The sequence below is a fragment of the Equus quagga genome, chromosome 11 (assembly GCF_021613505.1).
Source record: "Equus quagga isolate Etosha38 chromosome 11, UCLA_HA_Equagga_1.0, whole genome shotgun sequence".
Lineage (NCBI taxonomy): Eukaryota > Metazoa > Chordata > Mammalia > Perissodactyla > Equidae > Equus > Equus quagga.
This window is the reverse complement of record NC_060277.1, coordinates 42,898,008-42,970,096: the sequence shown is the minus strand read 5'-3', so window position 1 is coordinate 42,970,096 and position 72,089 is coordinate 42,898,008. Positions and strand designations below refer to the sequence as shown.

Here is a 72,089-nt window from a genome sequence, read left to right as displayed (position 1 = left end):
GTGTGAGGAAAGGAGAGAGTCTGTATGTGTATGTGTCTATGATGATATCTCTCTCTCCCAAAGAATGAAATGTGTGCAAGTTCAATAAAAATTGGGCAAACTTAGACCAGATCTGCAGTGCCTTTCTCTCCACCCATGTTCTTCATCTTCTGCTGACTCAGGACTGAGACCTTCGTTTTCAAGGCACCCCTCCTCCATGCTCTGGCTGACCTTGCCTCCACTTGATGGACCCACCAATCTTTCTTTCTCTGGCGCCATCATTTTCTCCTCTTCCTTGTACATATCCTCCCTATCTTGAAAATGCCTTTATTTGTGACCCTGCCACTCTCTCACCACTACATGCTCTCTCACTATATTCACAGCCAAACTTAAAAAGAAAGTCGTATACAACTCACCACGTCTCTCTTCTTCCTCCTCTCAAAGCAACTGAAGTTGTCCTTTTAAAGATTATCATAACCTCCTGGTCACCCCACCTGATGGTTTCTGCTCATTCTTCCTGGACTTTCTGCAGCTTCAGGATCTTGACAATGCTCTTGCCCTTGTTTTGAGAGTCTCTTCCTCCGCGCCTTCCAACACTCCCCTTCCCCACCTCAGATCCATCTGTCTCCCTCTTCCATTCTCTGAGACTCTGGCTTTATGTGAATCTCTCCAAGAGACTCATTCCTTCTCAAGAACTCAAATAGGATTGCTACACAGATGGCTTTGAAAATACATGTCTCGTTCTATCCTTTCTCTTGGCTCCAGTCCTACGGGTATAACTATTAAATATTTCCAACTAGATGTCCCGTGATCACTCTGAAGTCAAAATGGCACAACAAAGACATCATCATTTTCTCCAGAGTTAGTTCCCCCGATGTCCTTATGTTTGGTAGCAACACTATATTCCTGTAAATTACTACAGTGTAAAACCCAGTTCTCTGGTGTTTTTCCTTATTCTTCAGATGATGTAGATTTTTATCTTTTCTATGAATTTTCTATCTTTTCTATGAATGTTTTTCTTTCTATTCTCACTCATGTCCCCTAGTTCTTCATTGATCTGTCATTAATCTATTTTTGTTTTTGTACTAAATTCTCTGTACTTTGGGTACACTTTCTGCCCACTTTCTTTGCATGCTGTTAACAGACTAATCTTCCTAAAAGACTTCCACTCATCTCCTCAAAACCCTTTTCTAGCTCCTCATTGCCAACATAACAGAGCCCACACCCCTTAGCCTTGCATTTAGAGTGTCCCCACCAATGTGAGACCACGTCTTCCACCTTTCCAGCCTTATCTTCCATGTCTTTCCCACATAAACCCACACTCCTGAGGTTTCTCTCCTCTTCACTCTCCAAAACTACCTCCTCACCAACTTCTTTCCTAACTTCATGCCTACCCCTTATCATTCTTTCCTTTTGAAATACTACCCACCCCCTTTTATCCTATTTGCCCTAGGAAACCTTCCATAATTCTCCCAGCTAGAGGGACCTCAGCCCCTATATATAGCCCGGGTTACTTGGTGTCTCTACCTCCTGTTCTTACACAAGTGCTTCAATTCCTTCCTATGTGGTCCCAAGCATTTGTTATTTGTACAAGTGGTTTTTTCCTCCCAACTACACTGTAAGATCATGTTTACATTCTCCATAACATTTGAGATAGAATCTTTCACTTATTTATTGAACAAGAATAGTCTCCACTTTGTGTGGGGTGGGGGGTGCATGTGTGTGTGTGTAAGAGTAGGGGGAGAGGTTGTGGGAAGAAAACATTAGAACTCCAACTTATATTTATTTTTTCCACATTTAAGTTTTTATTTTGTGAACATTTTATAGTGAAATAATATTTGAGTACAGAATTCATGTATTCAACATTTAAAGGTGGTAATTCACTATAAAAATATACCTGAGGATCGTCTTAGAATGGACTCACTAGAAACAGAGTTGGAGGTAAAGAGCTGCATTCAGAAGGTTGATTGGGAATGCTCTGGGAGATACATCTCCCAGGAAGGGAGGAGGCAGGACGGGGCAGAGAGAGAAAGTGACCTGCAATGTGTTTGCAGCTGAGGTCTCAGCAGATCCTACTGTGAGCTCTGGAGCTGGGAAGGCCCTTTAGGGTTTTCCTGAATTAAAGTAAAGGGGCTTGGCCTTCCCACCTCCACATTGGGCCGTCATTAGTCATGGGACACCCCCTTGGAGGAGAGGCTACCTTGAGTGAGGCAGTTCCCTTCAGCTGAGGGCAATTCCCAGTGAAAGATGCAGCTGAGACAATGTCAACCCCTATTTCCAGCAGCAAGGGGTTTTATGCATCATCCCATAGGGACATATTTTCAGCAGCGAGGGACTATGAGCATTAGCCCTGAAGAGGGGATCTAAGTGGAGCACCACAGTATCCACTACAATGGCACATTCTCGTATTTTTTCCACATTTAAGTTTTTATTTTGTGAACATTTTATAGTGAAATAATATTTGAGTACAGAATTCATGTATTCAACATTTAAAGGTGGTAATTCACTATAAAAATATACCTGAGGATCGTCTTATAATGGACTCACTAGAAACAGAGTTGGAGGTAAAGAGCTGCATTCAGAAGGTTGATTGGTCACAGTGATCAAGAATTGTCTCATTTTGGGTTGACACTGGCAGGACTCTAAGCAGGGCAGTCAGACACAGACAGGACTTTAATCTGTGCCAGGTGGCTGAGCAGCAGGTGAGTCTCTCACAGACGGCCATCCCTAGGGCTCAGCACCTAACAGTGGACCAGCCTTTGGGTGTCCTCTGGGTATCAAGAAACAGAAATGTGCCCCTGGTACAATCTGATGCTCAAACTGAAAACGCCAAAGAGGCTATTAAAACAGTGTTGGGAGCAGGATTCGGAGAGTGAATTATAAAGGTGCAGAAGAGGCAATTAACGATGGAGATGGCAGTACCACTTGGTTATCTTCAGGTCCTTTTGACTCTGAGACTTCATAATGCCACAATCTCCTGGGGAATAGGGAGAAAAATATGAGTGTGAGAAAAACAAAGAAAAAAATGGCAAAATCAGAAATTTTAAAATAGCTAATATTTAATTTGCCTTTTAAAAGTCCTGATTATTGATTCCTTGTCTTGCTTGCTGATAACTGCTGAACTCCTTGCTCTACAAATCCCCAGGTTGGCTCCCCCTCCACATTCAACTTCATGCTTTCATTTCTTTGTTTCCTTTTTATTTTTTCATAAAACAAATAGGCCAAATCTCCTCTCATGTTGTCCTTAGGCCAGGTTTCCAAGGAAGGCAGCTTCCTGCCAAAGTCCCACAGCTCACACAACACAGAAGACAGTATACACACACATCAGTACACACAGACACACAGTCACACACACACAGAACAATCCCCCAATCATACCCTTCTCCAAAGGCAAAAATGCCTTTATGTCCACTTTCTCTTGGAGCCCCTCCCTTCTGCCTGCATCTGTTTTCTGCACCCCGCTCATCTTGCCCCTCTTGCTGCTTTATTTTAGGAGATCCGCTCTTAGAGCCCATTCCAGGAAGATTCAGGGTCTTCCAAGCGCCAGATTCTTTCCAAGGTCTCTCAAAGCTCAGATCCCAGTCGTCTACGGGAGTTTCCATTTTGAGCCTCCCCAAGCAACCAGCAGGCCAGAGACATGGATGAGATTTCCTCTCCTCCTGGCGCATTTATCAGAATCTCTGTCAGGGGCTGGGCAGGAGGTAGGACAATTTCAGTGTGAAGAGTAGCTGTTAACCAGTTCTCCGTGAGCCCCTTCCGGCCCTAAGTGACCCCAGAACACAGCCTATAGAGATGCAGCATGTAGAACTAGCATTATGTATTTGTCCTTCTCCCAGAGGAGATTTTCAGACCCTTTGAACCAGGAAACAGTCATCCATATCATTTTTTTCTTTACATAGTAGCTTTCTCATACACACATTCCTGTGTAGCATGTGAACCTTTTTCATTTGTAGGCATTTTACGAGTAATCAGAACTATAATAACACACAATTTTGTAGCACCCTTCATCCAGGTTCTCACTGCACTTTATAAACAGTAGCTAATTGGAGAGAGACTGCTGTGTATTTATTTAACAATACAGTTGTATCTTCTGTTTTAACAGAATGTTCAGTTCTTTACTGTTTACTGTCAATGTAATTTCCTTCACATAATACAAAATTAATGAGGAGAGAAAAAAGCAAATTTGTTTTTCATTAGTTACTAATTTAAGGATTTCCAAGCTGATTAATCAGAGTCCTTCCAGCCCATCCCCCCGCTCCCAGGCACTCAACTGATCAACCATTTTTCTTCCTAAGAATCTCATTTGCAGTTAAATATTTGCTTTGTTTCCTTAACCTATACTAATTTTCCATTTGCTTATACACCTGCATTTCTCACAGTTCTCTCTTCTCTTCTTGCCTCTCCCACAAAACCCACGTGCCCACGATAGAAACCTGTACACACCATCTCTCCCCCATTTCTCAAGCAACTGCCTCTTCTTCTTCACCTAGTCTCTGAAAATCATGCCTTTCTCTTTCTTTCTTTCTTTCATTTTTTTTTACTATCTTTGAATTTAACTCAGTGGCCTCAAGGGTGATATCTTTCAATTTGGAGTTATCTCCAGATACACACACAGACAGAGATGATAGCTTACTGCTGCTAGGGAGATTATTAACTGCTCATATGACTTCATCACAGAATTTTTTTTGTCTGACAGTTGCTTGTAAAATTTATATTTTTCCTCAAGTTCTCCAACAGCGTTTCTATCATCATCACACATCTTCTCCTGTATTGGGCCCACAGGCAAAACCCAATTATTAGCTGTGAAATAAACAGCACTCCAGCAGAGAGAGACCCTCTCTCCTTTCATTGGAATTCCCCAGCAGGGCCATCTTCGTGGGTGTGTGACCTATGGAGTTATACAGGGTCCCACACTTAGAAGGGCCACCTGCTTGGTTTAATGCTTTGTTGTCACGGTCTTGAAATTCTTAATAACTTTTCAACAAGGGGTCCTGAATTTTCATTTTCCATCAGGCACCACAGTTATGTAGTCCGTTCTGCTTTTTGTTTCTTCCTTCTATTCACAGGTCCTGGGCCCCCATGTAAAATCAAAGAGGTCAAACTTGCCCCTCGGTGCTTAGTATTTCAAGGAAAGGGACACAATAGCCTTCTCTCACAGTGGGAACCTTCCACCATCCTGTTCACCTCCACTGAAAGAATCGCCTCTGAGACTCCTAGATCATTTGCTGCCTTTTACTCTAACACCTTCTTCTCCCCAGTCTAAGACCTCAATTTTTCTCCCCCCTAGGACTCTCTCTGAACTTCGTCTCATCCTCTTCCACCTTCAGGTGATTCATGCTGGTCAGGTGATTGGGGTGACACAACTCAGTAATTCAATGGCAGAGACACTAAGCCTGGTATCTAAGAACCTCTGAACCTGAGGTCTGAGCTCAAATATTCAGCATAGCCTGTAAAAGCTTTCCTGAGAGTGACTAAAATGCTGTCTAGAAGCAACAACTACCAAGAGGTGGCTGAGGGGAAAAGAGGAAAAGAAGTGCTTTGAAAGAAAAAGATTTAAGGATGATAAGATAATCAACAAGAATAAAAAAATAACTGAAGGGGCCAGCCCAGTGGCGTAGTGGTTGAGTTCATGTGCTCTGTTTTGGTGGCCTAGGGTCCATGGGTTTGGAGCTGGGTGTGGACCTACACACCTCTCAACAAGCCACACTGTGGCGGCATCCCACATACAAAATAGAGGAAGATTGGCACAGATGTTAGCTCAGGGCCAGTCTTCCTCATCACAAAAAGTAGATAACTGAGTCTAAGGAAGAGGCACATGATGAAGGCCGCTTATGAAGCCAGATGCAAACAAGTTTGCACAATGAAGTGAAAGGAGACAGGGAAGGTCTCCCCGTGAATATAAAACTGATTGAAATGTCAACTGTCATCTGTTACTTATAGGCCCATTGTGAAGGAAAAGCTGAGACTCTACTGGAAAACAATTTGACAAGAACTGGACATGTCTTTCTCTTCAAAACACACACACACACACACACACACACAGACAACAACAACAACAACAACAACAGCAATCATGGCAATATTATTCTATTCTGTTCGACTTTTTTGGTTAGACAGCAGCTCTTAGAGATCAGGGTCTTTATCTTTTTTTCTTAGGCACTGCCATTTGTCACAGTATCTCACACTTGGTGTGTGTTTTCAAAATACTAGATTGGTTGTGACCCTCTTTCTTTTAGTACCTGTGTGTTCTGCATTGGTGATGACATTCCGTGCAGATTCAATAAGATTTGAAGAGTCCCGTGCATGGAACATTCTGCTTGGACTCAAATTCCTGCCTTGCTGTTGCCAACTCTGTAGGTCTGCACATGTGTCTAAACTTCACTGTGCCTTAGTTGCTTCATTTCTAGACACGTTGCTGTGAGGATTAAATGGGTTTATATGCTCAAAGTACTTAGAATGCCTGGCACTCAAGAAATGTCAGCTATTATTATTATCGTTGTCTTCGCTTACTGCCTTGTGAGACAACAGAGCTGGACGGTGCAAAGTGTGCAATGAGGGCCTGCTTTCTGGAGCTCTAGAACCACACTTCTTGCTCCAGGCAAGGGCTGTAATCCTCTCAGGGGTCCATAGCATCCTCATCTTTTATGGCAGGAGCAAGGCTTGATTTGAATGTACAGCTCAGGCCTTCTTCCCTCTCTTTCATCTTCCAGGCAAAAGTGATATATTCCATGCTTATTTCCTGAGGGGATTCACTATGAAGAGTCTTTCTACCCATCCACATCCAGAGCAGACTACAGAAATATGACTGTGCCCTGTGGGTAACATTATGTCCAGATATTGATAAAGCTGGTGCAGTGGTGAATAAGACAGATAGATGAGGATGAAATACCCAATGCATCGGTAAGAACAAAACATATTATACTTGGGCAAAACCTCTTAGGAAAACCAGTGGGGCTGAGTGGTGGACACACTAACATAACTGATAGGACTACGGCACCTGAAGAAAGGCAGTCACCTTTGCCTCTGCATCTCTGCAGCCCCTCAAAAGCAATGCAATCAAACCGCTTACACAATAAAATATTTAGAACATATTATTTAGTTTAACCTGCTTACACAATGATAGACCTTGGCATTTTCCATTGCTTATAGTTTCTTTGTGTAAAGAATTCACCCCATTAGGTGACAGCTGTCCTTGATACTAAAATAACGTTCAATCTCTCTTCTTTTTTTCAGATGCAAACAGGGACATTTGTGACTTGCTTTCACAGTATCTAAAGCACTTGGGTTTTTAATTGATTATTTTATAGAACAGCCAAGCTTGCCATTGGAGAATTCTTTGAATTTTCAAACAAAGCCCAATGCCACAGAAACCCTGCAGAGTCCCAGAATAAAGCAATACTATATCCTGAAGAAAGCATCTGATTTCAGGAGCAGCCGTGCTGACACTCATCAACAACATCCTTCGCTGGCCTCCATAGATGCACGTAAGTGGACTCCTGCTGGACAAGACAGTCACGTCCTGCGACCTTTCAGTTTTCTCTCCACGTAAGTATCAGATTCTCGGACTGCACTTACTGATCAGAGTCAGAGAGCCCCCAAAGAAGAAGTCAGATTACTGGAAAGCAACAGCTCTGTATAGAAGCCAAAGGAAAAAGAAAACAACCATTATGTCCAAGCTTGTTTCCTTAACACCTTCCATCTAAGGAGCTATGTGAAAACACTGGAGCGATTCTTGCTGCAGTGTAGAATTATCTAAGTCACCTTTGCCCCGTGAACACCGCGCATTGTCAGCAGTTGGATTGCCAATTGCCTAATCTAAGCTTTCTGAGTGTTTTTCACTGATAATAATAATAATAATAATAATAATAACAACAACATGTTAAAAGAATAGCTTCCTAGCCTAACATTTCTTCAGATGACAGCTGGATGACTCTTTTATTCCTTTTGGTGCAGCCACCCATGAGCGTGAAAGGACAATAAGATATAAGATGCTGGAAGAATGCATTTAACCCAATGCACTGTGACACTAATGGAGTACATCTCAGACGTGGTAATATTAAACTATTTGCATTAACTCTCCCTTGTTGCTGGCAATCACACTGTGACAAGTGTCATCTTCAGCAAGGAGATAACCTTAAACATTCAATTTTAGCACAAACATCTTTTACCAGCAATGAGTGATCGCAGAAAAACAAGTGCTCCTACATAGATTTCCCTTGTATATCCTGACCTAGGTAAGGAGACAAGAAAGGCCAACTAATTAACACGATGTTTTGAAGCTAATACTCAGGAGTGCCTATCCTTCTGATTTCCATTTGTAAATATTTTCTTTTTTTCTCTGCTTGTAATGAAATTTGAAGTTAGGAAGACTTTTAATTGGCTTTAGCAGGTTTTTTTGGGGGGTGGGGGCAAATTTCCTTCAATCCTGTGTAAAGATCTGACATTTGCTCTTAGTTCATTCAGAACGTGTAATAAAATGATTGGGGTGGGGTTGTGTATACATTTGCACTACCTATTCAATCAGAATTTCATTGGGGTTCAAAGATTAAAAGGGTGTGATCTCCCTTCTTGTATAAAAGATTTGGGGTCCAGCTATCAGAGTGTTTCTTCTTCTCATTTGAGGTCTTCAAGGTAATGAAAAATTTCCAGAACCTCTGCCCAAAGGGATTGTAGTCAGAACCAAGGAAAACAGTTGGGGGAAACTTACTAAATCCAAACGAGTCTTAAGGAAAAAAAGCCAAGGAGCCAGCCCCGTGGCCAAGTGGTTATAGTTTCCTCTGCTCCACTCTGGCATCCTGGGTTCTCGGGTTCAGATCTTGGGTGCAGACCTACTCCACTCATCAGCCATGCTATGGAGGTATCCCATACACAAGAAATAGAGGAAGATTGGCTCGGATGTTAGCTCAGGGCTAATCTTCCTCAAGTGGAAAAAAAAAAAGGGATTGGCAATGGATGTTAGCTCAGGGCAAATCTTCCTCACCAAAAAAAAAAAAAAAAAAAGACAAAATGCAAAGCCAAACATTTCAAGAACCAAGGGAATTCAGTGAAAGAAAAGATTCAAAGTAGAGGAAGGAAGGTGAGTCAAGTGAATTCTCTGATTTGGAATTCTGATCCTCACTCTTGCTTTTTTAGCGTACCGATGGACCCTGGGCTGAGTGTGTTGGAATGGGCAAATTCCAAGTGAACAACATGACTGCCTTCCATATATAGGCTTTGTTATTTTTCCATGGGACCCAGACATCTCAGAGCTCACTGCGTTTGGAGACAGTTTTCTAACTTCAGGTCTTTAAGTTATTCTCTTGTAGGTTAAATTTGACCTATCTTCCTAATTTCCTCAATTCACTGGGTGACGGAATGATGTGTGAGCACAAAAGGGTGGAATTGAAGCAGACAGATGTAGAGTGGAGAGGAACATCTTCATTGTGATTAGGCAGGGGAGAATGATTCCTATGGGCAAGATGGGCTTCAGGTACATTCATGAGGTTTAAGAGACAGCTTAGAAGATAGCTGGATGGAAAAGATAGCTTAGTGTACTGGAGAACGGTAGACATTCATCAAAATACTCAGGAGAAGGATGGAGATGCGGGAGAGAGGAGTGGAACAAAGTGAGATCCAAGGGAATAAATCTGGGTCTGGAGCCCACAAAAGAGTAAGTTGCTGATCTTATTTTGAGGACTTATTTTAGGACTACCTGCAAAAAGGCCATCTTTGCCTTCACTAGGTATTGACTGAATCCCTCAGTTTGTACAACGTTAAGTTAAAACTAGAAGACCTGAATCTTTCAAACTGGCGAGGTAACTTATTGTCCATGAGCACTTAGGTAAGTCTCCAACTATTTCAATCTACCATCACCTAGCATAACAGGGCCTTCTACCTGGCTAATCTTTCTTGTAAGTTACAGGGTGGGTCACCTGAGAAACATATGAGAGTGTTCTAAAGATCTGAAGTGGGATTTTCAACAACACAAAGATGCAAATACAAATCCCATTACAAATATAAGGGCTGGAAAAATATTTCTCCACCCATTGTTTAGTACATAGCTTAGCTCAACAAGTGAAAAGGAAATCTTCAGTGCCAGAAATTAAGAGAGCAGAGCGGTAAGTAGGAGCTGATGCCACTTGCCCAAGCACGCTTCAGATCAGATATGTACGTAGAGTCCAGGGGTTGGGGACCAGAGACACGACCTTGGACCTGTGTGACGTTGGGAGGCTCTAAAAGAACTCTGTGCATAGAGCTTGGAGTCTTAAAAAGCTGCCTATTCATCAAAAGAGATCCAGAAAAACTTTTCCTACCAGCTTAGAAAAACAGAAATAAAGCTTCCTATTTGTCCAAGGCCTTGGGGGAGGGGAAGAGTTGCTTATGAGAAATTTAAAGCCACATGTGAGTTGTGCCAAATGCAGGTGTAGAGTCTGAATTTATCCTCCTCGGGTGGTACAGAAAACTGAAACCACGAAATTAGCATGAGAAGCTGATTTTGGGCTATCGAACGACTTGAAACCCCCAGTGAAAACACATCTGAAAGGACTCAGAAGTGTTTTATTTTTTCTCCCGCATCCAGAGCAATCAGGATCTCCAGGGAAAAATAGGCCCTGCAGAAGATGAGTTCACAAATTAAAAAATTACAAACCACACGAGGAAATGAATCACCATGAAGGAGAAGCGAGAAATAAAAACAAATGAAAATTAGCTACCCAAGACTTGAACACAACTAATTTGAGACTGTAGATTTTGAAAGAATAAAATAGAACTTCTGGAAATAAAAGCAGTACCGATTAAAATTTTTATATGCTGAAAGGGATAAGTATTAGTATGATGAGAGGTTATACATCAGAAAGAGATGTTTTTATTTTAAACAATAAGAGTAAATATTATGAGAATAAGAGAATTTTATGTAATATTTATTAATGCCCATGATGAAGATCTGTATTAAGTTCTGAAGATACCAAAACCAATTAAGACCCAGTTCCTGATCTCATGGAGCTCATATTCTAGGGAAGACCACAATAGTGCAAAAAAAGCCCAGAAAATGTTATAGATGGACGGGGTACAATGAGGGCATAAAGGAGGGAGTGGTCAAGTCTATCTAGTGCGGTTGGGCAGAGGGCAGTCAGAAAAAGCTTTGTAGAGCTTCAGATGCTTGAGTGGGTCTTGAAAGACGGGCATGTGTTTTGCAGACTCATAAAGAGGGAAAGCCATTAAAAGTAGAAGATGCATGGTCAAACAACATGGCATGTCGGGCACACTGGGCGTGAAGGTGAAGGGAAGGGTCATATGCAGGCAGGCATATGGTGATCTTTACAGGGGCTCATAAGGAAAGCACAGCACCACCGTAGCTAGGAACCTGGAGGCAGACTTCCTGGTGTAAATCTTGGGCCTGCAACTTACTGGTAATGTAACCTGTCTCAGGGCTACTTAATCTCTCTAGATCTCAGTCTCTATTGTAAAATAGGGAAGAATAATACACAATCTTCAGAAGATTGTTATGATAACTAAATGACATTATGCCTGTCAACACTTGGCACAGTTTCTAGTATGTTTTAAGCACTTAATGAATACTAGCCCTTGTTATTATAGCTGCTACTCTTAAGACAGAGAGGATTTTGAGAGGGATGGAAGCAAACAGCAAAGTAATAAATATCACAGTATTCCTTCAGTCAACAAGTATTTGAGACATTTGTTGATAAAATAAGGAGCAAGGGTTATTGCACCGAAAAACACCAGACTCCTTTCCTCAAGAAACTTACATTCTAAAGGGGAAGACAAATATTAAAAGGAAGCAGAGAAAATGCGTTGTCTTAATCAGCGTCACCTGGGAACTTGTAAATGCCAATTTCCAGCTTCTACCCCAGACCAACCGAATTGAAAACCCTGTGTTTGGGGCCCAGTAATCTGTGTTTTAACAAATCCTCCAGCTGATTGTGATGCAAGCTAAAGTTTGAGAATCACTGCGCTGGGCTTTTATTTCTTTCAGTTTAACAGAGGGAGCTCTTCATCATAGTTGAAAACACCCTAGCGGCACCTGGAATGTAGCCATTGAAAATTACTTGGCTCCAGGTGCTCTCCTTGTGCCTTCAGCTTTTCGTGGGTTTTTCTGACGACTAATTTAGATTTAAAAGACATTGTTTTAAAATTGAATCTGGGTAAAATCTTAAGAAAGAAATCAATAGCTAATTATAGTCTGTTTGGTTTCCCGTCTTCACTAGCCTCAGAGAGATAGAATATGGGCCTGTTGTCTCCAGCAGGGGGCTCCAGGATCAGCCAAAGGAGCAAGAAGAGAGTCCCCACCCTCGACCAGGAGTGAGGGCCAGCCATACGTACTGGCTGACTTTGCCAAGAATACATTCTGTGGATCAGGCCCACTGTCCAGCCACACATATCCTACTTAAAGTACCCAAGCGGCCCATCATAATGTACGTTCTAAAGAAAATGGATTGAGTTCATTGCAGGGCCTTTAATTTTGTCATTGGACATACAAATTGGGACAACCTGTGGCCTTCCTTTTTGATGCTCCTTCTGAGTAATACTCGACCTTTATCTAAATACATGTTGAGAAAATATTTAAGGAAAATTCATCACAAGGTGTGCCAAATGATTAGCCCCTAGTGCATGGGTCCAGGTCAGGCCAGAACAAACAGACAGTGCTATGTCACAGCTTATTGAGAGACAGACCAGTAGTGAGTTCTTGGTTCATCTCTTGGACCGCCCACCTGAAAGGAAAGTCAAGCTGCTGACCCCACTGGAAGTCTAAGCAGCAGTTCCAGATAAACGCAGCATCTTTGAGGCTGACGCTCGGCCAGAGGTAACGTTCATCCCTAAAGTTTGTTTGCAAGGTGAGTGTTTAGCATTTGGAGGAAGTTTAGACATCTTGTTATCTATGGTCGTTAGGTAACCAGGTCAACCCGTGCTGTGCCTCTGGAATGGCATGAATAGTGTAAATAACTAGACACAATCATTATCTATAAAGGACAAGGAGGAATGCCTTTGGACGCCAAGAATACATCCCTCCCCCTTAATGGGAGGGAGAGGAAGGGATGTCACTGAAAGCAACATTTGGTGACTCAGAATCGGCCAGGGGGAAGGGTAGAGAAGAAGTAAGGAAGACGTATTCCTTCAATAAAGTTGTGGTGCTCTTTTACGCTTCTACAACTCTCCAGTGGAAGAAAATGCTCGATATCAAACATAAGAAGGCCTCTCAGTGTTCTGCACTGGGAGCTGCAGGCATTTTGATGGGTGGGTGGAGGCGGAGGGGTAGATTGGGCTCCGGGTCATTTTAAGGCCGAGGGGTAGGGGTGGGGCTGCCTGTTTGGCAGCACCTGACTGTGGTCCTAAAGGAAATCCCCAGGTGGAGATATTGACCTTTTCTTTAGGTGAGGAACAGGAAAGCGATTGACAGATGGAAAACATTTTGTGTGTGTGGCCAGAATGTTGGAACCAATACGGGATCTCTAATATTCTAATATAAGTTCAGTAGCATGCCAGGAATTTGTTTTAGAACCAAATTGTGAAAAAAGTGCTCCTGATGACACTTTGCCAGGAGTAGTGGAAGATTCCACAGGTCCAACGTGCCCCTTGGTATTTATCCAAGATTAGACTGTTTGTGGGGCAACAAGAGGAGGGGTTGGTTGCCATGGAGCCAAGAAATACCCCATGACACAGGTGGGAGTCAGCAAGGTGGAAGGCACATATCTCACAAGATTTTTCAGTATAGTAAACTGATTATTTAGGGAACAGATGTTGAAGATAATAAGGAAAGATGAGAATGATTAGTTTTTAAGCTTCAAATGGTTGACTCATTGCCCTTTATGTATAGTTTCTTTTTTTTTTTTTTGAGGAAAGTTAGCCCTGAGCTAACATCTGCCACCAATCCTCCTCTGTTTTGCTGAGGAAGACTGGCCCTGAGCTAACATCCATGACCACCTTCCTCTCCTTTATATGTGGGACGCCTGTCACAGCATGGCTTGATGAGCAGTGCCATGTCCGCAGCAGGGGTCCAAACTGGTGAACCCCAGGCTGCCAAAGTGGAACATGAGAACTTAACCACTGCGCCACCGGGCTGGCCCCCTCTTTATGTATAGCTTCTTATGAACCCTCAGAGAAAAGTGGAGGTAGAGAAATGTTAAGTAACTTGCCCAAGGTCACAAAGTAGTCGAGCTGGATTTTGAACTCAGGCGCTTTGATTCCAGAACTTCTACTCTTCGTCAGCTACACTTCCACAAACTTAACTGCCTCCAAGCCTCTGGATTTATGGACCAAACGGCGTACCGGCCTTTGCAGTCCTACATGCCGCGGGCAGAGGAGCCTCTATATTCTAAACTTTGCACTTAACCTCAGTTATTCTGCGATTCAGATATGCATGCAGGGAGACTGAGGGAATTTTCAATACATTGGTTTAATTTGGAAGAATTCCGTTGGACTATTTCCCTCCCCACTAGTCTCCACTCATTTCCCTACTTGACAATCTCTGCATCATTTAAGGAGGATATTACAGTGGCTAGAGCACTTTCATTCCCAGATCTGCTATGTATTTGTACATGACCTTAAAGCAAAGGAATTCTCAGGTGACTCTGGTATCTACATTTGTAAATAGCAGTATCTACGTCTGTAAACGGCAAGTAATGGCTACTGTCTGAGAGGTTTTTAAAAAGCAATTTGTTTGTAAATGACTTCTGGCTTCTTGGGTCAAAGAATTACATCAATTAAAACAGAAATGAAAGAGTCTGACATAACACCAGTTATTACAGGGAAATAGAAGTACGTGCCTACAATAAGAACCATGGAGATCAAAGGGCAAACAAGTGTAATTGAGTGAAACTAATAAATTACTGGAAAACACTTTTCAAGTAGAAGACAATGTCACATATATGAACAACAGCATTATTACTAGCTTTAAAAGAATACAGAACTTCTCACATTGCAGCCCTTCAAAATCATCTTTCAACCATTTTTATTCAGAAATAATGACTTACTACAACGTTTGTTTAGAAACTGAAATTCCCAGTGCAGCATTAGCACTTATTTCATTGATGGAACTCTGGAAGCTTAAAAAGCATTAGACTGAGGTGGTGAAAGCAACCTACTGGCTTCTCACAAATGAGCTCAAGACGTGCCCAGGAGAATTACCAGAAGGGCCGATGTCTGATTTAAAGGGGAGGTTGACAATAGATCAGAATCTACATAGCAGACATTTATCATTTAAAACATAGGCTTTACATAGTATCATAGCTTATGGGCTCTCCTCCCTAAGGACCAGAACCATATGGCTTTTAAATCTGACTAGTGACACCCTAACAATTAATGAAGAAAAATCCCCTCGTTTCCTATTCAGGTAGATTAAAAGAATCCAGGACTTCTTGCTACCCTCTGGTTTTTCAAAGCCTTCCAACCTTCTCCAAATACTTCATGCTCTGAAATGCCCTATCCTATATAATTGCCAAATTAAATCTCAGCTTCCTTAAGTCAGACATTCCCAGCTAATTGCCAGAAATACGTTACAGGTGTGTCAAATTATTTCCGTCCTCAGTCCTCAGGGTGGCTGCCTAGGGTCTGAGGGCAGTGGTTTCCAGCCATGAGCAGCTTCAGCAGTTTACTCTAGTGTAACATATAACTATTATTTTCTATGCATGCTGTGACATTTGAAAAAGGTTGAGGAAGAACGGCCCTAAGTATTGCCGATGGATACTCTTATCATGAGATCAGCTAATACTGACTTAGGAAACGTGTACAATAGTGTCCAGCACACAGTGAGTGAAGTAGAAGTGCTTATTAAAAACAGACGTATAAGTGAAGCTATTATTTTAAAACCTTTGCACTAAGATACAAATACTGATAAGTTAATACATCATGAGGATTGAAGTCTAATGAAGGCTCTTATTAATCTGAATTCATTTCTAATTGGAGAAATCACAGCTTCTCTTTCCCTAGCAACCGCTCATTCCCCTCCTCCGTGGGGTCAGCATCCTCCACCTTCCCCTGCCTTGAAAACTTGTCCTGTGCAGTGTGAAATGCAGAGTCAATACCGTTTCTTAGGAAGTATCGTGCCATCTATAATTCTCTATCCAAACACCTTCACCAGTAGCTTTAGATCTCGTGGGACTCGGTAAAAATAGTCATTTCTGGAGGGAGAAGTGAATGTTGGCAAGAACCTAATGGATCTTCAAAATCAGGGAATTACAGATGCACGGCTGCCGAGGATCACTTATGTACTGTAAATTACCACAGCACCGTGTCACCGCCAAGGGGCTTCGAGTTGTTTCTGCAGCATAGGCAATAGATTCGCACAAGTTTTGTTGAATGAATAACATATAAATCATAAAATAACCAACTTCTGCTTGATTCATGTCAACTATCATTAAGATACTGATATTAAGTATCATTGATCATTAAGATAATGATATTAAGATATCATTAAGATACAAAGTAAAACAACTTGGTCTCTGCCCAGTGCTTTAGTCTGGCGAAAAACAATAAGCAATTATACCAAAACACCATAAGTCAATGCTTGAGAGCTGGGAATCATGGTACAATCCTGTTTTTGAAAGTCAAATGCACAAGTTTTTAAATCTATATTCCCAAAATTGATTTCCAAAGCTAGATCTCAAATCAGGACTGAAATAGTGGTATCAGCTATGTGAAATTTCAAGTATACCTCTAAATCCACTGGGAATCACCTTTTCTCTTTTTTAAGTTATTTTTACTGCCTTCAATTTTTTGCGTGTATACATGATCTTTGGAAAAAACAATATTTATCACAAAGAGTTGACTTTATGTATGAATTCTACACACAGAGATTGACTGCTACTAGGTCACCCAGGAGGCTCTGGGAGAGCTAGGTGGCACTGAATTTGATCATAGAGGACAGAATAATATTTTAAAAAGAATTTTCCCGGCAATTCAGCTATATGACAGAGGTTTGCCATTTTTCTTCTCAGTTTTGGCTGCAAACCCTACACTCCGCTTCAGGCTGTCAGTGTCCTGGAGCGAGGTAGGGAGGGGAAATAGAATAAAAGGATTGGCCCTGGTGGAGGCTCGTGGGAAGACACCATCCATCTGACGTTACTCGAACCGCTGTCTCAGTTTCTAAATGCCCCTGAATAAAACCTCAGTTAATACAGAACTTTACAGACTTCAGGTGTGGCCACAGAAATGATCCCATTCAATCATAATTCTAGCTCCTTGGCTCTGCAGAGCAGTCAGGGGAAGGATTTTTGGGGGCCTCATATATGGGGCAGGGAAGAAGTACACCCAAGATTAAACTCAGCCACGAAGTCAGGCCTTGAACCCAGGCCTGGCATCCTTTCCACTACAGCACAGCAGCTTCATCAAGTCTCTGCAGCTTCAGGGAACCACTGCGTGAGGAGGCAGGCTGCTGCTGCTGGCCATTCTGGGGACCCTTGGGAGAGAGAACAAGGCACCATGCTAGGCCGAGGGGCTTAGTCTCGGCACCCAGTGGACATGGGCAAAATCATCGCTAAGCGGAAGAAAAATCCCCTCTAGCTTGCTTCTGTCTTGTTCATTGTCTTCTCTTTGTTATTTAGGAGCTAATTACGCAGTCTGCTGGTGTCTCAGCTCCCAGGCCTTGTGCTACCTGCTCTCTGACCATTTGCCTGCCTGTTATTTCTGTCAGCAGACAGAGGTCAGCGAGAGAAGGCATCAGACTTTAATCAGCCTCCTCTCTCAGCTGTTAGCATCAGTGGAAAAATCTTTACAGAATGCCTTATAGTTGGCTATCAAGGATGTGCACATCTGGGGATTATTTATGGATTTCATTACTCACTTGACTCCATTCACTGTTATTGTGAATAGCTGAGGTTATTCCTAACACAATTTCAGATCTGCAGAGGGGTCCTATGCCCTGAAGAACTGGACATGTTCAGTTCATCATAGCTATCCATGGCAAACAATTCTGGCTTACAAAATACAGACGTATACGAGAAATGCTCGTGTGGGATTAGTGGGTAGGATGGGTGAAAAAATTTTAAACCATAGGAACATCTCACTTTGAACAATAGAGCTATTTCTGAAAAAGTTCTAAAAAATTGGGTTTATGAGCATTTAGTTACAGTTTAAACCCACCAGAGGAATTGACAACTCAAGGTACACCCTGCTATGAGCTCTTATGCAGGTGCAAAGTATTTTTGCGAGGAAATGATTCCCTCTCCATTTGTCTTTTTTACGAATTTGAATATATCGTGTGTCTTAAAGCACCTGCATAGCTAAATCTGCCAAGATGCCTTTCATTGACTACCTGGTAGATGATCGGACTCATTCCGTCACAGAACATTAGAAACTGTCTGGCTGTTTCCACTTTCAAAGCTGAGAAATGCATACCGTAAATTGGACACAGATTTTTAATGGGCCACACCTGATCAGCTTCCTACACTTGCACACTCATCTCTGAACACAGGAGAGAAGCAAATGGACCCGCTCATGCAGGCAGGTTTAGAAGCTGCTGCTTCATGTAATGTTAAATCTGTTAGTTATTGTGTTTACATATATTTGAGGAAGGAAGACCCATTTGTTTTTATTTCAACTTTCTAAATCTAGCACCTTTGCAAATACTTTAATCACTTGCCTACAGAATTTTCATTTAGACCCAAAGAGTTGGAATAAGCTCATTTTCATTTATAAATGTCATACTCTTTTCTGCTGTTTATACCTCATCTTTGCTCTTCTATACCTAGACAAAAGCTAAGGTTTTTAGCTCACATTTTCCAGATGATTGCTCTGTCTTTGCTGTCATTTGTGCAAATGGCTTCAGAATTCCAGCACAAGCATACAGTGCATGAAAAATGTCAAAAATTTTTGAAGTGTTTAAAGTATAGTAAGGCCAATTTTGCCTGCCGTTTTAGTTTCTCTTGGCCCACTGCCTGATATCCATTTGGTACACTCTGAATATTCTAGCCTTGGACACAAAGGAAAGAGCTTGCTTTTTAGACTGGTTTGTACTATTTACTGTCGGACATGATAGCCGTGAGAATAATGGCGTTAAGCCTCGTTGTCAAGTCCCTTGGGTCATGACCATTCCCTGGCTTTGGTGTTCATTCTCATCTTTGCATTTAAGATGAGAAGTCATATTTTGGTTACGCACCTAATCATCCTTACAACCAGACCTGGAAGCGCTTCTGGTTGTCCTTCAACCTCAAGAAGGCTAGCTATGTGCCTCTTAGAAAAGGAGAGTCATGGAAGCAGATTCTATTGGTGGGCACGGCATTTTAACTATAGTATAGTTTGCTTCTAGCTTCAAACTACCAAGGGTGTTCTGTTAAAATGCACACGAATCTTCCAGAAGCTTCCTGCTCTACTGCAGGCATCTCCTGAGGCCACCTTGTTAAAGAATTTACTTTCATAATCAGCTTCTCAGAATCAATATTTCTTTTCCTATTTCCCTCTGCTTGGACATAATGTGATTAGAACAAAGAGCTTTCATGCTTTGGGACTTATCAGAATTGTTGCTAAAGAAAACACAATCCAATAGTCCTCCTCTTACATACATATGAACTCTGCTTTTCCCCTTCCACTTGGACGTCATAATGGCTGTGAGAGCTCCAGAACGCAACTAAGCAGGCTTGGAATTAGGGCTCTAGGGGAAACAAACATGCCCCCATCATTGCAGAGGAGCCTTGAAAAGGGGCGACTTGTGCCAAGATCTTTGTTGACCCATATTCACTGTGATAGCCACATGTCCCATCTTGCTCTTCCTTCCCTGGAGGCTCTCCCCTGGAGATAGTGGCATTTGGCAGTAAGTGTGACCTATTTTGGATCATTCCAAGGATATTTGGATTTATCTAATTTCAGTGAATAATGCTGAAATATATAGGATTTTTCCCTTTATTAGAAAGTGGAGTGTATTTTCTAAGATTTTACAACTCTAATTCCTCAATCAGTGGGGTGAGATTAAAACTTGAAAATATTTACATTGGATAACCAAGTAAGACAAATTGCTCACAGCCCCCCAGGTTAGAAAGATTGGGATTTAACAAGACAAGCAATCAGAGGCGGAATTGAATGGCCAAAGGGTCTCTGTTCCTTTCTAGCATAATCAGAGATTTGAATGGGACACAAACCAGAAAAATTATTGTTAGGTTTATAAGTGCAAATAATAAAATCTATCAAAAAATGTACGGCAAACTCCCCCTCCCTTAAAAAGACACAAAATTTATTCATGTTTATTTTGTGAGTGTATATATATATATGGTGAAATCTTTACAAAAACTGTGAAATATGCAATTAATTTGGAAAAGGATTAATGCCAGAGTATTTTAAAGCTTTACTCCCTTCCCACATCATAACTCCAAGATGTTTTCAGTTTTTTCCTAATTGAAAAGCAGTCTGTGTTATTCAATATGAATGAAGTAATCACATTTGGGTCAGGTGTATGGTTGGGTGAGTTTGGACACTTTCAAGGGAATCTCTCCCTTAGTCCTTATCTATTTATTCCCTGAAGGATTTCTGTATCTCTTTGGGCAAATCAGGCAGTAGCGGCAGCAATAATCTTATTTACAAAGGGCAGGAGGGCAGAGGATTGGAGGCCCCAAGGGCTGGCATTCAATACCATCCCTGCCATCCTGAGATCAGAGAGTTTGCCCCAGCCCAGGTGAATAATGACCAGGAACACTTTGTGACTGATGACTGCTCTGTTTGGGTTACTAATTGATGTCCCTCAGTTCCTAGCGAATAATGCTCTTTCTAGCAATGACAGTAATGTCATCAGGAGGGAAAATAAGTGGCCAGCTAATGAGGAAATGGGATGATGGGGCTCCTACTCCCACCCCTGGATGCTCTACTGGGCCAAGCAGGAAGCGATACTTTTGCATACATATGTATACCATGCTTTGGAAAAATCTCTTTGAATTAGCAGAACTAGGGAAAAGGCTACCTAAACTTTGACCTTTTTTGACTAATATTATGAATCTGCTCAGGCCTCTGTAAATCACAGTGCAGGCGCCCCAGGAACAATGAATCCCCCTTAGCATCTATGCCCTTGGTCATCTGGCTCCTGGCCCTCATCCTCATTACTCTCCCATGGGTACCGTATCCCAGCCACAGGAGACTAAGTTCATTCTCTGGACGTATCATGCTCTTTCAAATCTCTCGCCTGTCTCTTTCATCCTTCCATTATTTCTCTCTCTGTAACATCCTTTATCTCCATTTTTTTCCTTTCCTCTTTTCCTGGCTAGCTCCTACTTGGTCTTCAGGACTCAGCTGAGGTATCACCTCTTCTTTCTAAGTCAGTTCCTTGTGTCCCTTCTGGTTTCCACAGCCTCCTCTACTCTAGCATCGATTGCATTGCACTGAGATGATCTCCTGAAGTGTCCACCTTCTTTCATCAGCTCTTAAGTATTTTGATGACTTATCATCATAGATACTCAACAAATATTGCTTGGAGTGAACAGAATAAATGCACAGTAATTTGCTAAATGGAAATTGAATCATGGCTATCAACTCAGTAATGTAGTGGCTATGAGCAAATCTGAACGCTACCACTTACTACTTGCGTGACCTTGGGCAGGTTACTATCCGTCAAATGGGGATAAGGCCTTCAGAGGCTGGTTGAGAGGTTTAAATGAGATGATGCATCTCATAATAAATGAAATAAGTGCTAACTATTATTATCAATGCCAAGAACAAGGCAGGTTCACAGTGAATATTTGCTAAATTGCAGTTTACAGTTTTAACAAGTTACAATTCATTGACGAGTAGAGTATTATTCCTAGATGGATTGTTCTATGTCCAAGTTAAAAATAAAAGGCAAGGGTTTTTTTTGAAATAAAAAGAATTAAAATGAAAACTTGCTGTAAGAAAGTGGCCAAAGAGCTATGAAAAGAGCTACTATAAGGGGGATCAGGAATATACTTGTAGCACCCAGCTCTGGGGATAAAATAAATCAAACTTCTCCTCAGCTATTGTTTTAGCTACCCAAGGTGAGTGATGATTCACACTAGGCAAGTAATAAAGAACACAAATTTAATTTATTTTGACATCCAGATGGATTTGATAAAGGTTTTGAGTCGCTGCTGTCTGGAGAAAGAAGGAAAGAAAATGCATGTATCTGGTTAGAGCCGTGCACATCCTCACACCCCATGTTCCTTTGCAACATGGTGTGATGAAAAGATCCAGAGCTTAGAGCCAAAGGATCTGGGTTTGAACTCCAGAGATTCAACTCACTGCTGACTATCCATGTTGAACTTGGGCAAGACTCTTGGGCCTACGTATGTGGAAATGTGCTGCAAAACACCACAACTTTAGGCATTATTTTTACTAGACGTTTGGTAGGTAAAGGTGATGCTCTTCATCTTTGTATTTTCTAACACATGGAAAGTTTTAAATAGATATTTGTGGAATATATGACTTTAAATGAATAGAGAATGAATGACTGGAAGCATTGTGGTTTAATAAAAATAATACGGGCTTTGGAATCAAGAAGGCTTGGGTTCTAAACTTAGCTATGTGGTCTTTGCCTTATTGAGCTTTCATCTCACTTATAGTGTGAAGTTAATAATATATACATCATAGGATCGCTCAAGGATTAAATTATATATATATTATATGTAACATAATATAAGTTGTATATATATAAAGTGCTGTTATAATGCCTGCCACTCAGTAGGCACAATAAAACAGAGCTTCTTTGTTCCTGATTACTAGCTAAAGGATTGGTGGAGACGTTAACTGAATAACTAAGATAAAATGAATTATTTTAAGATGGATTAATTCTAATACTTTATGTTGGTATAGTCCTTCACAATTTTCAAAGCTCTTCTAAACACTTTACAGCTTCTGATGCTACTGATATTTTCAGAGTTCGTATTTTCACAGATGAGAAAACCAAATCAGAGGTTGTAGTTTGTCTAAGGCCAAACAACTAGAAAGTGACTGATCCCCATCTACATCCTGGGTCTAATAATTTCTTCTCCAGTATTCTTTCCAGCACAATAGCTATCTCTGTCAGTCAAAGCTGGGTATCTTTGACATTTGTCGTGATTCTGAGGTTAGCCAAAAAGATCGTGTACTGGATAAGGAACATTTGAACATTTTCGAATGGATCAGGCTGACCAAAGATGTTAGGAATTCTATTATCATTATTGTTAGAATAAACAACTGAAGCGCTGCATTTGTCATCTATTTCCTAGTGTTGAGAGAGTAATTATTCATTTGCTCTACAAATATGTGAGCACCCATGTTCAAATGTTCAAATGAACAAGGTCCTGCAATTAACACTGGGGAGTCCTGCGATCTCCTTTTTCTCTTCATCCAAGTCTGCATCTGTATTATTTTAGTTACTCGTCCCATTTGTCAATTTCTTCCTGTCATTCTTTTCCTTCAGATGTGTCACAGGGAACTACGTATCCTATAAGCCTAAATGTTTGTTACTTACCTTTACCCAGAAACTTTTGAAGTTGCAACATGGTAGCCCAGTGACCTGTCCTTCTGAGATGTTCAGAGACAGCCCCTTCCACACATTTCATCACCTCCTAAGCTAACCAGATACGTAGACTCCAGATTTCCCTTCCCAGCACTCCGGGGAAAGGGAGTTGAGGAACAACGGTGACGTGTATTGTTCACTTTCTGTATTCCAGTATGGAGCCAAGAACGTAACCTGTATCATCTTTAATCCAGGAGAAACTATTATCATAGAACATTCTGGAGGTAAGGGTGGAACTTTTCCAGTCAAAACCATCTATAAGAGACACTGTGGAACTTCTTAAATACTTCAATTTGTTTTCTATTTCTACATCATTCTAAATGTATATTTCAATATAGATGGCAACACATCTTATTGATTGGGGATGAGTTTTGAGTTTCAAGATGCTATATGAAGATACTGAAGTAAGTATCTTATTCCCATCAAGTCCCAGTATAAAATTTAAGAGCTAAGAACACATGTCATTTGTTTTTTAGTAGAAGCATTCAGCTTATGGAGTTAACCACAGTGTTTCCTAAAAGAGGCAGAATGATTAATTTTGACTATTAAGAAAAATCTATTTTCAAACATTTGCCAATTCATCATTTAAAAAATTTAAAGCCTTCTTTCAAAATTGACTGCAAACATACTTTATTTCAGACAGTAATAATGGTAAAAGTAATTATAATGTTTTTCTTTACTTCATTATAAATTTGATAAACTGTTTTCCTTATGGTTCAAATAAAAATCACGTGAGTTTTTACAAGTTATGTTGAAAAGTAATTGTCTCTTTCACCTGGTTCAGAATATATGATGTTTATAAATTCTTTAGTTTTTATATGTTTTATTAAATCTGCTAAGTTCCAATTTAATTTACATATTGTGAATTGTACATTTATTTTCATTTACTGCAAAATCACTAAGTTCTTTGGTGAAATAATGTTTTAAAAAGGTATGATAGGCTTTTTTCCTTTATTATGTAAATGATGGCTTTTCACATGTTTTTCCGTTGTTGAAAATGAATATATTAATCCAATTTGCCCCATTTCTCAACTAAAGTCACAAGTGCTTTTGGGGAACAAATCACTTCTTCAACAATCTTTTAGAACTTAAGTCCCTAGTGTTTTAACAGCAGACTGTGAAATAAGGCAGAATCCAAAGGCATCTTATGTTCTTCTTGATAATCTAGAATTTTTATTTGATTCCAGGTAACTTAGGACAATAGACATGATGGGATGTTTGCTTTTTGAATAAATAACAATTTAATTACATCATTGAAATAAAATATAGTGTGGGCTTAATACATTGTAAATATCACAGAAGTCCTACTTTGCTATAGTAATTCAATGACTGAAGCTACAGTGAATAACAACCTTACTAGTACTTGTGTACAAAGTATTATACAGATTACTAACAAAGATAGTGCAGCGGTTGCAAGGATGTTACCAGCTCAACAAACATCTAACAATACAATATTTTGCTAAGAGGAAAAGTAATAATGTTAGATTTACAGACAATAAAGAGCTATGTATTCCACTTGAAACGTCGGAAACAAGAATCCAGATAATCTGGTATCTTGATTCATATTATCACAAGAAAAGTTTTCCTTTCATGGGGACTCTGATCCCCAGCAGACCTGGTACGCCAAGTTTATGTGAAGATAACTTTCAGGATGCCACAGCAATGTGAAGAAACTCTCCTATCTGATAATTACTGATTTGTAGGCCACCGCTTAAATATCTGACTTTTTTAAAACCTATTTACATACATTCAGCCCAAATCAGTAGATAAAATGTTTTGTCTATGTTACAATAGGCATTGTTAACATTTCATCAGAAGGCCAGTGCAAAACAATTGTTAATAGCCATTGCCCAGCATTTAGGAGATTTTAAGATATCATACAAATATACAGTTAGATTGTGAGAAATCTAATTTTGCGCATGATATTGGTGGTCTCTTTCACAGACATGGAATGGCAGAAATTAATCAACAAGACAGTAACTAGAATGCTAGTCATCCAGGGCCTAATTCTCATCTCATCTCATGGTTGGGCCTATTTCCGCAGCATGGGTTTAAGGTGGACAGAATTCCTTGACACCTAATGCCAGATAAACCAGACTCGAAGTGATGGGGAGGACTGGGAATGATCTCAAACGTAGGCATAAGTCTGCAGCTTCTCCCAGGTCCATGCTTCTCTAACATATATTTCACATACGATGGAAAATTAGAGGTTCTTGGAGACAGCCCTCTTTGTCTAAACGAAACTTGGTCTAGGACGAAAGATTCATCAATACTCTGAAGAAATTGAGCAGGTTGGGAATTTGGCCCTTTCTGAAGACATATGTGATGGCGAAAAGCATGGTCAGGACAAACAGGTTACCCTCAGAGGAAAGTAGATAACTCTGAAGTTGGACCTTATAAAACTTACTGAAATCTAAATATATTTAAATTAATGGGTCTAGTAAGTGGACTAATTAATGAATGATACTAATGATTCTAATGAGTATATTCATTGGGGAGAACATTTGAGTCACTTGGGTTAGGAAATGATATTAAAAGCGTCAAAGTGAATCAAAGTAATTTAAGTGTTTTAAAATGAAGTGGTATAATACATAGATGATGATACTTCAGATATTTCTTAAAATATCAATAAGCACCAAGTTAGTGCTGTCAGCCCCATTGTCCCTTAATTTATTATATTTGATTTAGATCTTGAAAGCACAATACACTATAAAATCTACATTGCACACACACAAATACAGTTTCAAAAACGAACCCTGGAATTTTTCTACCAATAACAGGAATTTCATCCTCACCAGCTTTTCACAGCTGTAAGAAGAGAGCTGGTACTGCCAGACGAGTTTTGAGACATGTGGACTAGTACTCAGAATGATGCAGGACAAAAGAGGGACAATTCTTAAATGGAAGCTAGACGCTGTTGAGTTTTCCCATAATCTTTTCTCTTTCTAAAGAGATCTTATGAATCCTCTAGCACCCTGAGTCCCCATCTGCATATCACAGAGAGGTACAGTAAGGGAACCAGCAGGCAGATTCCAGCTGTAGAGACAGACAATTAAAAGTATTCCAGCTTGGTCCACAGGCCACACTCAGCCTTAGACCATATGCTGCAAGAAAAGACTCTGCCCATTAGGCTTCTCAGGTATGTAGACAGCTAGAAATCACCAGAGAAACGCCCACGCTCCACTTCACTTCACGGTCCTAGGCCCGCAGGTCCTGCAGGTGCCATGCTTTATCTGGATAAGGAGTAGGTTGTTTGTAAGTAAAATTTGTCAGCGTTGAGTTTCCTGGGAAAGTCCCTAATTCTGAGCCCCTGTGGCACCACTGAGGAGTATGAGACTGGGGTGTAGGAAGAAAGCAAGCCGGGCTCATCTTTGCACGTTAGCACATCTTGCTAACCAGGAGAGGAGAGGTCTATTCCTGACCTGAACCTCCCCAGACAAAGCAGGTGCTGGACTGTCACCGGTGACATGCGGGCAAAACACAGAAGCAGCCCTGTGTCATCCAGGCCTCACTCACGAGTGTGTTGGCTCCTCACTGCCCTTTTCTGTCTTGCCCACGGCCGGGTGGCCCTCCTTAGCCACAAGGCCAGACCTGTTGGTTCTACTTCAGCAAGTGGTGTACAGTGCTGCTTAAACTGGGATCACACTGCCTACACACGTGATCAAAAGATGTTACCGTTGGGGGTCTTTTAGAACCACTTCCCCTAGAATGACTTAAATCGCCGTGGACTTGATCCATACTGGTGCTCAGAAAACAAACGCTCTCATTTCCCGACATTAACACTGTAAATACAGACTTTCACTTGAATGTTTGTCATTGATTATTCCTTGCTAAACACTGGTCTCAGGGAATGCCTAAAAGTCGGTTTAGGAATACATGACCCAATCTCTTAAGAGGGAAGGTTCTGAATGTTTACGGTCAATATTTTTATCAACAGGATTTCTGGAAGAAGTCAATTTTAGAAACTGAATTCAATTGCTCGAGTGCAGCGAGTGGTACAGTTCATACTTGGTCACAGTTTTCTCACTTTATGACATTACTGTAACAGTTACAGGATAGAAACACACACATACACACATTTATATTCACACTCACACACAGTATAATTTTACTGATCCAGACAACACTTCTCAATTAAGAAAAAATGAAGACTGTTGCTTGGCCACCCAGGCATGAAATCTACTTAAACCTGGAATACAAGAATGCAATACTCTTCAAGTAAACAGCAATTGCACAGTGATAATAATATACATTAAGATTGACACATGCTGTCTTAAGAGATCCAGTAATAGCTAAATACTAAAGAAAGTCAGAGATATCAGCCAAAAAGTCAATATGCCTTCTCTCTTCAGATTGGATTGTAATCCATCACTCAACAGAACAGCTATCATCCAGAAGATAATAAATGTCCTTGTATGAAAATGCAGCGCTAACAAATTTTTGTGTCAATGAATTCTCAATACTTTGGAGAGTCTTCAAATTCTTCTTGTTGTATTAACAGAAAAATAAACCTTTATGATTATTTCGGTGTCAAATTTAAATAGAGATAGTTGAAAAAATATTAAGGTTTCTAAAGTTATATCATGGGCAATAATTTTTTAAAAAGTGGTCTCATTGGCATATATCCACTGCTTGTGTTCCATTATTCTCATAAAAGTCTACCCTTCAGTTTTGCTGAACTAGACAAATATAAATAACACATAGTAAACACTGATACGCATCTTACAGGACACAACACATTTTACAAAATAGTTCTACTTTCGTACTATAACTGTTGTAAAAATGGACATCTCTGATACTTACGGACAAACACATTTCACATTATAATGAAAGTTGTGGTTACAAAGGCAATACGCATTTGATGGCATTTTTCTATGGGTACTTAGACTTCAAATTGTATAGCCAAAGGTTTCTCTCCTATTTCATTGAGACTTTGAAGAACGTTCCAGTCACTTAAGCAATAGGCTTTCTTCACAGTAAACCCCTGGAGAACCGAGTTTGAGTACCTACACTATTGAAACGTTAAAGAACTGACAACTGATCATGGTGACAATCACCTTTTCACCAAGCATGGTAAACTTAAAAAAATATAACCGATGAGACGACAGACTCTTCTAGATTTTGAGCTTAAAAAAAAAAAAAAGTGAATTTCTTTTCTTGTGCTGCCAGGGAGGCGTCAGGCTCACAGAGCCTCAGCAGACGTGTCTGTGGACACAGACATGGTAACCTTGGCAATCTTGACCGTGCTCTTGATGCAGCTCTCCGCAGCCCTGTGCATGCTGGCTGTGTTGTTGGCGTGTTTGTGGAGGCAGTCAGAGTCCCCCATGCTGTTATCGAGCGGCTGCGCAGTGCCTTCACATGAGGGGAACATACTCCGGAAAGCATGTCTCAGGTCCTTGCTCCTCAGGGCATAGATGATGGGGTTCACGGTGGAATTCAGCAGGCAGAGCATGCTGCAGAATGCAAACACCGTCTTAATGAGCTTGTTCATCTTCCCAAAGACATCATACACCATGATTGCAAGCAGAGGGCCCCAGCAGATAATTAAAACCACAAGGATCAGGACCAGGGTCTTGGCCAGCCTAATGTCCATGCGGGCTTGGTCGGGCCGCGTCACCTGGACCTTGCCATCCTCTGATGTGTGGATGATGATGCTCTTCTGGGTGCCACGCTGAATCATGCGGACTGCGTGGCTGTGAGCCTTCCAGAGAATGTACATGTACGCATACACGATAAACAGCAGCAGCACGCTGGTGACCCCAATCCAGAACATCAGGTAGGTTTCATCAATGAGTGGGAAAATGTCTGAGCAAACGGATTGCAGTTTCTTGCAGTTCCAGCCCAGGAGAGGCAGCACAGCAATCACAATTGCGATGGTCCACATCAGGCAAAATGCCACGACGGCCTTAGGCCTGGTGACGATCCTCTTATAGGCCAGGGGCCTGTGAATAGATATGTACCTGTCGATGGCTGTGAGGAACAGGCTGCCTACTGAGGCAGTAAAGGAGGCTGTGACCCCGCCCAGTTTGAACAGAAACACATTGGGGCTATCTTTGCGGTGGAACACGTGGAAATCCACGAAGCTGTAGACAAAAATGACACTCCCCAGGAGGTCGGCCACCGCCAGGCTGCCGATGAAGTGGTAGGAAGGCCTGCAGCGGAGGCTGCGGGAGTGGAGGATGACGCAGAGCACCAACAGGTTCTCCAGGACTGTGAAGGTGCCCAGTGTGAGAGACAGCACGGCGATGGCCAGCTGCTGGCTGGGGTTCAGAATCATGAAGCACTCCATGTCCATGAAGTTCTCCCCACACTGAATGTTCTCCTCATTCTCCTTGTAGGACGAAAGGGACTTGTTGTAAAATTCGGTGATGTTCACCTGGTCTGCTGGCACCAACTGGGGGCTGTCTCCCGCAGTCATCTTCTCTTGGAAGGGACTTCCTCTAAAGGAAGTTAAAGGAAACTTCTGTGGGAAGTACCCTAATTTGGACGCCATGTCGCCTTTGATATCTTCGTACTGAATGTCATTTGAGCCCACATAGAGCAGGTCTGTGGTGATGGTGCGGAAGGTGGTGTCTGCAAGGCCATCTAGGATCGACTTCATAACCTCCGTCTTCGATTAGGCCAAACTCCAAACGACTGAGGAAGAGACCCGCAACAGGGAATCCTAATGGGAGGGAAAACAAACAAGCTGAATGGTGAGAAAGCCAGGAGAGTATATACATAAAAAAAAAACTCTCCTGTAAACATCCCAAACATGTACCATCGTGTTATTTCATTCTCCACTCTGAACATAGGTAAAATCAGATTCAATCAACAAAATGAGTCAGGCACTTCGTTAGAGAAAAGCCACCCAAAGCTGGTGATGTATTTGGATACACTAGAAACATATGTTCCTTCTTTTAAGCTTTCTGCGCAGATTTAAGTCACTGTGTGACTATCACATACACACAGTGTCCTAACGCTGGTAGGAACGGGGAGAGCAACAACGTGTCACACAATCTCTGCTCTTGAAGACTTTGATCACCTTGTCACACAAGTAAGACAACGTACAAGACAACCAAAGGACAAGACAGCGCAGAATCGGGAATGAGCTGCGTTAAGTGGAAAGGCGGAGGAAGAGACTGCCGGGAACCAGAAGAAGCGCCCGACGTCGGCGGAAGATCCGGGGTCTAGTTCCGACTCCATCAGGCAAGTCTCCTCACCCAGGGGAGAAGTTTGGACTGAGCCCAGGCTCAGAGGCACTTCTAAATTGTCTACACCAACGAAGAAAAATGTCATGAAGGGCCACCTTGCACTGAGGCTCCAGAGCAGACCAGGCTCTTTAACCCTGGGAAGGAGTGATGACGGACAGCGCTGCCTGACAGCGCCCCCCGCCGGCTGTGCAGCGACACAACACGCTGAAAACAGGACACAGGCCTGAGCATCCGAGGCTTTACACGTGGACGGAAATAAGGACGACGGAGAGGAGGGGGCCAGATGTTAAGGGCTCTTCAATTCCAAGCTAAGCAATTTGGTTTTGTTTCGAAAAAAACAGGCAGAGAATTGATTTGACTGTTTATAAGTGTTTGTTCAAAATGTGACTATTATGCTCTTTCGCTTATAAAAAATAGAAGTACTGAATGATATCTATAATAATTAAAATAATCATAAAACCAATATTTTATTTACCAATTATCTTTTTGCTGTTCCTAAACATATCACACTATACTCGGGGGAAGAAAAGATAGTCATTATCCTGGAACAAGCTATAAAGTTCTGAGTCCTCCTGTGAAAATGCAGAGATTCTACCTGTCTGAATTAATAATTCATTTACTCATCCATTCAGCAAATTATGGAGCACCCACTATGTGCCAGGCACTGCACTAGGCACTGGGAACACAAGAGCATCAAGAAAGAGTCCTTCTTCTGGTGGCAGAGCAGTGGATTACCCTGAGCCTGGCAAAATGGTGCCCAAGGCCATGAGCAGACACGCCAGCCCAGCGAACAAGCTGTCTTCCCCCGTCTGACTGTGGTGCTGCTGGCCGCTAGCAAGTTCTTTGCTGCCTGGTTCTTCGTTTATAGGGTCACCTCCACCACGGACACTCAGATATCTACAAGGAGCTCTTCACCTCTTTGGTGGCCTTGCTCTCTGGAGTCCTCTTTGGAGTCCTCTTCTTGCTGCTCTGGGTCAGCATCGACATATGAGCTCCCAAGGGTTCCAAGCAGGGGCCGCACTGGATCCCTGCTTCTGTAAATTAAATTTTTCACTATTGGTGGAAGTGTCCTACCTGCTGCTCACAGTAAAGGCAGATGTGTGAGCAAATAAAAAATAGAAAGAGTCCCTGATCACATGAAGTACAGCGTAGCAGAGGAGACAGGCAGCTGACGCTGTAATTATGAGAAAGCATGATGACAGCTATGACTGAGGACATACAGGATGCTGTGGGAGCAGCCAGTCTAGGGGGTTGAAGGAGGCTTCCCCAAGGGAAAGATGCTTATGCCAAGAGTATGTAGGATTAGTGTGGGTGGAGACAGGACACGGAGGCAAAGAAAACAATTTAAAAGTAATACCTTAAGTGTCACGATGTGTTTTTGTTCTGTTTGTTAGTAATTTGGAACAGGCACAATGTGTTAAATGTGGCCCACGCTTCCACACTCTGCCACCCCTAAGTCCAGGCCACCATCCCTGCTCACCAGAACTAGAGCCCCGCCTCACAGTTTTCCTGCCTTTCTCTGGACCCAGCCCGTTTGATCACTTGCCAAACAGTGGCGGCAGTGGCCTCCATGAAAGACCTGAGTGTGTGACTCCCCCATTTCAACTTCTTTACCCCAAAGACCAAGTTCAAATTTGTGCAGGGGGTTTCCCCTTCAGGCCCATGCTCTGCAGCCTCACCACATGCAGCTCTTCTCTTTTGCCCAGCTGAGCCCCTTTCGGATCTGACCCTCGCTCGCTTGTCCCAGAGTTCTCCACCTGCTGATCTCCCTGAGCAGAAAGCTCTCCACTTCCACCTCTACCCCTGCAGGAAGACATCTGGTAATGGCTTCCCAGGGTGGTGGACCCTGGCCTCTCTCTCCAATCCTCCTCTCACCGCCCCTGGCCTTACCACTCGGGCTGGACCAGATGCAGCTCCACGAACCACCAAAACCCCAAATCCACTGCTCTTCCACTCAGTGCTTTTGCTCCCACTATTCCTAACGCTCTTCCACCCAGACCCTTCCTCTCCCTCTGCATGGTCAACACTACCTCCTGTAACTCCCCTGCTCCCATGTGCAGATGAAGGGCCCTCTTTGGAGTTCCCAGAATATCCAAATAGAGTTCTATTGTGGCGCTTACTAAATTTTCTAATTTCTCTGTGTTTGCATCTGTTCTGCCCCTTCCTCCCACCCACTGGAGTGTAAGCTCTCTGAGGGAAGGACTTTATCTATCTTAGTATTTATTCATAGCATTTAGCATAATGCCTGACAAATAGAAGGGGGCCCTAAAAAAGTTGGTTGATTGAATATATGTATTTCAAAATAGAAAAAAAGGTCCTTTCCTATCCAAGGTGGGGGAGGGGTGCTCCTAATTATAATGGGAAATAAATAAGCATGAAACTTGAATCAAAATATCCAGCTTAAATAGCTGCCCAACCCATTTGCGCTAGAAAAATGCTCTGTATAGGTGAGGTTATTGACCTTTTTTTCCCTTATTTTATTGAAGTCACATTGGTTTATAGCACTGTGTAAATTTCAGGTGTACATCATTATATTTCTGCTCCTGTCTAGACTGCATCGTGTTCACCACCCAGTCTGGTTTCCATCTGTCACCATACATAAGTGCTCCTTTACCCCTTTTGCCCTCCTCTCACCATGAAAGCTGCCTATGTAACGATTACCTAGGCTAAATACTCATGGAATGAGCCAGATGACTTGGGCAACTTTGGCTGCAGAGAAGCAAACAAGAACACGGGCAATGTTTTGCAGGTGGTAATCAGACAGGTGTGACGGGTCTGTCAGGAGGGCTCCCTTAGCTCCTCCAGCCCCTCCCTGTAGCCCTCTCACATGATCAGTGTAGCCTGTAAGGACAATATGGAGGCACCACCAAGCCGAGGACCCCAAATCCTCCATGGGTAACTTCTGTCATCACTCAGGTAATTACACCTTCTTCCTTAGTCCAGGCTTTGAACGGGTTCTGCTCACCCTCACTGCACTGTCCTAGAACCAGGCACACGGGAGCTGGAACCACCTGACCACAGGCAGGAGTACTAGTGTACAGACCACACAGAGACACAGCACAGGGAGTCTGTTAATTTGAACGAAGTCAGGCAGCGTCCAGGGACATAGGGAGTTGTTGGGGATAGAAGTAAAGGATGCAGGAATAACAGTCTGAAGTCCAACAGCCAAGCTGGTTGCCTAGTGCTTCCTGGTTCTTTCACCTAAAATCTCTCCTGAGTCCCCAACCTCACCCTGGCTCCAACTGTTAACTCTCAAGTGTCCTTAGGTCCCTGTTTAGCTATCTGTCTATCATCTCCTTTCCCACATCATCTTCTCTTCCAGAAAATGTCCTATGCGCCCCACCATTGGGCTGTCTCCTGAGTCAACTTCGCTCTTTGCAAACTTACATTTGCTAAACAACCCCATTTACATTGGAAAGTTTTCCCATGATCAGAGGGGCACAGAAGATAGCCAGTTTGGGAGAACTGTTAATGGTCCTGGCACAGCCTCAAATCTAACTTTGGCCTCTCAACTCCCACCCAAACTTAAACACACAGCTTACTGGCCGGGAGAGGACTCGCTGCTCCTTGAATCACACTTGCACACCTTCCTCCTGTGCAATTACCCCTCCCTCTGTCTGACATACTCATTTCCAAGCTCTCTGTTAGATTTCTCTTGCAAGGCCTAGTGCCAAAGTAACCTCCTTTTCTGAGTTCTCTTTGACCAGCCCTTCCCCCCAGGCAGAACTAATTCCCTCAGTTTATCTCTCTATTATAGGCTTCATCATATCATTTAATCCTGAATTTATGTATTTACTTCCGTAACTAGAATGTGGTTTCCAAGCACAGGAATGGCGTCTTTTTTTTCTTACATGATTCACCAGCCTGACAACAAGATAGCAGATGAGAGAGAGAAAGCTAGGCTCCCTCAGAAATGTTCACGTGAACCTAACAGGTGGCAGTTGAATTTTATTAACTGATGCATTAAAACAGTGAGTTAATAATATCTGCCTTTTCTTAAAATTAGAGGAGAGAAAGGTAATTAATTCAACGATATTTGGCCTGAAAACCAAAGCTTGAGCTCAACATGTCCAAGCAGCTCTCGGGAGCTGGTCCAAGGCCTCCATCCCTAAGTCATCTTCTCTCAAGTAACTAACTCTCTCTTCACACTTCCCAATTAAAAAACCAATTTATTTGAAATTACGATTATTTACATGCGTATATCACATTCATACGATTCCAAATTCAAAAAGTGTAGAAGGATATGCAGCCAAGAGTCAATCTTTCTCATGCCGCTGTCCCAGCCAACCAGTGTTCCTCCTGAGGCAAGAAGCTCCTTGTTCCTCTTCCCAGAGATATTCCATGCATAATCAAGCATCTATGTGTTCATTCTGTCTTCACTTTCTTTTTAATGAACGCTAATGGACTGTACATACTGTTCTGCACCTTGCTCTTTCACTTAAAAGTATACGTGAACACAGTTCCACATTAGTCCACGAATCCTCCCTCCGTTTAGCAGCTGCCTTAAGGATCTGTTGACGAATGTGACCAGCCTCCTACGGATGCAGCTTTAGGTTACTCATCATCTCGGCTATTACAAATCATGCTGCAGTAAACTACCTTCCGTCATGTCGTCTTTCCCATTTCTCATGGTATTGTGAATAATCTTTCCAGTCCCCTGAGCTCAGACCTCAGACTTACCCTGGATGCTTCCTCCTTCTTGGCCTCTGTAACCAGGTGGACCACTAAGTCTTGCTGATTTTCCCTTTTTAAGCACTTACTGGGAGGTTATTATGTGTAGGTGGCAACCTGAGCCTCTTAGGTGTATCAAACTGTTTATGTTCAGAATAGCCCTATGAGGTGAGTGCTGTTATTATCTCCATTGTACAGATGAAAGGCACAGAGAGGGTAAGTAATTTGCCATTCGCCCAGCTAGCAGGTGGTGGAACCAGAATGAACCTGTATATTCTCCTTCTAGAGCACTGCTATCCAATAAAAATGCAATGCCAGCCACATATGCAATTTTCAAGTTTCTGTATCTAGGTAAAAAGAAAAAGGTGAAAGAGAGAATTAATTTTAATAATATATTTTCTGTAACCCAATGTATCTAAAATATTATCATTTCAACATTTGGAACCAGCCACATTTCAAGTGCTTAACAGCCACATGTGGTGGTGGCTGCCATATTGGACAGCACGGGTCTGGAGCTGCTTTTAACCTTCGTGATACACGATCCCTCTCACCAAAGACAGAGATGCTATTACACTACCTCCACTCGCTCCAGCCAGTCAGAGCACCAGTAATGGAGAGAACACTCAACCAGGAGTTAGCAGACCAAGATTAGTGTCAGACCCGTACATTGGCAAGTAGCTAATCTTTCTAAACCCCAGTATTTTATCCATAAAAAGGGGAGGAGAAGCAGGAGGTGGAGGAGGAGGAGGCCAAAATCAGAATTGTTTTCAAAATTAAATGGAAAAAACAAAAGCATTTAAAGCACTCGACATAGTGCCTAGCACAAAATCTGTCTTCAATATTATTATTATTGTTACTTAGTACTATGGCTCTTTGCCATATATTATTAATTATATTTCAAGATAATTCACTGCCTTAATCAGATCATAAGCTGTTTATTCAATTTTTCTTTTTGTCTCAGCACTTAAAGCACGAAGCAAATAGAAGATACACACGTAGGGGACGGAGGAGGAAACTTCATTGAACGTCTATTATATTCCAGGCATTTGAGAGACTCTACGTATATTCTATCACTAAATTGCCATCACAACTCTGTCAGCTGCTTCTTTATAATTCCCATTTCACAGACAAGGAAATGGAGGTCAGTAAACGTTAAATAAACTGTCCAGAAAATAAGGAGTTTGGAGCTGAACGCACGTCTCTCAGACTTCAGAGCTTCTGCTTTTGGACTTTCAGCACTGTTTTAAGGATTAACAGTAACTAGGATAAAGCCATTTTGCATCTTGTGTTATATTCATGTCTTCTAGCTTCCTACAAACACAAATTAAGGTATTTTGTCAATAGTAATTGACTACCTCCTACCAGATCACTGTGTCCTATCCCAGCCCATCTAGGTAAATCTTCCCATGGGCATGGCCTTAAGGATTAAAATCTTAGGGGCCAGCCTCATGGCTGAGTGTTAGTTTTGTGCGCTCCGCTTGGGCGGCCCAGGGTTTCGCCGGTTCGGATCCTGGGCACAGACATGGCACCGCTCACCAGGCCATGGTGAGGCGGCGTCCCACATGCCACAACTAGAAGGACCCACAACTAAAATATACAACTAGGTACTGGGGGGATTTGGGGAGAAAAAGCAAAAAAAAAAAAAAAAAAAAAGGGGGATTAAAATTTTAGTATCTGGAAGAGCTACAAAGCTTCTTCAGTGAAGTCAAAGGATCACAGGCCTTATTCCAGAAAAGCAAAACATGTGTGCCTGTGATTGACTCTTTATTAAGATCATCACATATGTGATCACAATTTCCCATTTTAATGTGACCGAGCACTTTCATTAAAACAAACTAGGTCGTTAAATCTGAACCAGGGTATGGTGTGGTTATGAGATATAGAGTAATTTCTGTCCAACAGAAGCCAACTTTAGTGAAAGAATACAGTTAAAAATATACATGGATTTTGTGTGGCTCAAGGATCTTAGTCATGTCAAAATACCACTGTGCACAGGCTACTTTCACAGTTAATGGGATCATGGCAGGAAAACTGTTCTCCACATTTCAGCGAGCCTTTCCTTTATTTCTACATTCGGATTATTACAGTAATTTCCACCTGATTGTTTTTTGCACTGAGAGTTTTCTTTGAGGATTCATTAGTAATATAGTTTAGGCTTTGAGGGGTGAAGCTGCCATTAATTTTGTTTGCTACTGGGAAAATCATAATTGGAAACTTTTAGCAACATGCACACATGCACCTATTAAAGAAGAAGTTTTTGTTACAGTTATAGTAAAAGAAATGATTGGATGACATTTAAGGAGATTTTTCTAGAATTCTGCTTTTAAAAATGTAACCAACATATTCTCACAAAATGAACCTATATAAATCACAATAACTTTATAAGCTTTATAACAATAAAACTATTTTAATGTGTTGGATCTATTATTTTTTAAAAACTTCAAGATTTTAGAATACCATCACCTGTTTTTTTGTCCGCCTCTCCATTTGCACACTCGCCTCTCCATCCACCACCCCCAAACTTACACATCGCCTGGCAGGCTATGATATCATCAAAGAAATTTTATGGAAATGGCAACAGCATGGAGTTTTTTAAAAAGTCTACCCAGAGCTTGTATCTTTGTTTCTATAACCATTAAGGATATAAAACATCCATGTTCTCATTAGGGTGAGCATGGAGTAAGTCCTTAAAACAAGACTTCAAATAGAATCTTTTCTGTATCAGTATAATTTAATAGCAGGTTATTTTAGTCTTCATTGCCCTACTGAAGACCTTCTTTGTTTTAGAGAGACATTTTAATAATTTAGAGATTTATCACTGTTGTATCTGGAGTCAAAAGGCTTGCAGTCTTGGCCTGTGCAGCATCTCTGGGGGAACAGAGAGTAGGCAATATTTGCTTCCTGCAGGATGTCACGTCCAGGAAGGCAGAAAACCCTTTAAAAGCATCAAAAGGACTGATGCTCCCGATATAGTTACAGACTGTATCAGCCCGTTGGCTCCTTCTCTAATATTCTAAGCTTATAAATGCTTTAAAGAGACAATACCGAGCTCACAGTTTCTATTGATGAGTCCAGGATATCAAACGCAAGAATTCCAGGCCATTGCTTACCCTTGTTGTCTTCTGTACTCTCTCCCTTGGTTCTGTGTTGTTCTGCTTGGCTAGCCTTGTAAAAGAGCCCTGTGAAGGGTTCAAGAGAATGAGGGTGCCAGTGGATATATTTGTTCGTTATTTTCCATTTATTTCTGGGAACGAGTCTGGTTTCTACTAATCTGATCAAGAAAAATAACTTGCTTCTCTAAATACTTCTCTAAAGTTAGTAGGGAAAATTTTAGTTGACTCTTATAATAGCATTAGTCTAAGTCATGTCCTCAATATACATGGCAGGTCTCATGGGCCAACATCATAACTTGATGAATGATATTTCTGCTACAGTTGAATGGGCAATTGAGTATTTTCTAACTCTTACCTAACTGTTAGAGTTTTGGAATTATTAGTCTGGTAACCTTTTGTATCATCTTCTATAGCAAAGAGAAATAAAGGATTGACTTAATTATCCTGATAATTCAGCCAAAAATACATAATTCTTCTTCCTTGTATTAATGTTGGCTCCTCTTCCCATACATAAACGAAAATTCCATTACGCTGGTAATGCTCAGTTGGTTCTCAAAGCTTTAGCTTTTCATATATTTTGTAACGTAGAATAGAACTTATTAAATGTATTATTTTCTCTGGACTATTCTTACTAGCAATATCAGTGAGTGTTGGATTTTTCATAAAAATATATCAACTAATATGAACTAAACAAATATTAAGACATCTATAAGGCTATATTTCTGTTCATATTTAACCTGAAGTATGCCTAGTTATTTAACATTTTAAGGCTTGTTAAAACTTAAAGAATTTCAGGGCTCAAGAAATGATGCCTTTAAATGCTATCAGATTAGCACTCACCATCAGGCAGTGATGCCAAAGAAAAGCATATCACAGAGGCAAATTAAGGCTACAAATGAAATGATTTGCTTTTATAACTAATTCCATTTATCATTTAATTTTGCTCTGTTGTTTCCTACTAAGAAGTAACTTTTCTTTTTCCCTTTATTTTTTTAGAGAGATACTTTTTCTACATAATCTGTAAAGAAAGTAATGGAGCATAACTGAAGCAGCTTTGCCTTGAAACAGAGCTGACAACTTTTCAATTCAACAGAAGCCTGGCCCATATCTAAAATACTCCATAAAATTGTCTTTATCTTGCATATGAGGTTTGGTCATTAAAAGCCAAAAGCAATATATTATTCTGGTCCATAACATACGTAGAACCCAGTAGACAGATTATCTTTATAGTTCACTACCAACGACAGCAGCAGTTAAAGTGTGCCACATGTTGCCCAATGGTGCCGCTTACTTTTCAGTTTCTTCATTCATTCTGCAATGAAGGGGATTTTCTCTTTGAATCCATGAGCATACAAATTAAGTCCAACCAGAAACCAAGTCTTGTTTCTCCAGGTTCAAATCTCAGAGCAATGGGGTGATTTCGGTTATTAAATACATAATAGAGAAAATTCCAATTCCCAAATATTTTCAATAAGAAACATTTGAAAGTTTATGTGCCGGGCATCATGCTAAGCATATATATTAGTTTTGTTTAATATTTCCATGAATTAGGTGCCATTACAATCCCTATTCTACAGGAGAAAACTGAGTGTAGAGAGGTAAACCCTTCACTCAAGGTCTCCACCTAGAGGACACAGAGCCAGCACATCAACCCAGGTCAACACAACTGAAGTCTTGCTCTTAACCTCGAGCTCCGGGAGCCATTTCATAAGACACTCGCCTTCCCATCTCTAAGGGAGGGGGAAGAATTGATTTTGGGAAAAGAAGGTAATAAATAGTACATGATAATTTTACACAGTGAACAGCTAAAATTTGAAAGAATGATCTGTTGGCAGCAGAAAGGTTGCCCATAGCACTTGCAAATCATCCTTGCCCCATGGTCTTCAGGGACAAAGTATGACAATTAACTATAAACTATAAATCCCAACCCTGGATTAGCACCTTATTTGCCGTGACTATTGGCTCATAATAAATAAAATCTAACCTGTCTTTCCCTCTATTTTTTAAAATTAGGTAGATTTTTTTTCTTCATTAGTCAATAGTGAGGATTGCGGACAGTAATGAGTTTCCACAATACCAGCAAGGAATGGAGAGGGCACCCTCTTTCAGTCTGAATGAGACATGATGGTTATTAGTAAACAAAAGCTTGAAACATTCATTCCCCATATGGAGAAATTCAAACTCACTTGAAATCACTCAATTTCCCACATGAGCAGTGTGGTTTTCTTAGACCCAGAGGGAACAAGACTCTCTGTGGCCAGTTCCTAAGATCTTGCTAGAATCAAGGCAGAATAAATTCTGTAAACCTTAGCAAGGCTCCAACAAGAAAGTACTTGTGACAGACTCGCAGTGCCCGAAGGACACAAAGCCGTGTTACTACAGCAATGAGGCTGGTGGATATAAAGTGATAGGCCCTTCCACACTTCATGTAACACATTTTTATTGGGTGTGTACTCTGTGCCTAGCACTACAGACAATATAGACATTATCCATGTGTCACACCTGTGTAACGGATATGGGTCAAGGATACAAGGGAAATGATTCTCTATTTTACCCCACCCCATCAAGTAAAGTCCCCCTATCTGTTCTTCCCCTCCCACTGGTGACAGACCGGAACAGGGTACGCAAACATGTAACAGACATATGATATATCAGTACCGGGTTGTGTAAACCCCGTTCCTACACATGCTTTCAGGTTTTCTCCCATGAGAGATGATGGTACTGCTGAGTCATTCTGTAGCAGTCTTTCTTGTGTCTAAACCCCTCAGATCACAAACACCTTGGGAGTAGGGCCCCATCTTATCTGGCCTTCCATGTCCTCTGCCTGGTACTGTGCCTGGCACAGGGTAGGGACTCAATACCTGTTTACTAAATCAATGTTCGTGTGCATCGGCAACATCGCAGATCTATCTTAGCAGAATGGCTTTTAACTGGGGATAGTTTTCCCTGGTATAAAGTCAGTTGATCGTTAGGGAATTAAACCTGAGTCTTGGTCTCATACAAACATCCATCTGAAAAAAACTGCCCAAATGTAAACGTTACATGAAAGACATCAACAATTATTTACCCCAGGATCTTTATCTCAGTAGCAAACAGAAGTGACTCTGATGACAAATGGAGGTTATGGGCAAACATCAGGTATTTACCTTTCATCCCCATCCTTGTTTAGCCTGGGTGTGTATTATGAAGTTCAACGTTTACCCATATAACAATGACATATAAAGAGATCTTTGCAACATGCACAACCCCGAATGAATCCTAATTATATGCTGTTTATAGACTTTCAAAGACAATATATGAAATTATGATCATAATGGACTTTTCTTCCCTCACATGCATATTATTATGCATTGATCTTTCCCAAATGGGTTTCTCCATATGCAAGCGTGTTTTCAATACACACTTGTAAAAGAAGTTATGTGAAAATTCAACCACTAGATGGAGTGGCCTTTTTTTTTATAAGCCCTCAGGAATCAATTAGTTACTCTATTCAGTGGACACAGTTCTTGCCTTGGTTGAGCAACTTCTCCTGCTACAGCATTTTATGCATTTTACAACTGAATTAATTAAAACATAAATAAGAAAATATGTTACGGAGGGTTAAAATGGATTATCACCACTGCTTACAAAAACGAAATTTCTAATTGCTTTTCTGGGGCAAAAGGGCATTGAGAAAACTTAATATATTGATAAAAATTAATTGTGAATATTTGGAATTCTGCCTCAAGAAAGTAACTAAGAATGAGTAGAGGAAAGTAGTTCTACTAAAAACAAATGATATGTTTACGCCAAGAGATGCTAAAAGTAAGATGAGAATGTCTCAGGAGCCCAAAATCAATTCTAATAACAAACTCAACTCATTTCTATTTTATGATACATTTGGCTTTCCAATTTTCAAATGTGAAATCACCAACATGGTCATAACTCTGTGATAAAAAAGAATAGAAAATTATTTTCTATTATTACAGGGCTAAAATGGAATATTCCACAAGAGAAGTGAATTTTTGTTCAAATACTCATACAAATCAAGGATACAGTAGCTTTCTAAATAATTCAATTTCCTTCCTATCATTTTCTCACTGGAATAATTTAAAATAAGTTTTTATTATTGTGTAACTTCAAGGTTCCCTTCAAACACAATTTTGAAAACCAGGTACTTATGTATCTCTTACTTGAAATGTTAAAAAATTTTCAGTGTGTACCAATAATGTAAGACATAAATAGAAAAATATGCCTTCAAGATGCAAATAAATACATACAAACAGAACTGGAAGAGCTAAGTTTCAGTAAAGAGGCTAAATATGCTTTGGAGATGTAGTTACGATTAAGAAGTAAGCATGCAAATTGGATGCAAGTATAGAATGTTTATGCCACTGAAACCATGAGGTAGTTCTATTGTACTCATTCAAGGTCAAACCCTTCGAAGGGTGTGTGTCATGCAATTGTGTGATTTTTGAACACAGCTGAGGAACTGAAAATACTCAGAAAAAGTGAGGTGAAGATAAAGAATTAGGAAATAAGATAGGTGAGAATGGGCTGGAAATTCCAGTGTGCATCTTAAAGAAGACTCTGAGAAGTCACATAGTGGTATGTAAGTGCATGCAGAGTTATTTTGTACATCATTGGTTCTCAAAGGGTGGTCTCCCAACCAGCAGCTTCAGCATCACCTGGGAACTTACGAGAAATGCAAATTCTCAGGTTCCACCTCAGACCTCCAGAATCAGAAACTCTAGGGTTGGGGCGCATCTGTGTTTTAACAAGGCCTCCAGGAGATTCTGACACACTCTAAAGCTAAAGAAACACTGTTCAAAATTATGGAGACCTATGAAAAAGACTAAATGAGGGAGGAAAATAGAATTAAGCTTTAAGAAGAATTAAGGTTAGATAGCAAGAAAGAATATTCTACGAGTATAGGTTTTTAGATCAACGAAATGAATTGCTAAGGGGGCCTGCTCGTGATAAAGTCGTTGTCCACAGAAGATTTAAAACCAAGGTATTTCTATTTGATTGGAATAGAAGATGTAGTCTAGCTTGAACATAAGCAGGAGTGGGGAACTTCTCAAGGTTTTTCAGCGTAGAATTCAGGGCTCCTCGGCATTTTTTCAAGAAACTTATTGTTATATATTTTGTCCGGCAAAAAAAAGTAGCTTCAAGATATATGTACATACCCAGTGCGCAGACATAAACTAAGAGCTCCACACCATTTCCTCCTAATTCTATTTACAAAGTCCATGCCAAGTTTTATAGGCCTGCTAGCCATTTCTTTCAACACCATCGGGAGGGGACCCAGGATTGCTGAGCATAAAAGAATAGGAAAAAAGTAAAAGTAGTCAACATTCCAGCTTATTTTTTTTAAGATGGAAATGTTTCTGTTTCTGATTCTGTTCTCTTCCCCAAACCGTAAAGTAATGTATCACAGGAGATGAACCCAGAAAACGACACACTAAAATGGAAATTTTGCAGTAGGTCCACATACTGCAGATCCATTGCAAATTATCCTACAGAATTACCCTGGTAATTATGCAATTTACACTGCTTATAGCTGGCAAGTATCTTTCACAAATACCTGAAAGTATATATGTGGAAATGTATCCCAAAGCACTTAAATCTATGACTCTGGGCAGACTGTTCCCTCTCTAATTATTTCATCAATAAAAAAGGATCATCGATTACTCATAATTAGTTTCCTTAGGCGATGACTAAAATCATTCCAAGATGTCCTCTTTTTTTTAATTTGTAAGAACTTAGATATAATTTTCAAAAGTAGTTGTACATTTTCCAAAGTCAAATTCCCCCCTATGCAAAGATACGGAATTCTTTGGACACTCTTTTGCTTACTTTGGTTATGTGTTAATTTGTTTAGCTTTCCTCTTCCTCTACATGCATAGGGCTTCCTCACCACAACTTATACAAAAGCTAGAGAAAACATTTACAAATTCTGGTAGCAATGCATTAAAATGAGTTGAGAATCTGGTCCATTTAACAAGCTACACTGGAATAAACCAAAATACACAGATCATAGTGGCACTAAATTAAGTCTCTCTTATAAAGAAGAAGTCAGGTTGACTTATTTTTAAATATAGTTGAGTAAAAAGCAAACGAGAGTGACAAAGGCATATCACTTATGATATTGGTTCACTTGCTATGTTAAAAACATCTTTGTTAGCCTCTTGACCAACAGAAATCAATGTTATAAGATTTCCTAGTACAAATGCCCATATGTGAAAGTAGAAATTCATTTTTAAAAAAGCATACTGGAATTTAGCACCATGTAAATGTAAAACTCCTTATAACTTAATTGAATTTACAGAACTCATATTGATCCCAATTTTCTTCTCTAAATATATGATCTACAAGAACAGATGAAGAAATGATGAAAGAGGGGAATCTTCCCATTTCAACATAAATTTTGAAAAACATTATTTCCTCAGTATATTTTATTTTAATTATATTTAAATATACTACCGACATACACAGTTTGTGAAAGCATTTGCCAGTATATTCAACTACCACAACAGATTGCCTGGCACATCTTTGAAAAATGCCTCTGCTTTTCTTTAAAAAGCAATAGCATGGAATTTGCTAGTAGGAATAAAAAAATAGATATTACACTGTCAAATTTAGGAAACTATACTGCACTTTATCTCCTGAAGTTAAAAAAATTTTTAAATGCTCTTCAGAGTTGATAATGGTGGTAAGGAACCCAGTCAAAGATGTCAAATTTCAATGAATGCAAACTCTAAACAATTAAGAACCTAAATTAGAGTGGAAAAACAAGACCTTAGATAACAAAATCTTATACTCTTAGGGAAAAATGGTTTGCCATCCGTGTTAGGAGAAAAGGGAACTTAAATTCCTTGTTGCATTCAAAAAATGCAAAATCTACTTTAGGAATCTTCTTCAAAAGTACAGAGCCTAATGCAATAGCACAATGGATTAAAAAAAGAGTTGGCTAAAAAATATCCATTCCTATCTAACCAGTCTCAACTCACATATTCAAAAACATAAGAAAACAAACCAAACATACAAAGCAAAACTCTGAAAGCTTTCCTAAAGTGCAGGTGTGAACATTTCTCCAGCTGGGGCTAAAACAGAATTCATAGTATTCCAAAACAACTGCTAGGACTCTGCCAGGCCCATTTGCTCAGGTTTGGTGAGTAAACAATTCTTCCCTCAAAAACCCATCCAAACACAACTATGAAGCTCGAGAATTCCACGCTCAATAGGTTGCGAAATTAACCTTGCCAAATGAAACTTTCAAATTAGAGGCATCCCCAAATTATTCATTTATAATCTATATGGAAAATACTTCAAATATATGGAAAATTTCCATGAAAACTAGATCAAGAATATATTTGCAATCGAAACTGTCCTAGGATAACTACTATAATGCAATGCACTTTATTTTCCATGAGGCACCCTGTTCAGTGAAGAAATACGACCCAGGAAAGCTTTTAGTAAATATTTTATGTTAAGAACTAGAGGTAATCACACTGATTACTTTATGTAATGGCTTTGACCTATTATTACTGATATGTCATCAGCATACCTATTATCCATGCAGGCCTGTTTGAGACAGAAGTTCATCTAACATCAAACACTTGAGCAGCAGCAAGAGAGGCATTGGAAAACCGCTAAACACAACCCCCCCGCTCTCCCCCCTCACAAATTTCCTATACTTTTAACTTACTTGTGATAGCATTAGCATGTGTGTTATATATAACAAATAGAAGTAGGTAATATGCATTTTGTGATATAGTAATAACTTTGTATATTTTCTTCCAACTTTCCTTCAACTTTCTTTCCCAAAATAATAAACAATTAGCAAGATTGGTGAGAACTGTGTTAAACCTATCAATTAGTGCGTATGATAAAACTACACTCAAATGTGGTTATGCCCATTCTGGCATCTTTGCAAGATTCTTCGAACACATGGGACTGGAAGGAATTTCCACTATACTGGAAAAGAAGAACGGCCTTGTTCTGCTTCAAGGTGGATACTCCTTCTACCTTGAGTCTTCAGTGTCCATCTGCATAGCTGCCCTGAATTCGGACATTTCCCCAAATTTGGAGTATTTACTTAAAATCTGGATTATATGTTCAAATATATAGATGTCTTAATTTTTACTTCGGTCATGAAATACATCTATGAAAAGTTTGTTCATACATATGTATAAATGTGTGTTTACACGTGGTTATCTAAAATTATGCAGCATATAATTTGATATTACATATATTTTGGATGATATATTTATTGTTTCTTTTAGTCCAGAAAGTATCTGAAAGAAATCTGAGTTGATCTATGTTCTAGTTAATCCAATCTAATCTAAGAATATACAGATAAATGAATTAAACAGTTATCGGAACATTAAATAGCAATTCAGTGGCCAAGCGTTGAATCTCCCAACCCCCAAAAACAGCATTCAGGCAGTTATATTATCAAGTTAATATTATTATGAGAACAGGACTCAGAAAGAGCTGGAGATCCACGGCGGGAAAATAAGAAGTTAAAATTTCGCCAACACAAGGTGCATCAATTGGTTTTGATTTCCTCCTCTTCTTTAACTTGTCTGCCAATCTTCAGTCAAGAAAAGAAATATCAGCAGAGCTGTGGTCCCTCAAAATGTAGATAATGCAACATATAAACCTGGCCCCAGCACAGTCTTTCAAACAATGTTGAGTCCAGGTTGTTTCAGAGTCAAAAGCAGAATTATAAATAATTTAAACCCAAAGGCTGCTTTCATTCTAACTAATTTGTCAGTTCAATTAGAAAGTGATGAATACAAAAATAGAAGAGACAGACTTACACTGGTGGAGACACGGCATCCTTTTTTGCAGGAATGAAAGCTCTCATCTGTGTTCTTCATGCAACTGAGCTAACATAATTACCCCAAGAATAACAGGCAGCAACCTAGAGGACAGGCTCCATCTTACTAACCAAATTCAAGACGCTATAACCAAATCTTGTTTTACTCATCAAGTGTCGTTAGGTACTTCCAAATTCAATTTATTACTCTTTTTGCAGCATTCCTGGAGAGCTAATTATGGGAAATAATCCCTTTCCTTATTAGGCCAACTGTTTGCTGGGAAGAAACATTTGGTAAGCATGGTGAACTATAAACTGCGATTATAAATTCCATTTCATAACAGTTTATTCTTCTAAAGCAAAGTATTCCATTCTAACTCCAAATACTAATATGCAAGACAACCAAGGAGCCTGTCTAAATTTCCGGGTGGTTAATGTTAAGTCAAAGCAAAGAAGAATGTCATACGATCGCTTTGAAAGAGTTTTTCAGGCTTTGCCTTAGTAATTAATAAGCTGACACTGCATACTAAAGACTTATCAACACAATCAATGGGGCTGCTTCCTCCTTGAGAAAATAGGTAAACTGATTCAAGGAGTTTTCTTTTGGAAAAGACTGTAACATGCCACAAACATAGTGGTCCTTCTGGAGAATTTCATTCCCAGGAGTTTCATCTTGGTAACATTTAACAATTTCACTATTTTAACATTTTGAAATGCCAAAAAGAACACACTGCTCCTGCAGCTAGGCTTATTAGAGAAGAACAACCTCACAGGCGAGACAGCGAGGCACACAGTCCACTGGGAAAAGGATAACAGAAAAAGACAGAAAACAGTGGATAACAAACAAAGCCCAGGACCACTCCAACGTGAGATCGGATTTCCACCAGAATGTCAAACTTTACACACCAAATGAATTACTATCACTTATGGTTTAGTTAGAGGACGAAGCATCACATTCCTTTTAAATGCATGTATACTGATGCTATCTATTAAAATCAGTGGGCATGGATATCTAATTTGCCTGCCTAACTAGTATGCAAGCAGAGTAATTTTATTTTTGAAAGGTCAGAACTCGGCATTTCCCCCTGTGGCATTATTTCACCCCCACGGAGACTTAGGAACACAATGAGACCTCTCCCCATCAGACACTTGATACATACCTCAGCCAAGACTGCTCCCCGCCTGGAGTGGGAGACATCTTTGGAACAAAAAGAGTCCGTTTACAGTAAGTTCTCTTGAGAACCTAAAATGAATTAGTTTTTAAAAACCATGTCCATCATCAAGTCTCTCGCCCAACTGTGGCAACCGCTATTGCACCCACAATTAACCGTCTGTGGTATGCAACACTTAACATTCCGGAGATGCATGGATTCTGTTCATGTATGGATATAATCAAAAAATAATCTGTCTCGCTTAAGAAACTATAGAGGGCCTTTTATTTTGATAAACTTGCTCTTAACTGAGTTAGAGAGTGGGGGAGGGGAAGGAGTACCAGGAAAAAAGGGACAGAGAAAAAAATCAATCAGTGTATCTTCCCTTGCAAACTGTCAGTAAGGTGGGATTAGAAAAGCAACACTTTAAATCAGATAAAGTCCTAGGGGAACCTTAAAGGTTGGTTGCTCTGAGCTTCTCAATATTCTGCAAAATAGATTAATGGCAGTGGTCACTCCACTGATACCCAATGTCCACCGAGTTTCTGCTAAGAAATTGCATTTCTCCCATTGTTCAAAAAATGTTAACTTGGTAATAAAAATAAGGAGAACTCATAGGACCCACAGAGATATCTTTCAACACCTTTAAAATCAGTAAATGTGTTTTAATCTCTTATTGGATTAAATGCTTAATCCAAGGATGCTTAATATACCAAGAAAACAACAAAGGCAAGAATAGCACTTATGTGAAGAAAAATAAAAAAGATGGGGGACAAAATGATTAATAGGTTACTAATTTTTTCTTCTCATCTGTTCAATTTAAAACTAAAATTAGAAATATGCATGTTGCTTTTAAACTTTCAAAGGACCAAATGACAGTTTCTCACGTCTATCACAGCAAACATATTTGCATTCAGGCCGTGATCCATTTATGGCTGTGAGCCTTAGCAAGAGATGTCTTTTAAAAACACAGCAACTTTATTCACCTAATGGCTAGTTCTGAGTTAAATGGTTCCATCAACATTCAAATCCAGATACTAGTTAAATGCACACTGATTATTCCTCGAAAAAGAGTGGTTTCTGTAGCTATACTTTTTTATGTCAAAAGTTTATTTGACATACATTTCTTTATATGACATTTATATTTTACTTGCGACAGTTTCTAGGTTTGCTGCAGAGATCGATGTATTTCTCTGGGAAGACTTCGTTGCTGATATGGTTTATAGACATTAAGCACCAGCTCAAGCATCTGTTTTTCAAACATGCACAATTACACATTTTCCGCGAACACACAATCAGTGCATACAGAGAGCCAGGTGCACACACATTCAATAACTAGTAAATGGTAGAAATCTCCAGAAGTAGCACAGACCACAGTTAACAGGCTGGGGCTATACAGCTAAGTAAACACCGACGCACGATTCGCTCACACGGAATAAGAACTCCACGAAGGACACTTGGGGACCACACCGGTCAGTACCCGAGGGGGCAGGAGGCGGAAAAGTATTTCCAAACGCAACTCTGCCAGGTCTTACCCTTCGCATCCCCCGGTCCTCGGGGAGAAGCTCCCTCGGCACCTCTCGCCCAGCGCAGGGGCTGTTTCTCCGCCAGAACGAAATGTCCCCCCTGACTCTACGGAGAGCTCTGCAGGGAGCCGAGGCGCCCCGCCAGGGCCAGGAGTAGGCACTGGCGCCGCGGGAGCCAAGGAGAGGCAGAGGCGGAAAAGAAGTGGAGAAGGAAGGGGTGGCCAGGGGAGTAACGAGGGGGAGGTGGCGCCGGCGCTGGGATGCAGGCGAGGCGGGGTGGGGTGAGCGGGGTGTGCCTCCGTCGGTCGGTCAATAAGTCAGTCGGTCCGCGCTCCCCGCGCGCCGGCGTCCCCTGTCTCCAGCGCCAGCCCGCGACAGCGACAGAGACTGGCGCCCCCTCCGCCCGCGAGCCTCGCCCCTTTCCCGGGCTCTTTACTGGGTCCTCCCGCTCGCCCCGCCTGGCCCGGCGTGGGGCCACCCGTCACCGCCAGCTCGGGCGCCTGTCGCCTGGCCCAGCGCGCGCGGTCCCTGCCTCTCCCTCCGCTCTCGCTCTGTCTCTGGCTCCCTCTCGCTCCAGTCCCATTTATGAAGCGCGGTCCCATCACGTGTTAATGAGCCTTTGTCCTGCCCTGGCAGCGGCGGCGGCACAGACCCCGCCGAGGGAACTGCGCGGGGAGGGACCCGCGCGCTGCGCAGCGCGGCGCCCGTGGCTCCAAACTTTGCTGGCGCGGGGGACCCGCCGCGGCGCGGGCCCCGGGGCCAGAGGGGACCAGCCTCTCCGACCCACGTCACCTACTTCTCTTCCTCCTCCTCCTCCTCCTCCTCCTCCGCCACCGCCGCCGCCGCGGTCCTGGGGGCCCCCACTGCCATGACCTGGCTCTGCTCCCGGATACCCTCACACCCTGGCCTAGCCAAGAAGGGGTTCGTGCCTGGGCCGCCCAGACCTCTGGGCCATTAATCACGCGCGCCCCGGCTGCGCGCACTGCCAACACCTTGCGCGGGGGTCACGTCTGGGGCAGCGGACTCAGCCGGAAGGGGAAGGGGAGCCGAAGGGGAGAGATCGAGGCGCTCCTGGCCCGGGGGTGCGGCCTCGGGCCCCACGGCCCCTACCCTAGGCCGCCCCCGCGGCGGGCAGCAGCATGGCAGGCCCGGGGGCGGGCGAAGCCTTGGGACAGCGCCGCGCAGCCCCAGAGCTGTTTGCTACCTGGCGGCGGCCCCGCGGCCACCTGTCCTCCGCCCTCGGGGCTCCGCCTGGCTCCCCGCTGGGCGCCTTCTCCCGCCCCCGCCGCCCCCGCCCGGCGCGGACCACTCGGGCGCGCCCCACCCGCCCGGCCCCGGCTGCAAACAGTTGGGCTCCGTAGGCGGCTGACTCTGAGCCTCCCCGCCCAGCGCGCCCCCTCCCCAGCCGCCTGGGGGCCCCGCTCCTCGCACCTTCTCGCTGGAGGAGGACGCCCCCCTCCAGGGCCGGGCGGGGGCCTCGCGGGGTTCGGGGGCAGCCGCCGCAGGCGCCTGGGGATCCGCGGTGCGCCCGGCGGCCGCGGCAGAAATTAGGGGACATGCTCGTTAATTGGTTCCACTATCAGCCGCCGTCTGCCTCCCGTGTGCACGGATCAAACCTTAATTGGTCTTTACATTTATCATGGTGAATTGCGAACCTACAAACAAGCCCCAGCCGCTGCTTCAGCAGAAAAGGCGCTCCCCCTCCCCCTGGGGCCCGGGCAGGGATGTGGCGGCGGCGGTCGTGGTTATTTAGACATCTTTATCTCTCGTGAGTTGGGACGAGGGAGAAGTGCACGGTTTCCACCTGATGGAGCCACGTCACTCCGGCCCCAAGAGCCCGGCCAAAGGCACTTGGTTCGGTTCTCTCCTCTCCATGATCGTCTCGGCGTTCATTTTATGACACCTCGCCGGGGATCCGGCAAATTGTGCCCCAGTCCTCATCCATCCCCTCTCCGGTACCGACCTCCACTCTCCTCTCTCCCCAGGCCCGGAGCCCAAGAGTAACGGTAACACATCTGGGCCCCATATTTGCGCTACGTGGCAAGAATCCGGAAAAGCGAGCCTCTCAAGGAAGAGGAAGACCGGTGGGAAGGAAGCCCAAAGTTGGCAGGTCAGGGCTCTGGGGGAGGGAAGGCAGTAAGTGCCTTTTGGAAACATCAGGCCAAAGCGTAGAAAGGCTTCTTGCAGAGCGCTAGTCCAGTCTTTGAAAATCCCCCTAGAGTGCTTTAGGTTAGAAAAAGTATTTCCCATTTCCCCATCAGGAAAACGGCTGAGATCGAGTCCACAGCAGAAATGATCAATTTCTACTAGGTAGGCAGACGGAATAGGTTATAAAGAAAGATCTGATGGACCCATCAATAGATGAAGGAATGATTGATTGATAGGTAGGTAAACGTGGAATTAGCGCTGGGCTTCAAACCTGATGGCGAGGGCGCGCCTTACTCACAGCGGAAGAAGCCATCTTCAGCTCACCCCAAAGGAGACGGCTCCCTCGAGAGATTTAAAAGGGGAGTAGGGGAGGCTTCGGCATCTGTTGCCTTTTTTTTCTTTTAGAAGTCATGGTTGTTAAATTTTACCTTCACCCTGCACCCTTGGCAGAAGGAAATATTAGCGAAGTTTTGCCCCCGTGTGACCTCCTAGACTCTAATTTCCCAAGTGGCCCTGTGACTTGACAGGAAATAACTTCCGAGTCTTGCCACTTCTGGTAGCACAGGTTCAAATGATTGCCAGTAATTAAAAGAAAAGATCTAAGCAGCTCTTCCTCTCCCTGTGAGGAGGACATCTTTGAGGCGACAGGAAAAGCTGGGGCACTGGGCTCCTGGCGCACTTCCAGGCAACAGGATTTCACATGAGCGCTGCCACCCTCCCCTGGGTGATCCACACATCTTAGGCGGGGCTGAGGTGTTTAGCATCCCTCAGATACACAATTCGGACACATCCTGAGGTGCCCCTTATAGGGCATTCTCCCACTCATCAACCTACCCCTTGGTGGTCAACGTCAAATCTAAAAGTGGGAACCATTTACAGCCTATGGAAGGTACGCCATGGAAATCTCTTATCTAAACTCAGCCACACCCACTTTTGCTTTTGCATAAAGGGGAGCAATCTAATTATCTTCAATGTCTCTAAGTCATCCCAAATCTCTTTTGATTGATAGTGGATTTCTTCACTGAATTCTGTGAAATTCCAAGCAGAAACCTAGGATCCAAATGGCTTAAAGATTATTCGTTGAGTGACTGGCCGAATTGACCTGTGGACAGAGCCAGTCATTAAGAATCTAATCAAGCAGTGACTCCAGCGGCTCTAACTGTTGAACCCGTGATTCTGTTGTTCTGGGTGGGGGGAAAGCTGGAGCCTGACAGCTGGTGAATTGTACTGACTTTCCATTTAGAGCTCAAGGATAATGCTCAGTAATGGAGTCAAAATTTGACTTGTGACCTGGCATTTTATTGCCACAAGTGAATGTTTTGTTGAAACTGAGAGAGTTATTATGTTGTTTGGAAAATGCTATTCTTGTGGGCATGCTTGCACGTCTTTAAAATTTAAAACCTGTCCTGGGCTCATCAGTGTATTAGACTGCCAGTCAAAGAGCTGCTACAGTCTTCCCTCAGAGCTGGAAGAGGGGCAGACAGCGTGAGAGCAAGATGCTCTTTAGTGCCTCCGTCCAAGCTCACGTTTTGCAAGGATCACCTTTACATGGGAGGAAATGATTTCATTTCCCCATGTGGTTGGTCAGCCACTGTACTCCTGAGAGAGTCAGCAAGAATGACAAATGCACGCTGTCAACATCCCTATTAGGGATGTTATGTTGAGGGCACACATACATTTGACAACAAAACGTTGAATGGTCCTTGGTCAGCACAAACCTCGGTTGAATTTGAACCCATGACCTTCTGCGGAAAGACCCTGGAAGCCCCTTAACAGGCTTCACTAGTCCCCACACTGCTACATGTGAGGCTGTCTGGTTTTTTAGTTCTTTATCCTTTCAAAATTAGAACAGGGCTATGATGAGCCAATTTACTGCCGTTCTGTGTAATTTAGGTTATTCACTCAGTGAAATGTAGAGGATGAGAGCACAGTTAAGGCTGCATATTTCAACTTCAAAGAAAGATCTCAATTTATTCCTGCCAAAGTGTTAATAGTTATACCGGGCATAGAACATTAGAGAAGCATGTCCTGCCTCCCTAAGATAACTGTTGATCCAAAAGGAGCATTGCTTTGAGGGTTCTTTTTTTTTACTTGTTGTGCTTGGTTATGCCTCTCTCCCACTCCCCAAAGGAGTGGTCTGCTGGGAATGATGAGTAACGATGTCCTGGTTTGGGAACTGGTACGGCAAAAACATCACTCTCTCTTAGAGTTATGGAAGTTCTATCCAAGTTTGGCCCTCATATTTTATTTGGTATTTTCGGTGTGATGCTCACACCACAGGGCTGGAATGCTCACTGATTAAAGACATTTTTGGAATGATATGAAGACTACACGATTTCATTCTAATTCGGAGCATGGCTTTAGAGTTTCGACAGCTATTATTGGCTCTCCTTTGAAGCATTAAAGCATTTTTTTTTTCCAGCGGCTCAGTATGACTGGATGAGATTTTGCTTCTTCATTCCCAGGCTAAAGGGTAGGTGTCAGCAAGCCCGTGGACCCAACCGGGGCCCTGTCATCCCAAGCTTGACCTCTGAACTGCTTGCTCAGGAGATGCCCTGCCAGTGACGCCAGCCGCCTGGAGAACCTCCTGCACCACTTCTGCCTGTTTCTCAAGAGCTACAAAGCTGGAGATGGGAAGTGACATTGTTTTTCACTCCACCCTCAGAAATTAAACTCCATGAAATCTGCTCTAGGTGGAGAAGCTGGTTGGCAGGGCGGGGAATGAATGGGTGAGGCAGGAAGGCCGATGGGCTTCTGTGACCTTGGGGGACTCTGTGTTATGTTAGGCACAAAGAAAATCACAGCCGCTTCTCAGTGATCTTTCCATAAAACTAAACACATGCTCATTAGGGCATTTTCTTTTTCACCTTCTCACCTTCTTTCATTAAACCCCAGTCTTTAACATCCCAGCTGAGCGGCAGCAACGAAGGCTGAGAAATGACAGGAAGACATTTCTCCTTTGTTCATATGCTTTGTTTTGTTTTCCATCACCAAGCAGAGGCTCTGTAATGAGGAGATGGATCATCCTTTCATTTCAAACCATATGAGGAGTACGTTCTCACTGATAATAAACCAGCACGTAGCGCAAATAAGGGGAGGGAGAAAGCAGGTTAAGAAAGCTTTTGTTCCTTCTTGACTAAACTCCCGCAAAATAGTCATCAAAACTCTATAATTAAAAAGGCTACAAACATTATGTCTAAATATTTCATTTTTAAAAATATAGGGCAAGCAGCAGTATTATAATGTCAAAATATGGCAAATAATAGAAAAATAGTACTAAAAGACACGTACTTCTTAAATAGTCACTTGGCCTAGCCTTCTGAGGAAACAGTCAGGCTGGTGTTCTTCATGGTTTTTTCAACTTCAGGTAGGAACTTAAAAAAAGAGAAAGAAATGACCATCTATCTTGGGTTATGAGAATTAAATGAAATAATAAACACAAACCTCCCAGCCTGGTGCCTGGAACTTGGGCTCTTCATAAACAATAGTTGTTTGTATTTCTCCCACCGCTACTGCTGGGCTGTGGCTGCATCTGTATTAATTATCCAGAGAGGACCACAGTGTGGCTGCTGCCGGCTCTTTAAGTCTCAAACCAGAGGGTGGGCGGCTGATTCTTAAACAAAGTACCCACATTTTGAGGGTGTCTTAGGGCTCAGCTGTGACTTCTTTGCTGTCTCACCCATTCTAAACAGATGCCGTCGATTATCTGTTTCACACAGTGGTCTGATGGACTGATACCTTGAGAAGTCCCCATTATCTGCTCCCCGCAGTTCGCTAGCTTTTCCTCGAGATGCAGCTGCCAGTAAAAATGAGAATTGGCAAAAGTCACTGGGGTGTATGATCAGTCTGTGTGTTCGTTGTCTTGTCTGTTGTATCCAAAACATGTTAAAGAAACAGGTACAGCTCAGACTGTATTATAGCATTGAAGAATGGAAAGTATCATATTGTTTTTTAATTTTTGATTAAAGAACTAATGATTTACATAGGATGCAGGTGAGATTTGGGAGCAGAACATCTGGGGAGATAGATTTTAACCCCAAGCTACGGCGCTGACGACCCAGGCTATCCCTTACCATTTCTAGAGCTCAGTTTTCTGTTCTGTGAAATGGGAATAACAGTCTCTCTAACTTTTTTTAAACAGTCTTTGAGAATGTCTAATAAGGTAATAAAGGTAGAAACATATTGGAAAAAGCTTCAGGAAAAATTTGGTGAAAGAATTTTTTAACATTAATAATTTATCTGTTGTGATGGTCCACTGATTTCTCAGTTGTATCAAATTACATAGAATATTTTAATTATTCTGCTCATTTCAAGAGAAAACAGTAAATAAATTGTGAATCTTAGAGCTTTGAAGGCATTGATTTTGTATCTAAGGGCCAGAGATGAGGATGTGGTAGTGTGCTAATAACCAAGTTGAAGACTCTTAAGCAAGAATACTGGATGTGTGTAATGGATGATTGTATATATTGAAAGGAATTTCAGTTCATGGCGTGATAATATATGTCTCTCTGAGCTGGTATATTGACTGATCCACCAATAGTTACTGCTACGGCATGCTACAAATTGTCCACTGGAAATTACTTTCTCAACTCATGGGGACATAGTTTCCTTATACATAAAAATCTGGAAAACATGTGATTTATTATTCCTTTAAAAAATATTGTTTTCCCCAAAACTGGTTGCTGAGTGTTAAGGCTGCATAACTCATCTTCTCCCTGTAGTAGGTATTGAGTAAAATAAGGGTAACTTCATCTCTGGGTAGTGTGTAGTTCTCAGGCATCAGAAGAACAAATTGTAAGGGTAGAAATCCCATGAGAGAAGTTAATTTAGAAGCTGTTAATAATTTGCAGGATACTCATGTATGAACTCAGCGCAACAGTCTAGAAAAAGAACTCATGTGACAATTTTTTAGTGTCAAAGTTATTAAAGAATATATAGGCAGAAAATGAACCATCAGTAAATGTCATTTTCAAAAAACTTCAGCTCTGAAGTTTTCTATCATGATCTGTTATGAGGAGAACTCTGACGTCAAGGCCATGTACGCCTCCAGTACACTGAAATGTTCTCTCCTCTGTCACTTTCTGGAGGAAGGTTTTCTTTCTCCTTTCTCTAGTTCTTTCTCCCTTTAATAGATGTTTTTTTTAATAAGGATCCCATTAGGTGGGTGAGTGGGAGATATAGAAATGGAAAAATAAACGGAAGGAAAAAAGAAACAGGAAGAAAGCAGAAAATAAGAAAGATTTCTCGAGAATATTTATATCTCATAGAGTCCCTTAAATACTAAAAATGAGAAACTTGAGATGGCATGTGAAATTTGTGATCTGACGATTTGCCTGATATGAAGCGATAATACTCCTCAGCTTTCACAGGCAGCCCCAAGGGCCTGACTTTGGAGAATTACTCGCATCTTCTGAGAGGGCATTTCCTCACTAATTCATTTCTGCTCTAAAAGACCTCAGAGAAACGAACTGGTCTAGGAATAACCTTGAAAGTTAGAGCATACTGAGACAAAGTGTGAATATTTAATTTTATTTGATTAAAAAATGATTCAAAGATAATGCAATGTCAAGACGACATCTTCTAGTGACATCACAATAATGTGTTGGGGCTGATGTGCTCAATGGGTTGGGTTACTGAAGCAAGTCATGGGTTTAATACTGAAGTTGATCATTTCATCCTCAGCCTTTATTATTATTTTTGAGTAAAAATAACATTCAGAAACGACTGTTTTAATGAAAGTGAGACATGTTCGTTATAACAGAGGACTGTGATAGAAAATAAAAAGTGCGAGTCCCCACCTCATACCCCCATTCCCAACTGTTTACCCAGAGGTATTTGCTGGTACGAGTGATGTACGTCCTTTTATTGTATATGTAATTGGTTGAGTGACTGAAAGGACAAATCCCTAGAAATGGAATTTTCAAGTGAAAGTTTCACGTATTTCAAATGTTGAAAGAAAATGCTAATTGCATACTGAGCCCTATAAATAGGCATGATCAACCCACATAAACACGCTACTGGAGCGAAGTGAAAACCCAGTGTGGCCCCATCTCTAAGACAGCGTTGCGCTAGCTCAAAGGTGGTAGAGGAGTACGGCCCCCAGGGGCTTTGGAAGCTTGTAAGTATTCTATTGTCACCGTGATTGGGAGGGCAGACTAAGGGGCTGGGGCGATAGACACACCGTAATGTATAGGGCAGTCTCACACAGTTAAAAATCGTCCTGTGCCCCATACAATTTACAAATGTTTTGGTGGACATTCGTGTTGGTGAAGAATCTTTCTTATTCTGGGCCCAGAGCCTAACTACATTTTACATGTAAATCCATCCAAAATTTTCTCTTGTTTTTTTTTTTCTTTGTCATGTTTTTAATATACATTGAATTTTCCAGGAATACAACCACCATGAAAATTGAGAGTTAAACATTTTGGAAAATTGCATCACTGTGGCATTTAAGTCCTAAACCAACATGTCTTCATTGGTCTCTATTTATAAGCAGTGCATTCACAGTGATTCTATGTATAATCTGACTACGCCACCACGATGCTCAAGCTTATATATCATGATATGTATGTATGTTATATAAATTACTTTCTTTTTGGTTCTTTTCATATTTTATTTAGGGTGTGATGTTAATTATTTTTTTAAAAAAGCATGTGTGTAGTAAATTATATATTATCTATGACTTTTATTTCACTTTAGTAAGGTTATACTACAAAATATTTGTTATAAAAAGGGGAACTTGCGTCTGGCAGGGGTGAAACCCACTGTTTAGGGAACATTCTCGTTCCCTGGTTCAGATGGGAAAGCTGGCTCGTGTGGCTTCCGGTTCGTGACTGCTCTTGACTTGCTCAGGCTCTGGAATCTTTCCTTCCCTCTCCAGGCCCCAGGGCCCGCAGGTGGAGCGTTACTGCAGTCTTACACGGCAGCTCCAGAGAACCAGCCCAGCCAGGACCGTTCGGCCCCGTGCTCTCCAAAGGGTCAGGCAGTCTGTGGGCAGAAGAGCGTCTCCCTGTTCCTAGGAGAAAGCAAATAGTCAATCTAGTGACCATAAAGCACACTGAGGAGAAGTAAAAACGTGAAAATACTTGCTCACTGCCCGGAGGCCTGCCGAGTATCTGGAGGATGTGTGTACTGGCCCCCCAGGGGGCAAGAGGCTCCATAGGAAAATCTTCATATGCAAGCAGAGAACATGGTTGTTGCTATTATTATTAATTTTTCTGGAAATACTGCCACAGATTTTTCTCATTATAAAAGTAATGAATGCTTATTGTAAAAATTTAGAGGGTATAGAAAAGTATGAATAATAAAATTAAAAGTAATTTATAATCCCATTACCCAGAAATGATATCATCATTAATGATACACACGTCATTAGTATTTGGTGTGTATTTGTCCAAACTGGTTATTCTACCCATATACATAATTATATATGTGTATTTTGCAACTACGGGTAAAAATCATATGATCTGATTTCACTTTAAAGGGAATACATCACCTAAAAATATGTCCTAAATATTTTTATGATTATATGTATTAATGCTATTAATCTACTATGCTACTTTTTTCCTTTATGGCTGCTCAAAGCCTATCTCATACTTGTCATACTTCTGAAAATATTTAGCCATGTTTTTCTTCTAATTTCTCTGAGTGCATTTTCAGTGTAGAGAAAATTCCTTTTTATTTATTACACTCCACTGGAAGATAAGCTCTCATTTGAGATTGGGAAGCTTGCAACCTTAAAGCCTAGAATAGAGCTTGCTAGATAGATGCTCAATAAAAGTAAATGAGTTAAAATATGTATCTATCTATTTCTCCAAATATAAGATATTATATATCTTTTTTATTAAGGTTATGAAAGTTAACATCCTTGTGAAATTACAGTTGTACTTCATTATTAGTCATGTTGTAGGTGCACCACTTCACCCCTAGTGCCCTCCACCCACCCCCCTTTCCCCTGGCAACCACCGATCAGTTCTCTTTGTCCATATGTTAACTACCACCTATGAGTGGAGTCATACAGAGTTTGTCTTTCTCTGTCTGGCTTATTTCACTCAACATAATACCCTCAAGGTCTATCCATGTTGTTGTGAATGGGACGACTTTGTCCTTTTTTATGGCTAAGTAGTATTCCAGTGTGTGTGTGTGTGTGTGTGTGTGTGTGTGTGTATACACCACATCTTCTTTATCCAATCATCAGTTGCTGGGCACTTAGGTTGGTTCCACGTCTTGGCTGTTGTGAATAATGCTGTGATGAACATAGGGGTGCACGGACCTTTTGGAATTGCTGATTTCAGGTTCTTAGGATAGATACCCAGTAGTGGGATGGCTGGGTCATAAGGTATTTCTATTCTTAACTTTTTGAGGAATCTCCATACTGTTTTCCATAGTGGCTGCACCAGTTTGCATTCCCACCAACAGTGTATGAGGGTTCCCTTTTCTCCACAGCCTCTCCAACATTTGTCATTCTTGGTTTTGGATGTTTTTGCCATTCTAACGGGTGTAAGGTGATATCTTAGTGTAGTTTTGATTTGCATTTCCCTGATGTTTAGTGATGATGAGCATCTTTTCATGTGTCTATTGACCATCCGTATATCTTCTTTGGAGAAATGTCTGTTCATGTCCCCTGCCCATTTTGTAATTGGGTTGTTTGATTTTTTATTGTTGAGTTGTGTGAGTTCTTTGTATATTATGGATATTAACCCTTTGTCGGATAAATAACTTGTGAATATTTTTTCCCAATTAGTGGGCTGTTTTTTTGTTTCAATCCTGTTTTCCCTTGCCTTGAAGAAGCTCTTTAGTCTGATCAAGTCCCATTTGTTTAGTCTTTCTATTGTTTCCCTCATGTGAGGGGTTATAGTGTCTGAAAAGATTCTTTTGAAGCTCATGTCAAAGAGCGTACTGCCGATGTTCTCTTCTAGAAGATTTATTGTTTCAGGACTAATCTTTAGGTCTTTGATCCATTTTGAGTTTATTTTAGTAAATGGTGAAAAAGAGTGGTTGATTTCATTCTTTTACATGTGGCTGCCCAGTTTTCCCAGCACCATTTGTTGAAGAGACTTTCTTTCCTCCATTGTAGGCCCTCAGCTCCTTTGTCAAAGATTGGCTGTCCATAGATGTGTGGTTTTATTTCTGGGCTTTCAATTCTGTTCCATTGATCTGTGCACCTGTTTTTGTACCAGTACCATGCTGTTTTGATTACTGTAGCTTTGTAATATGTTTTGAAGTCAGGGATTGTGATGCCTCCAGCTTTGTTCTTCTTTCTCAGGATTGCTTTAGCAATTCGGGGTCTTTTGTTGCCCCATATGAATTTTAGGATTCTTTGTTCCATTTCTGTAAAGAATGACATTGGAATTCTGATTGGGATAGCGTTGAATCTGTAGATTGCTTTAGGTAGTATGGACATTTTAAGTATGTTTATTCTTCCAATCCATGTGCATGGAATGTCTTTCCATCTCTTTATGTCGTCGTCAATTTCTTTCAAGAAGGTCTTGTAGTTTTTGTTGTATAGATCTTTCACTTCCTTGGTTAAATTTATCCCAAGGTATTTTATTCTTTTTGTTGCAATCGTGAATGGGATTGAGTTCTTGAGATCTTTTTCTGTTAGTTCATTGTTAGCATATAGAAATGCTACTGATTTATGTATGTTGATTTTATACCCTGCAACTTTGCTGTAGTTGTTGATTGTTTCTAGTAGTTTTTCTATGGATTCTTTGGGTTTTCTATATATAAGATCATGTCATCTGCAAACAGCGAGAGTTTTACTTCTTCTTTGCCTATTTGGATTCCTTTTATTTCTTTTTCCTGCTGAATAGCTCTGGCCAACACCTCAAGTACTATGTTGAATAAGAGTGGTGAAAGTGGGCACCCTTGTCTTGTTCCTGTTCTGAGAGGGATGGGTTTCAGTTTTTGTCCATTGAGTATGATGTTGGCTGTGGGTTTGTCATATATGGCCTTTATTATGTTGAGGTACTTTCCTTCTATACCTATGTTATTGAGGGTTTTTATCATAAATTGATGTTGGATTTTGTCGAATGCTTTCTCTGCATCTATTGAGATGATCGTGTGGTTTTTGTTTCTCGTTTTGATAATGTAGTGAATCATGTTGATTGACTTGCGGATGTTGAACCATCCCTGTGTCCCTGGTATAAATCCCACTTGATCATGGTGTATAATCTTTTTGATGTATTGCTGTATTCGGTTTGCCGAAATTTTGTTGAGGATTTTTCCATCTATGTTCATCAGTGATATTGGCCTGTAGGTTTCCTTCTTTGTGTTGTCCTTGTCAGGTTTGGGGATCAAGGTGATGTTGGCTTCATAGAAGGTATTAGGGAGTGCTCCATCTTCCTCTATTTTCTGGAATAGTTTGAGAAGGATAGGTATTAAATCTTCTTTGAATGTTTGGTAGAATTCTCCAGAGAAGCCGTCTGGTCCTGGACTCTTATTTTTGGGGAGGTTTTTGATTACTGTTTCTATTTTTTACTTGTGAATGGTCTATTCAGATTCTCTATTTCTTCCTGATTCAGTTTGGGTAGGTTGTATGAGTCTAGGAATTTATCCATTTCTTCTAGGTTGTTCAATTTGTTGGCATATAGTTTTTCATAGTATTCTCTTATGATCCGTTCTATTTCTTCGGTATCTGTTGTAATTTCTCCTCTCTCATTTCTAATTTTATTTATTTGAGACCTTTCTCTTTCTTTTTAGTGAGTCTGGCTAAGGGTTTGTCGATTTTGTTAATTTTTTCGAAGAACCAACTCTTTGTTTCATTGATCCTTTCTACTGTCTTTTTTGTTTCAATATCATTTATTTCCGCTCTAATTTTTATTGTTTCCCTCCTTCTACTGACTTTGGGCTTTGTTTGTTCTTCTTTTTCTAATTCCGTTAGGTGTCATTTGAGGTTGTTTATGTAAGATTTTTCTTGCTTATTGAGGTGAGCCTGTATTGCAATGAATTTCCCTCTTAGGACTGCCTTTGCTGCATCCCAAATAGTTTGGTACAGTGTGTTTTCATTTTCATTTGTCTCCAGATAATATTTGATTTCTTCTTTAATTTCTTCAATAATCCATTGTTTGTTCAGTAGCATGTTGTTTAGTCTCCACATTTTTGGCCCTTTCCCAGCTTTATTCTTGTAGTTGATTTCTAGTTTCATAGCATTGTGATCAGAAAAGATGCTTGGTATTATTTCAACCCTCTTGAACTTATTGATGCTTGCTTTGTTTCCCAAGATATGGTCTATCCTTGAGAATGTTCCATGCATGCTTGAGAAGAATGTGTAACCTGCTGTTTTTGGATGAAGTGTCCTATATATATCTATTAGGTCCATCTGGTCTGATTTTTCATTTAATTCTATAATTTCCTTGTTGGTTTTCTGTCTGGATGATCTGTCCATTGGTGTTAATGGGGTGTTGAGGTCCCCTACTCTTTTTGTATTGCTGTTGATGACTTCTTTTAGTTTTGTTAATAGTTTCTTTACGAATTTTGGTGCTCCTGTGTTAGGTGCGTATATATTTATAAGTGTTATGTCATCTTGATGGAGCGTCCCTTTTATCATTATATACTGCCCTTCTTTGTCTTTCTTTATCTGTTTTGCTTTGAAGTCTACTTTGTCTGATATAAGTATGGCAACACCTGCTTTCTTTTGTTCATTATTAGCTTGGAGTATTGTCTTCCATCCCTTCACTTTGAGTCTGTGTTTGTCTTTGGGGCTTAGGTCTGTTTCCTGGAGGCAGCATATTGTTAGATCTTGTTCTTTGATCCATCCTGCCACTCTGTGCCTTTTGATTGGAGAGTTCAATCCATTCACGTTTAGAGTGATTATTGAAATGTGGGGGCCTACTTTTGCCATTTTATCACTTGTTTTCCGGTTCTTTTGCATTTTGTCCTGATGGAGAGCTGTTACTTTGTGTTATTGTCCTTCTGCTTATCTCCTTTGTTCTGGATTTTGTAACCCCTTTCCTTTTTTTGATTTTTCAGGAATGAGGTTCTTCCTGAGCATTTCTTGAAGAGGAGGTCTTGTGGCGATGAACTCCCTTAACTTTTGTTTATCTGGGAAAGTTTTTATTTCTCCATCATATTTGAAGGATATTTTCACTGGGTAGAGTATTCTTTGCTGCAGGTTTTCGTCCTTCAGAGTTTTGAATATTTCATTCCAATCTCTTCTATCCTGTAAGGTCTCTCCTGAGAAATCTGCTGATAGCCTTATGGGGTTTCCTTTGTAAGTTATTTTCTTCTGCCTGGCTGCCCTTAGTATTTTCTCTTTGTCGTTGACTTTTGCTAGTTTCACTACTATATGCCTTGGGGTTGGTCTTCTTGTGTTAATAAAGTTTGGAGATCTATTGACTTCTGTCACATGAAGTTCCATCTCTCTTCCCAAGTTTGGAAAGTTCTCGGCTATTATTTCTTTGAACAGGCCTTCTGCCCCCTTCTCCTTCTCCTCTCCCTCTGGTATACCTATAATCCTTATGTTGCATCTCCTAATTGAGTCGGATAATTCTCAGAGAGTTTCTTCATTTCTTTTTAGTCTTAGTTCTCTCTCCTCTCTGTCTGCAGCATTTCTATATTGCTATCCTCCAAATTGCTGATTCTGTCCTCCATATTATCGACCCTGCTGTTCAGAGAGTCCAGATTTTTCTTAATCTCCTCCATTGTGTTCTTCATCTCCAGTATTTCTAATTGGTTCTTCTTTATAGTGTCAAGCTCTTTTGTGACATAGCTCCTGAACTCATTGAGTTGTCTATCTGAATTCTCTTTTAACTCGTTGAGTTTTTTAATAATGGCAGTTTTGAAATCATCATCATTTAGGTTATAGATTTCATTGTCTTTGGGATTGTTTTCTGGGTGCTTATCATTTTCCTTCTGTTCTGGAGATTTAATATATTTTTTCATACTGCTTGATGGCGTGGATTTGTGCCTCCGCATAGAGATAGAGTTTAGTCGCTGCTTCCACTTGTGGGGTGTGTGTGTGTGTGGGGGGGCAGCTGTTTAGACTGCACCAACCAGGAACCCTGTCAGCTGTTACTGACTGGACCTGGACCCCTCCTCGTAGTCACAGTGGTCCTGTGGGGTCCCTCGTCGGTTGTGGGGGCAATCGCAAGGGGGCCTCAGGCTGCTGGTGCCTACTGTTGCAGCCCACTTAGATGCGGTCCCTCCTTGAGGTCTGCAGCGGTGTTGTGGGCTTTCCCAGGAGCCAGGAGCAGGATCACCTATAATCGCTGCTTTGTCCCTAACAGAGCCGACAAGATCACACTTGTCCACTATAGGTCCCAGCAGAGCTATGGGTATCTTCTGCAGTCTGTCGTTAACTCACCTAGCTGTGCTACTTTTGCCCCAGGGCCTTCCAGCCTTGTGATTGCCAGTCAGGACCTCTCCACTAGTGCTGTGCAGAGGCTTTCGCTGAGGCTGCTGTAGGAACCTGGAGATACCCCCTGGGCTACGTAGCCGTTTCACCAGAGCTCCATTCTGCCCCACTCCACTCTCATGGGATCTCTGGGAGCCCCTTGCCTCGTCTGGGACACAGCCAGAGTCCATGGGCCTGGCGGTGGCTTGTAAGCTGCTGCCTTGTGGGGAATTCTGCTCTAGGGAGCTTCCTGGTGTTCCAAATGCTGGGCAGGGCCTCCCTGCCAATGGCAAGCAGAGGCCCTCCCTGCTGGGGGGGTGTGGGACCCCAGAGCCTCCCCCAGGCCACAGAGCCAGGCGCTAGAGCTCCAACCATGTCCCCAAGCACATCTACGGGAAGTCCGGGCACCCCCTGCACCAACCCGTGCACCGGAGACCGTGAGCCCAGCAGCAGCTTGCAGTCTGGTGCCATGCCAGGGAATCCACCAGCCGGAAGCTTCCCTTTGTTCTGGATTCTGGGCAGGGCCTCCCTGCTAATGGCGAGCAGAGGCCTTCCCTGCCGGTGGGTGTGGGACCCCGGGGGATTCCCCCTGGGCTTAGGTGTAATCGCGGGGGGCTTGGGTAGGGCTGTTGTCACCTGTTTCCACTGTTGCTCCACTGGTGAGTGCACACTCCCGCCCTTGGTGTGTGGCGATGCTATGGGGGAGTCCACTGGAAGAGAGCCTCCTGCAGGAACTAGGCTGTCCGGGGGTTGGGGATCGGGGGTCAGAGAGTTTTCGCCTATTTCCACCTCCTCCTGGGGGGAAGGCTGTCCACCTTCCGATGTATAGTGGCATGAGACTCTTAGGCGTCTTGGGATGCTATCTGGATATCCTTTTTTAATTGGTGAATGTCCAATTAGTTGTGGATTCGACGGGGGAGAGACAAAGAAGACCACTCTCTCTGCCATCTTGGTCCCGCCCCTGGTGATTATTGATATTATATATCTTATACAGCAACATAAGAAAATATTTTTTCCTTTATCTTGTATAAGAAAAACTTTTTTTTGTCATGAACAAATTTACATTGTATGGAAATTTCAGGATTTTATCTGAGAAAGTTAAAAAACCATGATGTGGAAGAAGACTGAATATTCAGAGTGGCAGCACCTTGATGGAGACCCCATGGACTGTAGTCTGACCCTTAGCTCTGCATGATGAGAAGCATTATCTTGTCACTGGGTCCTTAATTGACCTAGATCCCCTAAGAGGTGCTGTCTTATGGTAACCAAACTCACGAGAGACTGATGTCTATAAGCTGAAATGACAGTGAATCATGAGAACTGCACACTTGGGATTCTTCTGACCAGCACAGTCTCTCTCAGTGCACAGAAAGTTAAATTACTATCAGAAGGTAGTTGGTAGACATGAGAACAGAGGAAGGAAGGTTGGTGACCTTACTAGCAGCTGCATTGAAGCTCAGGGAGCCTACCATATCCATCTCCATTACAGGAGCCTCCTGTTGGAGTGAAGCAGCCCTGTCAGATGCTCAGGGCACCTCTCTCTGGACCACAGTCAGAGTCAGTTCTTGTTCAGGCCTCATGCGGCTGCCCCACTTCTTGGTAACAGAAAAAGAATATATATGATATAAGTAAATTATGGGACATTAATAAAATAAGCACTTACGAACGTAACTACCCAACTTAAGAGCCAGTAAATTTCTAATACTTTTTAAAACGTGTGTTGTACTCCTCTTCCATCCCTTACACTGTCTTCCCCATCAGAGTAAGTGACATCCTGAAATTTGTATTATCGTGCCTGGCTTTTTTCCTTTTAAAAAAATTTTATCACATATTTATCACCAAAAATACTGTTTTTTGTATTTGTAAAAATGATACTGGACTGTCGACGCTTATTTCACTCAGTATTATGTAGACAAGATTCATACAGCTTGTTTTTTTAATAGCTATTTTCACTTCTGAATAGTATATATATATATATATATATATATATCTTTGTGTGAATATGCCACAATTAATTTAATTGTTTTCTTTGGAGGGGGACTTGTTGCTGTATATCTTCTTGAGCACGTCTCCAAATAAGAGACAAACGTTTCTCACAGATAAACATACCTAAAGATGGAAATGCTGGGTTATAATGCAGGGGCATATTGGATTCATGTTTGTAATGCCAAATTACTTTCCAAAAATTCCTCTACACTTTACTCTCCTATCTTCAGTGTTGAATACTTCTGCTCACTTCACATCACCATCAAAATTGGTGTTGTCAGACTGTACTTTTTTCTAATTTAGTAGGTATAAAGTTGTATCTCATTTTGATATCAATGTAACTTTTCTTGATAACCGTTGAAGTTGAACATCTTTCGTATGTTACTCACATTCCTATTCCCACTTCTGTAAAGTTCATGTCCATCTCTTTTGCTCATTTTTATTGTGTATGTAGAATGTAGCTTGTTTTTTCTTATTGATTTGTAGAAGAGAGATCATGAGAGAGAGAGAGAAGTTGATTCTAGACAATAATGTGTTATTGGTTACATATATTGCAAGTATCTTCTCCCATTTTGTGGCTTGGCTTTTTACTTTCTTCGCAGTCTTTCAATAAACAGAAATTCTAATTTTATCCTTCTACGGGAATTTCTTGGCTATTCTTCATTCTTTGCTTTTCAATATAAATCTTAGAATCAGCTAGTCAATTTTCTCTGTATACCTTGTTGAGACCTTGAAGGAATTATATACAGTCCACATATGAGAGAGAATTAACACTTTTATTATATTGAATCTTCCTTTCTATCAACATGGTGTATAGTTCTACTCATTTAAATCTTCTTTAATATATTTCACTGTTTTATAAGGGTCACCATAAAGGCCGTGTATATTTTTTGGTATATTTCTTCCTGGGTATTTTATACATTTTATTGTCACTAGAAATATCTCTTTTTTAAAAAACTTACTTTTTCTGTGTATTTATAGAAATGCAATTAGTTTTATATATTAATTGCATATCCAGCCGCTTTGCTAAACTTTCTTATTTAGTCTAGCAATTTGTCTATAGCTTCTTTTGGATTTCATATGTAGATAATCATATCATCAGCAGGTAAGGGTAGATTTGTTTTTTTCATTTCCAGTCATTCTGCTTTTATTTCTTTTTCCTGCTACCATATTAACTAGAATTTCCAATTCAACATTGACTAGAAATGTTGAATATGGATATGCTTTCTTTTTCCTGATTTTAATGGGAATGCTTCTAACTTTTCACTGTTAATAATGATGTTCAGTATATTTTTGGTAGATACTCTTTATTGTGTTAGATTTTATCAAATACTTTTTCTCTATCAATTGAGAAATGTGTATGGTTTTTCTCTTTAATTCCATTTAAATATTTTCTAGTGTTAAATTACCCTTGCATTCTTTTTTTTTTTTTTTTGGAAGATTAGCCCTGAGCTAATATCGGCTGCCAATCCTCCTCTTTTTTGCTGAGGAAGACTGGCCCTGAGCTAACGTCCGTGCCCATTTTCCTCTACTTTTTGTATGTGGGACACCTACCACAGCATGGCTTGACAAGTGATATGAAGGTCCGCACCTGGGATTGGAACAGGTGAACCCCCAGCCGCCAAAACAGAACGTGCGAACTTAACTGCTGTGCCACCGGGCTGGCCCCTAGCCTTGCATTCTTGACTCAACATGGTCATCATGTATTTTTTCACACACTGCTGAGTTCATTTGCTAATGTGTTCTTTAGAATTTTTGCAATTATGTTCATAAGTAAGATTGTCCTATAATTTTCCTTCCATGTACTGTCTTTGTCTTGTTTTAGTATCAAGATTTACTACCTTTATAGGATGAGTTGAGAAGAATTTCCTCTTTCTCTATCCCCAGAAAGATTTTATATACGATTAAAATAGTCTTGTTTTTTGAAAGTTCCCTAAATTGCCTGTAAAATCGTCTGGGCTTGGTGTTTCCTTTGTGGGAAAATTTCAAGCCACTGATTTAATTTCTTTACTGGTTACAGACATTGCTGGCTTTCTACTATGTTCTTGATTTGGGTTGGTTAAGTTATATTCTTACAAGAATTTGTCAATATCACACAAATTTCCAAATGTATTGGCATAAAGTTTCCGTATGTTCTTTATCTTTTTAATCTCTAGTATATTTGTACTGTCTGCCTGTTATTTCCTGGTATTGTTTATTTATGCCCTGTTTCTTTTTTTCTTGATTATTCGTGCAAGAGGTTTGATTTGAAAGAGATTCAGGGGCTAGGAACTTTTAGAAATTCCACAAAGAGGATCAACGTGCTGAATCGTTGATATTTGCTTTGGTGCAGTTATTTACTCAGGAATTTTCAACTGGTCAACCAAATTATTATTATACAGTGTAGTTATGCTATGAACACAACAACCTGTTATATTTTTGTTCTTCCTCTTTTTTTTTCTTTCTTCTTCCTCCTCCTCTTTCTTCATTTTTTAGAAAGAATATTAATAGATAAAATAATTTTTGGATTCTTTAATTATGAAAGAAATACTGGACATAGAAAAATTGGGGGATATAAAATGAAAAATCAAGTCTCCCTCTTTGCCCCATACCCAGTACCAATCTCCGAAAACAATGGTCATTTATTGCCTCCTGTCTACCTTTAAAAGTATTTTATACATATAGATGTATAATCTTCTTACACAGTCTTGACCATATTATTTATGTGATTCTTCACCATGCCTTTTTACTTAGTAATAGATTGTATAGATTTTTCCTTACCAGCACTTGTAGCTTTATTTTATTTTTATGTCTATCTATAGAATTTCATTAATTTCTATTCTTATCTGTATTGTGTCTTCCTAGCTACTTTTTTTGAGTTTATAGTTTCCAAATTCTTTAGAGTGAATGGTTGACTTCTTAATTTTCAGTGTTTCATTTCTAATATAAGCCTTTAAAGCTATATATTTCCTTTGAAATACATATCCGGTGTACCCAGGGGTATTGATATGTTGTGTTTTCATTTTTTATTTCTGTGTGTTTTAAAATACATCTACATTTTTATTTCTTTTTTGCACTATGATCTTTTTAGAATATTGTTTAGTTACCAAATACACATATGGAGATGTTTTCAAATTGACCTTTTTTGTTATGGATGTCTAACTTAATTACATTGTGGTCAGAGGACATGATTATGTGATGTAAATTCTTTGAAGTTCGTCGAGACTTGTTCTATCTGAGAACATAGTTAATGTTTGTAAATGTAATAAATGATGGGCACAGTGTGCTACAAAGTTCCAATAGACCAAGCTTGTTGATTTTGGCGTCCAAATTTTCCATAGCTTTGCAATTTTTGGTCAGCTTTTCTTGTTAATAATTGAGAGAGATGCATTGAAATTTTCCACTATGGTGATGGATATGTCAATTTCTCCTTAAAGTTCTCTCAATTTTTGAAAATTTTTATTTTATTGTGGTAAGGACACTTTGCATGAGGTTTATCTCCTAACAGATTTTTTTCAGTGCACCATACAGTATTGTTAATTATAGGCACATTGTTGTACAGCGGATCTCTAGAACTTATTTGTGTTGTGTAACTGACTTAGCAACTGTCTGTTTCCCCGTCCCCCATCTCCTGGCAACCACCGTTCTACCCTTTGCTTCTATGAGTATGACTATTTTAAATACCTCATATAGGTGGAATCATGCAGTATATGTCCTTTTGTGATTAGCTTATTTCACTTAAATAATGTCTTCAAGGTTTATCCATGTTGCCACATATGGCAGGATTTTCTTCTTTTTTAAAGCTGAATATGACATTGTATGTGTACATCGCATTTTCTTTGTCCATCCATCTATTGATGGACATTTAGTTGTTTCCACATTAGGGCTATTGTAAAAAATGCTGCAATGAATATGGGAGTACAAACATCTTTGTGAGATTCTAATTTCACTTATTTTGGATAAATTCCCAGAAGTGGGGTTGCTGGATCATATGATAGTTCTATTTTTAATTTTTTGAGGTCCCCCATACAGTTTTCCATAGTGACCGCTCCATTTTACACTCCCACCACGGTGTATAAATGTTCCAATTTTTCCACGTCTTCCTCAACACTTGTCTTTTGTTTGGTTGGTTTTTTTGGTAATAGCCACCAGCAGGTGTGAGATGATATCTTATTGTGGTTTTGATGTGCATTTCCCTGATGATTAGTGACACAGAACACCTTTTCGTATGCCTGTTGGCCATTTATGTCTTCTTTGGTGAAATGTCTATTCAATTCCTTAGCCCACTTTTAAATCAGGTTCTTTGGGTTTTTTTGCTATTGAGTTATAGGAGTTTGTTATATATTTTGAAAATTAGCCCATTATGAGATATGTGGCTTGCAAATATTTTCTCCCATTCCGTAAGTTGCCTTTTCACTCTGTTGTTTCCTTTGCTATGCAGAAACTTTTTAGTTTGATATAGTCCCACCTATCTATTTTTGCTTTTGGTACATGTGTTTTTGATGTCATATACATGAAATCATTGCAAAGACCAATGTTAGGAAGCTTTTCCCTATGTTTTCCTCTAATAGCTTCAGAGTTTCAGGTGTTACGTTGTCCATTTTGAGTTGGTTTTTGCATTTGGTATAAGATAAGGGTCCAATTTAATTCTTTTGCGTGTGAATGACCATATATGTGTGGATTTATTTCTGGGCTCTCTATTCTCCTCCATCAGTCTGTGTGTTTGTCTTTATGCCAGTATCATGCTGTTTTAATTACTGTAGCTTTGTAATCAGGAAGTAT

General features: G+C 41.0%; 1 protein-coding gene and 1 pseudogene across 1 annotated transcript; one reads left to right on the top strand and one right to left on the bottom strand.

Annotated features, from left to right (window-relative positions):
* Positions 1-24,654: 24,654 nt before the first annotated feature.
* On the bottom strand, positions 24,655-49,997 carry CNR1 (cannabinoid receptor 1). Its single transcript, XM_046676354.1, has 2 exons — positions 49,871-49,997; positions 24,655-30,065 (listed from the first exon to the last, which is right to left on the bottom strand). Exon 2 carries the CDS (start codon positions 30,000-30,002, stop codon positions 28,584-28,586), a length of 1,419 nt encoding a protein of 472 aa, XP_046532310.1. The 5' UTR covers positions 30,003-30,065; positions 49,871-49,997; the 3' UTR covers positions 24,655-28,583.
* On the top strand, positions 31,345-31,585 carry LOC124246513 (transmembrane protein 258-like; annotated as a pseudogene).
* Positions 49,998-72,089: the final 22,092 nt, after the last annotated feature.

Coding starts and splice junctions, on each gene's coding strand:
- CNR1 (XM_046676354.1), bottom strand. CDS start 30,002: ATGAAGTCGATCCTAGATGGCCTTGCAGACACCACCTTCCGCACCATC.